This window comes from Lactuca serriola, chromosome 2 (assembly GCF_051521515.1).
Source record: "Lactuca serriola cultivar US96UC23 chromosome 2, Lser_US96UC23_V15, whole genome shotgun sequence".
NCBI lineage: Eukaryota > Viridiplantae > Streptophyta > Magnoliopsida > Asterales > Asteraceae > Lactuca > Lactuca serriola.
In genome coordinates, this window is record NC_136409.1 from 114,187,942 (window position 1) to 114,254,081 (window position 66,140).

The 66,140-nt window shown below is 36.4% G+C and overlaps 1 protein-coding gene across 1 annotated transcript; it reads left to right on the plus strand.

Annotated features, from left to right (window-relative positions):
- The first annotated feature begins 33,749 nt into the window (after nt 1-33,749).
- LOC145086646 (putative receptor-like protein kinase At5g59700) lies at nt 33,750-36,510 on the plus strand. Its single transcript, XM_079024466.1, has 4 exons — nt 33,750-34,800; nt 35,270-35,440; nt 35,598-35,716; nt 35,860-36,510. The coding sequence occupies exons 1-4, from the start codon at nt 33,859-33,861 to the stop codon at nt 36,455-36,457; spliced, it is 1,830 nt and encodes a 609-aa protein (XP_078880592.1). The 5' UTR covers nt 33,750-33,858; the 3' UTR covers nt 36,458-36,510.
- The last annotated feature ends 29,630 nt before the right edge of the window (nt 36,511-66,140 follow it).

Sequence of the window (66,140 nt, forward strand, 5' to 3'; positions counted from 1 at the left end):
AACAATATTGGTCAGTATGTTGGGAAGAAACAAAGTAAGTTTGCTAACGAGTGTGGTGTTATTACGAGGTCGATGATTTCTGTTGAATATATGAGTTGGAAGATTAGGTCCAAATGACTTAAGGGTGTTTAAATAGGTCACACGTCCGAAGATTAGGGTTTTGGCCATCTGCCATGTATGGCCCACGTACCCTATCGTACGCCCCGCATACACGGTGCACCTTCGCGATCATTCTATCTCAGTACGCTAAGTGTACTCTTAAGTACGCCTATCGTACAAAAGAGTCCATTTTTGCAAAATAAATTAATTTAAAGGGAAAAAAGTGATTACCTGGTTTGAAGTGTAACAATTTGTAATATAAGTTTAGACAATAAAAAATTAACATAATAATTATAAGTTTTGTCAAAAAGATGTAAACAAATGAATTAGCAGTTAGATGATTTTAAAAAATTCAATATAACAAGTAAACAGTAAATGTAATGTTTAATTTAATTAACAAATGCTTGGAAGTTCTTATTTTCAATTTGTGCAATCCATAAAGTATATGGAGTAGAATGTGGGTATTAGTATTTTTCTAAAATTTCGCTTATTAAAAATTTCATTTTTTTTATCACTAGTATTAATATATTAGTTAATTGTAAATTATATGACTAATATGAAAAAACTGAAAATATCATAAAGTTACTTTCTTGTCAATCTTTATTTCTTTTTTTGTCAATCATATTTCAAGATCTCAAGAACAATAAAACAACCTGAACATTTAAGAAGATGAGAGGTCAAATTAGTAGAGATGCAAAGATAGGAGATACGGTCGCTCGAGATGAGCTGAAAACTGGAAATGAGTATAGGTGAAAATGGTAGAGCAACGGTGGTAGTATTCATTTTAGGGTTTTCACCCTTCTTGAATTTCTTTTGATATTTTTTACTTCATTTTTCTAAATTCAACATTTGTTTTGATAAATTATACCTGCATAATTTATTTATAAAAAAAATTGTTTATCTTAAGTAACCAACATCTATATAAGTTTTGATTATATTTTTTTGATAAATAATGAATCGAATCTATAAAGGTTATTGATTTATTTTATTTTTTATTTATTATTATTATTATTATTAATTTTTTTTTTTTTGTGTAAAACTCGTAATGCATTCAATCTCATAGTCGAATGACATTTAATCTCCCAAAATAATGTTTGAGGCATATGCTTATAAATTGCTTGGGTGGGATAAGATACGCAATTAAAATAAACAAATTAAATTTACGATATAACTGATCATTATGTTTTTTTTAGCCGATTTCCATAAAAATTAATTTGCAACATATATTACCAAATAAAACAATACCGCTATCAATATTTGTTATCCCGCCATAAATTTTCATTATCCCGCCCCTTCACGCGATTCCCAAGCTACTATCTGCTTCTACAACTTTGAAAACCACCGATCGCAAACACTGACTCTCTAAATCAACATGAAATCGAAGTTTTCTGGCTGCTATATTCAATGAAGAAACGCTACGTATTGCTGTAAGATTTCGACTAAAACTCATTTTTTGTATCAAGTTTTGGAATCCGTTTACGTGACTTGAATTTCCGATCCACTGTATGTTTATTTCAAGTAATAACTTTCGCACTCAATTTTAGTTGATCACAATTGACTCACTGTTTGTTCATTCAGCTAGACTATTTGCTTGATTCAAACTTAACCCACTTCTATTCTCAATCTTAACCTCGTATTGTTGTTTCATTTTTTCATAATCAATCTCATTTGCAATTGTTGATAAGTTTCAAGTCATGTGGGCAGTTCTTATTGCTGGAAAATGGTGAGTGTTAAGGGTTATTTCATTATGCCTTCCAAGTGTTTGATGTTATGCCTAAAGGACTAGATCGAAACAAATTGGGTCTCTTTGATAACAACTAACAATATTCGAGTGTTTTCTGGCTTACAACCCACAGAAACCAAAAACCAAAGGCTAAACCCAATCCAACCTATCCAAATCCAAATACTTAGCCATTTTCTACTACTACCAACATACCAAAATCTAACCCACAAAAAACAAACCATAAAACAAAAAACCTCCAAAACCAAAAAGTACCAACTCCAAGTCCTCAACAGCCTAGGAGAACAGCAATAATCCTAAGCCATAATCCACCTGGAGCCCAACAAACCTCTCCAACCCTGCGCAGCAACCCAAACCCAAGTCAACTGGATACTAAACATCACGCAACATCAAATTTTTTTGAACTGCTCTCACCACAACCCTGGTTCAAACAATCCTTACCCTCACCCCCCACAAACTTATTAGAAGCAACATCAACCAGGTTCTTCATATTGTAATCTTCCTTGGAATTAATAACATAATTAATCCCAATAGGAGTGGCATTAATATGACCCTGATCAGGCTGAGAAATAGAGTCCAACCAACGTGAACCGGACTTAGAAGAAATAACCCGATGACTCTTCATACTCTTCTCTAAATTATCAACAAAATCATTAGTAATATCATTTAAAACAGCAAAACGATTCACATTCACAAAATTACCACTCATGTTATCCTTATGATTGTCCTTATTACCCTTGCCCTTCTCTGTTTTCTTTAAACTACCAGAATTCACACTTCCTTTCCCATTATGCCCCTGCATATCCAGACTGTTAGAAATATTACTAGCAGCAACATACTGCTGATTCTTTTGCTGATTCCAATGGCTAACACTCCCCCGGTTCCACTTCCTATTTTGATCTCTAGCAGTCCAACCTTTATTGCTACTATTCCAGCTCAAGTTTTGGGTTCCAAAAGAGAAATTCTGATCCCCTTTGCTATTCATGAAGACATTCTCAAGACCCATGTTCTTCCACATTTTCCTTACTTCTGACCTAATCACAGGAAACCCAATCTTCTTATCAAGCAAATAACCATACAAGGTATTCAAGAAAGGAATACTTGCCTTCTTCAAATTATCAATTGGCAGAACCACAGGCCCTTCATCAGAACCATCAGTTGAAGGGATATACTTAACTCGCAACTTTCCTTTATGAGTTCTACCATTAAGAACTCCAGCATATGACAATTTATTACTAACAATATCTTTATCTATAGGATCAATAGAAATTTTTTCACCTTCATAATTAGAAGCATCCATAACTTGTCTTCCCTTATTAGCATCACCTAGAAGAGAAGGTTCCAGATTAATGATGTTGATAACAGTGGCAGCCTTCTGCAATATCAAATATTCATCAGAAATTTTTCCCAGTGGGGCACAATCCTTGACCTCCCCTTCTTCCTTACTCAATTCGACATCAGAATCGGCATCTGATTCCACCACCACATTACCACTATCATCCCATTTAGAAGATTTGGACAGATAGTCAAAATCACCATCATTCACCATAGTATTCTTCTCATTCCAGTCAATCACACCTGAAACCCCCTATCCATCGTTCCATCTCTAAGACAATTAACCTCAACACCAGGTATAACAACCTTATCGGGAACATTCAACCCTTTATCTTCCTCATTCAAAATCTTATCATTTCCAACATTAACATCAACAACAATTTGATCACCATTCATAGCCAACTCAGCAGAAGAATCCATATGATTAGCAATAGAAGGGCTAACAGTCGTCAACGGACTCTTCACAAGCTTTAAATCAGAATTAGGTCTGGACATCACAACCTCATCCATAGAAATTTCCCGGTTCTTAGAAAGATTAGCAGTATTACCTGATGGAATAGAGATTCCGTGAATGATCGAAGGCAACATCTTATTAAGTTCAAGTCACTTGAAATTGAAAATGAAACCTAGTATGGGTCTTTATATCTCTTAGGTATTAATAGAATTTTATATGTTTTTTTAATGAATCCATAGTTTGGGTGAATTGTATTTTTGATGCTAAGAAATAAAAATCGAAATATGTTATATGTATGAATTGAAATACAAGTAAAATGCATACATCTTGTGTTTATGAATTTGTATCGGGGTGACAAGTGATTTTATACATGTTATTTCAGCTTATATAGACAAACACTTTGTTTTTACTCTAAACTTTATATGATTTATTTGCTAACTGATTCAAAGACTGCATTTTGGAGCACCATTTGAACAGTTGAAATTTTGACACTTGTCTAAAAAGCAACTACTGTAACAACACATGAAGTGTAACATTTATGATGTCTCATATTATTCTGTATATATTTCCCCCAGAATAAATATGACGAATGATCAGCCACAACAAGAAGTAGAACCACAACCACAACAAGAACCAGAACCACAGCCACAGCCACAACCGAGGAAAAAAAGAACAACCACAAGACTTATCGACCATCAAGAGCCACAAGATGTTGATTTCAACAATATTGGTCAGTATGTTGGGAAGAAACAAAGTAAGTTTGCTAACGAGTGTGGTGTTATTACGAGGTCGATGATTTCTGTTGAATATACGAGTTGGAAGAAAGTGCCAATTGCGCAAAAAGATATGCTATGATCGACAATTAAGGGTCTTATGTAGATAACAAACCTTAATTGTCGATCATAGCATATCTTTTTGCGCAATTGGCACTTTCTTCCAACTCGTATATTCAACAGAAATCATCGACCTCGTAATAACACCACACTCGTTAGCAAACTTACTTTGTTTCTTCCCAACATACTGACCAATATTGTTGAAATCAACATCTTGTGGCTCTTGATGGTCGATAAGTCTTGTGGTTGTTCTTTTTTTCCTCGGTTGTGGCTGTGGCTGTGGTTCTGGTTCTTGTTGTGGTTGTGGTTCTACTTCTTGTTGTGGCTGATCATTCGTCATATTTATTCTGGGGGAAATATATACAGAATAATATGAGACATCATAAATGTTACACTTCATGTGTTGTTACAGTAGTTGCTTTTTAGACAAGTGTCAAAATTTCAACTGTTCAAATGGTGCTCCAAAATGCAGTCTTTGAATCAGTTAGCAAATAAATCATATAAAGTTTAGAGTAAAAACAAAGTGTTTGTCTATATAAGCTGAAATAACATGTATAAAATCACTTGTCACCCCGATACAAATTCATAAACACAAGATGTATGCATTTTACTTGTATTTCAATTCATACATATAACATATTTCGATTTTTATTTCTTAGCATCAAAAATACAATTCACCCAAACTATGGATTCATTAAAAAAACATATAAAATTCTATTAATACCTAAGAGATATAAAGACCCATACTAGGTTTCATTTTCAATTTCAAGTGACTTGAACTTAATAAGATGTTGCCTTCGATCATTCACGGAATCTCTATTCCATCAGGTAATACTGCTAATCTTTCTAAGAACCGGGAAATTTCTATGGATGAGGTTGTGATGTCCAGACCTAATTCTGATTTAAAGCTTGTGAAGAGTCCGTTGACGACTGTTAGCCCTTCTATTGCTAATCATATGGATTCTTCTGCTGAGTTGGCTATGAATGGTGATCAAATTGTTGTTGATGTTAATGTTGGAAATGATAAGATTTTGAATGAGGAAGATAAAGGGTTGAATGTTCCCGATAAGGTTGTTATACCTGGTGTTGAGGTTAATTGTCTTAGAGATGGAACGATGGATAGGGGGTTTCAGGTGTGATTGACTGGAATGAGAAGAATACTATGGTGAATGATGGTGATTTTGACTATCTGTCCAAATCTTCTAAATGGGATGATAGTGGTAATGTGGTGGTGGAATCAGATGCCGATTCTGATGTCGAATTGAGTAAGGAAGAAGGGGAGGTCAAGGATTGTGCCCCACTGGGAAAAATTTCTGATGAATATTTGATATTGCAGAAGGCTGCCACTGTTATCAACATCATTAATCTGGAACCTTCTCTTCTAGGTGATGCTAATAAGGGAAGACAAGTTATGGATGCTTCTAATTATGAAGGTGAAAAAATTTCTATTGATCCTATAGATAAAGATATTGTTAGTAATAAATTGTCATATGCTGGAGTTCTTAATGGTAGAACTCATAAAGGAAAGTTGCGAGTTAAGTATATCCCTTCAACTGATGGTTCTGATGAAGGGCCTGTGGTTCTGCCAATTGAAAATTTGAAGAAGGCAAGTATTCCTTTCTTGAATACCTTGTATGGTTATTTGCTTGATAAGAAGATTGGGTTTCCTGTGATTAGGTCAGAAGTAAGGAAAATGTGGAAGAACATGGGTCTTGAGAATGTCTTCATGAATAGCAAAGGGGATCAGAATTTCTCTTTTGGAACCCAAAACTTGAGCTGGAATAGTAGCAATAAAGGTTGGACTGCTAGAGATCAAAATAGGAAGTGGAACCGGGGGAGTGTTAGCCATTGGAATCAGCAAAAGAATCAGCAGTATGTTGCTGCTAGTAATATTTCTAACAGTCTGGATATGCAGGGGCATAATGGGAAAGGAAGTGTGAATTCTGGTAGTTTAAAGAAAACAGAGAAGGGCAAGGGTAATAAGGACAATCATAAGGATAACATGAGTGGTAATTTTGTGAATGTGAATCGTTTTGCTGTTTTAAATGATATTACTAATGATTTTGTTGATAATTTAGAGAAGAGTATGAAGAGTCATCGGGTTATTTCTTCTAAGTCCGGTTCACGTTGGTTGGACTCTATTTCTCAGCCTGATCAGGGTCATATTAATGCCACTCCTATTGGGATTAATTATGTTATTAATTCCAAGGAAGATTACAATATGAAGAACCTGGTTGATGTTGCTTCTAATAAGTTTGTGGGGGGTGAGGGTAAGGATTGTTTGAACCAGGGTTGTGGTGAGAGCAGTTCAAAAAAATTTGATGTTGCGTGATGTTTAGTATCCAGTTGACTTGGGTTTGGGTTGCTGCGCAGGGTTGGAGAGGTTTGTTGGGCTCCAGGTGGATTATGGCTTAGGATTATTGCTGTTCTCCTAGGCTGTTGAGGACTTGGAGTTGGTACTTTTTGGTTTTGGAGGTTTTTTGTTTTATGGTTTGTTTTTTGTGGGTTAGATTTTGGTATGTTGGTAGTAGTAGAAAATGGCTAAGTATTTGGATTTGGATAGGTTGGATTGGGTTTAGCCTTTGGTTTTTGGTTTCTGTGGGTTGTAAGCCAGAAAACACTCGAATATTGTTAGTTGTTATCAAAGAGACCCAATTTGTTTCGATCTAGTCCTTTAGGCATAACATCAAACACTTGGAAGGCATAATGAAATAACCCTTAACACTCACCATTTTCCAGCAATAAGAACTGCCCACATGACTTGAAACTTATCAACAATTACAAATGAGATTGATTATGAAAAAATGAAACAACAATACGAGGTTAAGATTGAGAATAGAAGTGGGTTAAGTTTGAATCAAGCAAATAGTCTAGCTGAATGAACAAACAGTGAGTCAATTGTGATCAACTAAAATTGAGTGCGAAAGTTATTACTTGAAATAAACATACAGTGGATCGGAAATTCAAGTCACGTAAACGGATTCCAAAACTTGATACAAAAAATGAGTTTTAGTCGAAATCTTACAGCAATACGTAGCGTTTCTTCATTGAATATAGCAGCCAGAAAACTTCGATTTCATGTTGATTTAGAGAGTCAGTGTTTGCGATCGGTGGTTTTCAAAGTTGTAGAAGCAGATAGTAGCTTGGGAATCGCGTGAAGGGGCGGGATAATGAAAATTTATAGCGGGATAACAAATATTGATAGCGGTATTGTTTTATTTGGTAATATATGTTGCAAATTAATTTTTATGGAAATCGGCTAAAAAAAACATAATGATCAGTTATATCGTAAATTTAATTTGTTTATTTTAATTGCGTATCTTATCCCACCCAAGCAATTTATAAGCATATGCCTCAAACATTATTTTGGGAGATTAAATGTCATTCGACTATGAGATTGAATGCATTACGAGTTTTACACAAAAAAAAAAAATTAATAATAATAATAATAATAAATAAAAAATAAAATAAATCAATAACCTTTATAGATTCGATTCATTATTTATCAAAAAAATATAATCAAAACTTATATAGATGTTGGTTACTTAAGATAAACAATTTTTTTTATAAATAAATTATGCAGGTATAATTTATCAAAACAAATGTTGAATTTAGAAAAATGAAGTAAAAAATATCAAAAGAAATTCAAGAAGGGTGAAAACCCTAAAATGAATACTACCACCGTTGCTCTATCATTTTCACCTATACTCATTTCCAGTTTTCAGCTCATCTCGAGCGACCGTATCTCCTATCTTTGCATCTCTACTAATTTGACCTCTCATCTTCTTAAATGTTCAGGTTGTTTTATTGTTCTTGAGATCTTGAAATATGATTGACAAAAAAAGAAATAAAAATTGACAAGAAAGTAACTTTATGATATTTTCAGTTTTTTCATATTAGTCATATAATTTACAATTAACTAATATATTAATACTAGTGATAAAAAAAATGAAATTTTTAATAAGCGAAATTTTAGAAAAATACTAATACCCACATTCTACTCCATATACTTTATGGATTGCACAAATTGAAAATAAGAACTTCCAAGCATTTGTTAATTAAATTAAACATTACATTTACTGTGAAAATAAGAACTTCCAAGCATTTGTTAATTAAATTAAACATTACATTTACTGTTTACTTGTTATATTGAATTTTTTAAAATCATCTAACTGCTAATTCATTTGTTTACATCTTTTTGACAAAACTTATAATTATTATGTTAATTTTTTATTGTCTAAACTTATATTACAAATTGTTACACTTCAAACCAGGTAATCACTTTTTTCCCTTTAAATTAATTTATTTTGCAAAAATGGACTCTTTTGTACGATAGGCGTACTTAAGAGTACACTTAGCGTACTGAGATAGAATGATCGCGAAGGTGCACCGTGTATGCGGGGCGTACGATAGGGTACGTGGGCCATACATGGCAGATGGCCAAAACCCTAATCTTCGGACGTGTGACCTATTTAAACACCCTTAAGTCATTTGGACCTTACCCTAGTAAGCCTCCATCACTCTCAAGTGTCCCTAAAACCCTAAAATCCTTTGTGTGTGTTTCTTGAGTTTGTGAGAGCCTCAAATACCTCATTCTTGGTGTATTAGCAAAATGGAAGAAGTGGAAGCAAGCTTAAACGAGGGAAAGGTTGGATCTTGCATATAGAGCAGCTTAGGAAGCTTGGGTTGTGAAAACCTGAAGCCTTACGATACTTGATCTTCGGGTCACGACCCCGAATTATGAAATGACCCGAAAAAAGGTGTTACAATTTTACTTAATCATGAAGCTATTTTATTTAAAAAATAATAATATAAATATGAGAGTACATATGGCAAAAAACAATACTACATCCTATTATACTAAAACTATTGATAAAGCAAGGTACCGCATTCAAAGTCAAACTGAAACTGAAATATTGAAATACATTAAATAAAATCTAAACAAACTTAGTTTGGAAATTTTGTTACATATATTTGGTATTTGATATTGTAATGTATTCTATTGTGATTTTGTCCTGTAAATAAAAGAAAATATGTTAATACAATGGTTGTACTAGATTACTACAAATTTATAATCATATTTGTTTGTTTTGTATCAAATAATTCGTTTATTACCTTTCAAAGTACATGGTTTTATGACACCCATAATCCTTCATTGTGATCTAACCTTAAGTAAGTAGTGTCGTCAACCTCATCATTTGAAGATGGAATGCCGATAGAAAATGGGGGTAGCTAGTCAAACTAACCGCACTCTTTCTCGTCCACAACATCATCAACACCAAGTATATGCCGTTTTCCATGCATGACGATGTGCTTTTTCGAGTCTTTTGGGTCCTCAACATAGAATATTTGGCTAGCTTGTTTAGCTAGAATGAATGATTATGATACATAACCGTTTGTGGAAATGTCAACAGTTGTAAACCCATCATTGTCAACTTTAACACCTCGTTGGTTGTCAACCCATTTGCACTTGAGCATAGGTATAATGATGGTATCATATTTTAATTCCCATATTTCTTGAATGATACCATAATATGACTCTTTAGCTATCCTTTACCTTGCATTGTAACATCCCAAATATACAGGCCAAAAATTTCATTTAAATTAAGTGGTTTGTAAAACATTTGTAGTAAAACGTCATCCGTTCATATCATTTCATAAAACATATCTCGTGTCTGAAAACCCAAAACATGAAAATAATAATAATGTCAGAGTACAATCCCAGAACATCTCATAAATGCGGAAAACCAATGTGTGTGTATGATGTGCTGCTACCGCGCCAACTCCTTCCCCTTCGCTGAATAGGTACCTGAAACCAAAACTGAAAACTGTAAGCACGAAGCTTAGTGAGTTCCCCCATCATACCACATACTATACAATCATATCACATACATACTGCCATACATTTCTGGGGTGCCCGACCTACCAGGTACGGCCATTCTAGGGTGTCGACCTACTCGTACGGCCATTCTGGGGTGCCGGCCTACCCATGCGGCCATTCTGGGGTGCCGTCCTTCCTGTGTCAAGCTATTCTGGGGCGCTGACCTACCCATGTCGAGCCATTATTGGGTGCTGACTACCCTTCGGTCCTAACAACCGAACCTCGGGGACTATTTCACCCCCTACTACTACTATCACATATAACATAACATAAACATATTGCCAGACATATCTGGGGTGCCTGAACTACCCTTCGGTCCTAACAACCGAACTCGGGGACTGGTCCCCTCCTACTACCTTTATCGCATATAACATAACAAGCCAGCATGCAAACATATCATCACATACTGTCAGACGTATCTGGGGTGTCTGACTACCCTTCGGTCCTAACAACCGAACTCTACTACTATCACATACAACATATCATGCTAGCATATAACATATCAGGTAATAGCAATCCGAGATGATATCGCAAAGACAATCATTTGACATACGAACCCTACTGGTGGGCCGGCATTGTGGTCGTAGACCCACCGCTACTGGAAGGTAACTCTGATGGGATTTTGTACAAACAATCCTATGTGTGCATGCAACCCCATAATTGGATCTATGTTTTCACTATTAGATACACAACATTATGAACACATAAAGAAACCCTGATACTAGCATATAAGTAATCATATTAACATAAGAATAGGTTTATAATATTACCTTGATTGTTATGTAGCAATAACAATCCCAAATCTCCTTGTATTGACTTTGGAAGGCTTAGAGTCACAAGTGTCACTCCTCTAATGGCTTACAAACACCAAGAGCAAATGGAGAAGGTATAAAGAGAGAGGAGAGAGGTTAGAATTCGTCCTTAGATGCTCTAGGGATCAAGTGCACGAATTCTAAGGCCTTAGGGGTCTTTATATAGGGTTAGGATTAGGGTTTTAGTCCTTATCCTTATCTAGTTGCTTGTCCACCAAGCAACCATAAGATAAGTCTTAGAAACCCTTATCCTAATCGAATTCTAAGGCATTATCACCTTAAATTCATTCACCATATATTTAAGATAATCCTTACCTTATTTTGTAACTATCACATAATTACAATTCAGCCCCTCTAGTTTAATTAATTACACTTGATCACAAAATTAATTCTTAATTAATTATTGACCAATAATAATTAAACAAATATGATTTCTCCTTTAATATATTATTCTTATAACATATTAATAAATCATATTATCCTCTCTCTCTCTATATTTCTCCAATCAAGTTGCTTCGGTGAAGGCAACCCAAAAGGACCATGCACCATCGGGTCAAGTACATACCAAAATAGTTATGGACTTAGACACTAATCCAACAGTCTCCCACTAGGATAAGTCTAATAACTATTCTGCGTATGACTTCAGATCCTGATCTGCAATCGTAGCTTTCCAAAGCCGCTGTCAACTCTGATCATATCACATACGTGTGTCCTTAGATAAGGGATCATATACTCCTCCATTCTAGATATCATATGAGATATGATTTCTAATCATTCTCTTTGTACTACTTCTCGATTTCTGATTTATGACGACAAACTAATTGAACAAATCAAATTAGCCCTAGCCCGGTCGAGAATTTACGTATGTCATCACTAAACCATCGAGGGGCCCAAAGATATCGCTTTTATCCTACTTTGGATAAAAGGAACGGATAAACTTTGATACAATGCTCTCTTGCACTCACTCACCGAATTACACACAACAATATGTTTTATAACACCAAGTTACTAGTGCGTTTACATATTATCAATGTGCAACCGATTCGCAAGATACAACTCACACATCTCGGTTTCAAGAATATAAGATGTTATCGTCTCACAAATCACTCGTGATACAATTCATGGAGCGATCCAAGTGAGCGTGGGTTTAATCCAATGCTCAAATCATATTCGTAAGCACTCATGAACGTTGCAGCAAACATTTGCTTATGTCTAATACTTTTCTAGACAATCCACACACCAATTCATGACAGTCTTCATTCATATCTACTTCCAACATATGAATGACTGTGGCTCGTTCGAATAATTCGATTATTCTTAATAAACTCAATTATTCTGGAAGTCAAAACATGCAAAGTGAAACACAAGAATAATACTAATCCCATATGGCCTCAAACTTTTGAGTATAAATGAAACTCCTTTTATTTATCACCATACCGATTACTCATTATTGTCGTTTTGAGTAATCAACTTCTTACTTGAATTATTACACTTGTCCCATGCTCCTAGCATGCACACAATGTTTACCTATGGTTCTTGCTTTTGTGAAATAGACAAATTGAGCACATTTCCAATCATTCTCATTTCACAACTCCAAATCCTTTTTCATAAGTGTAAGAATATCAAATTCTTGCTACTTAGAGAATATGCTAGATTCTAACATTCTATGCAACGATCCTTTCGTAATGTCATTGCACCAAAGTCACTAAGACTATTGCCAATGATATTACAAAGTTCTCTAACGGAGATTGTTACAAGACAATTCCTTAGATATGATGTCTTTCACTCAAAGTACATTCCTTTGAACATCCTTTTGCATAAAAGTTTCTAATCTAGTCATAGATTTTCAATATTTACTTCCCAATATGGACACGCTTCCATATGTTCCATATGACAACTTATTCTTAATAGAATCTTTTCTATTCATAATAAGGTCGATATGGTCCATCCAATATGGAAACATTTCCACATTTTCCATATGATAACTCATTCTTAATAGAATCTTTTCTATTCATCATAATGTCAATATGGTCCATTAATACCATTCTTCCAACTACTCACAAGCAACCAATCCTCGTCGAACTTTGGATTGTCCTTTGTTAGTTGTTTAATTATTTTAGTCAGAACCAATTCTAGTCCCTTTTTCCTCTAAATGCGCTAGACATTTGGAAAATTTTAGAATGGTCAAATATTAAAGCATTTGCAATCGATCCTATACCCGAAGTGTATGGGACACGACGCATAATGTTTTATTTGCTATGTTCTCAAAATTCGAATTATGAAAAGGAATGCCGTAATCATAATCGAAATTTTAAGAACACACTATGTACCTTTGACTAAATTTATTAACATTTCTCAACCTAATCCTTTAGATTTGAAATGAAGCATAATATTCTCTCCCTTAATTATAGCAAAACAACTTTACAACCCTTACGACTTTGCAAGGTATAACTCTTGTTTTCTATAATTAATATTGCCAACTTGCAATACTTTCCATAATAATCATACAATCATAACTTTTATGCTCCCACTATCATGATGATTACTATAAAACATAACACTTATGCTCCCACTAGCTTCGACATGTATTCATAAACATCTTAACTTCCAGAAAAACAATACCTATTGAATTTCTTAAGTTCATGTTTCTAATACTTAATGCTTTGATAATCTTTTATCAAGGCTTCTTGAACTTATACACCTTTGCCTTAGATAGTTGATATGTGTGTCTAAACATTTAAGACTAATTGCCAAACCTCACAATTCAAATTATGGAAAGGGATACTGTAACCATAATTGAATTTGAGAATGAAATTTTACAATCACTATCTTCTTAAAATCTTTCTTAGTGAAAGCATTTCCTCACAATCATTTTCATGAAGTAGGAAATCTTATGACACTTAGATTTAAAGCGGTGTATTTGTTCCTATCCATGTGAATTTGTTAAAACCAAAGTTTACGACAAATTCAAACTCATATGGACCGAACTTTCTTAATCTTGATTTCTTGCCTTATGGTAGCACAGCTGCCCACCATGTCTTCCAAGTAGTTAAGCAGCTCACCCTTTCCTATCAATGTACCTTTCATTGATTAAGGTGCTTTGCCTTTTATGCGTTCTAAATGAGAACTCATAGGACTCACATGCATAATTAACTCAATTGGAACAGCACAAAAACAAATTAATGTCAACACGATAGGTTGTAAACCTCAATTCGTGTGCTAGTGATGATTGTTAAGGTTTATTTGATTTGTTCTTGAAACTTTTCAAGTCCATTAAAACTCCCACTGACTCCTTGACATATAGGATTCTTTTGTCAATAACCATTTCTTGACAAACAAATATCCAAGAGTTAGTGTAGTTTTTATCAAAACACTTCATAAATTTGCTCTAGTTGGTCTTTGTCTTATTCAAGACATCACAACTTTCCACATTTGATGAATGTTATAAACCTTTAATACTTTTCACTCATTGTCACAATCTTAACTTTAAGACTTGTTATTGGGACGAAGTATGATTGACTTCTTGATTTAACCATTTCTTCAATCATTGATTCCTCTTCTCAAACATACAATTATGCTAAGACTCACTTAGAGGATCAATTGAGATATGGTTCTTAATCATTAAGACCTATCATAAAGCATAAAAGCTACTCTCCCTTCTTCTTAGAATGGAGAAACTCTTATCTTTCTGCATACTTGATTCTTCTTATTCGTTTTGCTATTGATTTAAACCTTTTTAATGAATTCTGAATTACACTTAATCTCATAAGTATAATCACATTTACTAAATTTTTAGTAAATCATGACGAATATCTTTGTTACTCTTATGGTGAACTTGATCAATACATAACTTTGTGTACTCGATCTCCTGGTCCTTCACTTAACACTTTGTCAACAAATTAGTCTAATTTCCAAATATGAAATTTCTCATTCATCATGCAATCAAGTTGTGTGATTCCAAATTTCTGTCCATTTGAAACTTTGGGCGATGAGAAACTCTCCCTATTTGGTAAATTCTTGACATTTCCATAAATAACATAACTAAGAATCATATCCATTCGTTGTAGAAATATGCTAACATCAATTTTCATAATGATTTCATTGCAAGGAAATAAACAAATAAATAAATAAATAAGTCAAACAAAATTTTATTTATAAAAGCAGTGGAAAAACATTTGTCCTTACAATGCAAAATCCATTGAAGACTATGTAAAAAATGAAATTTCTAACAACTCTATCATAACTATCTAAGCTTAAAATCTAATCTTCAAGTCCATGCGATCGAGATCCATCTCTTGGTGATTAGATTCATCTTGCTTTCTCAACAAGCTTCCTTTCTTTTCACTGATCCTGCAAAACACTCAAATGCAATCTTATTACATCATGTATTAAGAATCAATGAATAGGAACTTAACGGAGTTATATAGTGGATTTTACCTAAAGTGGAGCCATACTTTCTGACTCCCCCATCTCTTAGATCTCTTAGGTAGTTAGGGCAACTTCGTCTCCAATGCCCCTTCTCTTGGCAATAAAAGCAAATTGACTCTTTTGGAACAACACATGGAACTACTTCAGACATCGCCTTTCTCTTATGATCAAACTTTTCGATCATTGCATGTCTTTCATTGCCATTGTCTATATCCATAGAGGTCTTGAAGGCAGATTCACCAATCAACTTTGCTTTTCTATTGCGCCAAACCATTTCTGATTCAGCAGCAATAAGCATGTAGGTGAGATCTATAAGGGTCACATCGTGGTTCATCATATAGTACTCTCTTACGAACTCACTATATGAGTTGGGAAGTGACTGAAGAAACCAATCAACAACCATCTCCTCACCGCCAACGGATCCCATCATTCTTAGTCTATCAATGTGCGACTTCATCCCTAGGACGTGTGCACACACCGACTTTCCTTCTTTATGTTTACTTGCTAAAAGGGCTTGAGTGATATTGAACCTTTTAATTTTTTGATCTTGTGGGTTAGGGGGAACAATTGGAGGAGGAGGAGGAAGTGAAGCATGGTTTCTTGTTCCTCGATCGAATCGTGGAATATCATCTTCATGTGGAATGCTTGTTCCACGGGATTTGGGAAGACCGTAGTTGTCGAACTTTGACATCTACAAAAATGGGAGAAAACGAAATTCAAGTTAGTTGATTGATTGAGTCCTTGGTAAATCACCCAAATGAAATTCCAAGGCCAGGACCCAACACAATATGCTACAACATAGAAAAGGGATGCCGTAATCTAGTTGCAGAATATTTGAAGGTAAGTGAATGACGATTCACTAATTTCCACCATGAAAAACGAAAAATTAATTGAAGTTTTAAATCTATGAAAACTCCTAGATCCTTTGAGATTCATTGAACATTTCAACGACATGTTTAAATCTCGATATGCCCCTCTAGTTTGTGACTGGGATGCCGAGGATCACAAAGCGGGTGTGAATAACCATGCAAACTTACATGGTGCCCTCACATGTTACAGTCACCTATTCGGTGTGCCGGTAAACCACACACGCTCCACCGAACTATGAAAAACATTGAGTCACCCTTTGCTACCTTTGCTTAGAACCATTTAGTGTGCCGGTAAACCACACACGCTCCACTAACGTCTTCGTAAGGGCACAAAGTGTAATTTCATGGAATTGCATCAATTCACTTTTGCCTAAGTAACTAAGATTGGGAATTTGAAAAACATTTAGTTACTTTTGTACTTCATTATACTTATAAAGGAAGGTTTCGTCCTATCCTACCCGTTCGGCTAACGACCCTCCACTAGTCAAGAGTGCGGTGGGTAAGAGTGGATACCCATTCAATCGCCATTTTATAGGCAATTTTCTTAAACACCCCTTATAGACCAGTTTCGTAAATGAGGCCTACTAACGGTAAGACTGACTTTTAGTTATACATATATAATGTTAGACTTTTAATGTTATATATAGTATAGGGTGTATTTTATACTTTTAAAATACTAGGTGGTTTAATTTTACAAATTACACTTTTAATTTAATTAAATGTAAACCATAACATTATGGATTTATTAACTCTCTCTTAATTATACATTTAATCAATTTTAATAAAACCATAAGGGTGAAATTTGAACTTTTCAAAACTAGGGTTTTAGAATTTAACATTTTAAAATTAAACTTTTAATCTAAATTTAAATTCCAAAACTTGAGGGCAAGTTTTTGAAACTTTTCAAAACATTTAGGTTTCAATCTCACTTTAAAATTTTCGAAATTTAATACCATTTAAATTAAAATTTCAAATATTAAAACTCTTGATTTAATAATTATCTTGAATTAAACTATTAATTTAAATTATTAAATCATAAGGGATTATCTAAATCATAAAGGATAATTACCAATTAAACAATTAAGATATCCTAATCCCTTAAATATCTCTATAGATTTCGAAAATCATGGGATAGGATAATTCATAATCTTTAATTACCATATATAACCATTAAAGGATAATTACAAGATATGGGATAATCCAAATCCCTAAAAATTAGGATCTTATCTTGGGGAGGAGGCTAATCTCGAAAATCAAGGGTTGGATAACCCTAGAATTCGAAAAATTTGGTGGCTAAGGAAAGGGTTTAGGAAACCCTAACCAATTTCGAACATCAGGGTTCAAGAACCCTAGTTTCGAAAATTCAAAGCTTCCTAGGGTTTATTGGCCATAAACCCTAATTTTTTTAAGTTCATACATTTGTATCATGCTAATTGAAAACAAAACCAATGGCTCTGAAACCACTAATGGGATTTTGTATAAACAATCCTATGTGTGCATGCAACCCTAGAATTGGATCTATGTTTTCAATATTAGATACACAACATTATGAACACATAAAGAAACCCTAATACTAGCATATAAGTAATCATATTAACATAAGAATAGGTTTATAATATTACCTTGATTGTTATGTAGCAATAACAATCCCAAATCTCCTTGTATTGACTTTGGAAGGCTTAGAGTCACAAGTGTCACTCCTCTAATGGCTTACAAACACCAAGAGCAAATGGAGAAGGTATAAAGAGAGAGGAGAGAGGTTAGAATTCGTCCTTAGATGCTCTAGGGATCAAGTGCACGAATTCTAAGGCCTTAGGGGTCTTTATATAGGGTTAGGATTAGGGTTTTAGTCCTTATCCTTATCTAGTTGCTTGTCCACCAAGCAACCATAAGATAAGTCTTAGAAACCCTTATCCTAGTCGAATTCTAAGGCATTATCACCTTAAATTCATTCACCATATATTTAAGATAATCCTTACCTTATTTTGTAACTATCACATAATTACAATTCAGCCCCTCTAGTTTAATTAATTACACTTGATCACAAAATTAATTCTTAATTAATTATTGACCAATAATAATTAAACAAATATGATTTCTACTTTAATATATTATTCTTATAACATATTAATAAATCATATTATCCTCTCTCTATATATATTTCTCCAATAAAGTTGCTTCGGTGAAGGCAACCCAAAAGGACCATGCACCATCGAGTCAAGTACATACCAAAATAGTTATGGACTTAGACACTAATCCAACAAACTCACCTCATAGTAGTTGTTGTACTGTGCGGGAATCCTTCGACTGTTGCTGCTGCTGCTCCGGAAATCCTCCGGCTATAATTCCCACAAAACACTTAGTCAGAAACTGACATCTACTCTTAGGGTAAAATGAGCATTTTACCCCCCCTGACGAAGTCAAAGTCAAATCAACTTCTACTTGACCTGACTCGCCGAGTCCTTATCCTTCCATTAGACCTCATACCCGTCTCTACTCATCGAGTTAGGCGATGACTCGACGAGTTTTCCTTCTAAATGAACACCGACTGAATCCTCATCCGACTCGCCGAGTTGTATGAACAACTCGTCGAGTTCATCATCAACTGATACTCATGTCCTGCCCTTAACTCGCCGAGTTATATGAACAACTCGTCGAGTTACTCTACGTCCGATGAACACGATCTGTCCTCGACTCGCCGAGTTGATGAACAACTCGTCGAGTTCTATGAAGATTGCCTTGGACTCGCCGAGTCCGTTCATGCACTCGCCGAGTACCATGAATTTCCAGAACAATTTGCTTAGTTCAGAACGTTGGGTCACTCCCTGGGACTCCTTAAAACCTCTCGCCACTCATCTGGTCCTTTTGACCCTCACTGATATGGGATAGAACCCTTGGACTCGCCGAGTCCAGGAATGGACTCGCCGAGTCGGTCACATCCCCTCTTTAAAACTTCGATTTTTGATGTAAAACACTTGACCAAAAGATAGATCCAGACCCCTAAAATCGATCTAGCACGTAAAGTTACAAACTTTACGTGCATTCATGGGACTTTTGAGCTTAAAAGGCTCTAAAATGGTTCTATTGTTGCATGGAGCCTTCCTTGAGTGCAAAAGCAACCCAAATCTGGCTTGTGACTCCAATAATGACATGATGCAGAAGCTCAAATCCCCAGCCATGTTTGCAAACATGGGTTGCCACCAAAAATGGCTTATAAAAGCCCTAAATCCCCCAAAGAGGGATCTAACAAATGAATAACCAAGGTTCAGACTTTATACTTTCTGTAGACTGCAAACGGTGAACCAAACTCGAATCCTTCAGTATCCTCTTGGTCCTTCTATGCCCTTCCTTCTTCCTTGAGGTCAAAACTCACAAGAATCACTCAAAAGCCTTGGATTTCCTAAAAAATGGCTAGGGTTTGCTATGAGAAGTGTTTGGGAGCATAAAGGGGGAGTGGAGGCTACATAAGGTCGTTTAAATAGGGTGCAAGCCGCTGGATTAAGGTTTTTGTCCAGACAGCGGCTACTCGCCGAGTCTGGGACCTAACTCGCCGAGTCCGCAACTTAGACTCCGCGTCTCATCCCGCTTCTACTCGGCGAGTCAGTCCTTCGACTCGCCGAGCCCAAGGCTAAAAATGCAAAAATAAAATAAGATTTAATAACATAATACGTACCAAGAACCAGGTGCTACATGCATCATGATTATCTCCATATAATTCTGTTGAGGCTATTAACGTTACTCCACTATTTTGAAGTGTACTTTTTTTTTTATCTTGTTGATTAGTGTAGAATGTATAACCATTAATGACGTACCCTTGGTACGTTGCCACAACATGTTCGGGACCATTTGCTAGATGTACCAAAACTTGATCAACATTGTTCACGCTATAACTTGCTTTCGCTTTGTCTTTTAACCATTGTGAGAATGTTTTGTTATGTTCTGTACTCAACCATATTTTCCTCTTACCACTATTCAACATTTATATATATCTTTTGTGCTCGTTTATGTATGTAGCAATGATCGTCATATGTTGTAGGACTGTAAAATGTGCCAGATGCAAGTCTTATTTATTTGGAGTTACCCGTTTCAATCCAATTGTCCCATATCCTACAAGTCTACCCTCATGTCGAGATTTCGGTATGCCAATACTTGAACACCTTGTAAATAGTCAGTACAATATTCAATTACCTCATCTATAGCGTATCCTTCAACAATACTACCCTCTGGTCGAAATCTATTCCTTACATACCTTTTTAAGACACACACATATCTCTCAAATGGATACATGTATCGTAGGTATACCGGCCCACAATACTTTATCTCTCTAACAATATGAGATATTACATGAACCGTGATTTCAAAAAATGAAGGTGGGAAATACATCTTAAGTTGGCATAACGTCAAGATGATATCACTTTGCCATAAATCTAACACTTCGGGATCAATAACTTTTGAATGAATCATGTTGAAAAACAAACATAAAATTGTGATTGTGTGTCGAAGGCGATTTGGTAATATTCCACGAATTGCAATAGGAATCATGTGGGCCATCAAAACAAGACAATCATGAGACTTCATACCAAGAAGTTTTAGTTCACTCATTGACACTAACTTCTTAATGTTAGCAGAATAGCCGGATGGAACCTTCACACCATGCAAGCACTTGCAGAAATTTGTTTTCACAGCCTTTGACATGGTATAACAAGCTACTGGAAGATACGTGCGCTTTCCAGTATTCTTAATAGGAGCAAGCTCAGGTCGATTCCCCATTTCAACCATGTCATCTCGAACATTAACCCCATCTTTTGTTTTTCCCTTGATGTTTAACAATAAGGCTATCAAGCTTTCACAAACATTTTTTTTGATATGAATAATGTCAAGACAATGTTGAACCTGAAAGTGCTTCCAATATGGTAAATCCCAAAATATAGATCTTTTCTTCTAAATATTATTTTCTAGAGCATTTGTACCTTTACCTTTACCATTACGTTTATGTTTTCGTTTCCCTTTACCTTTGGTTTTTCCGAATGTAATGTTTATATTTTCAACATGGGAAAATACAATTTCTCCTTGTAACGGTGGCCTTGCTATCGTGCTCTCGGTTTTACCATTAAACATTTTTTTTCTTACGATACGGATGATTATTTGGAAGATATCTTCGATGATCCATGTATACATTTTTCTTGCAATTTTTCAACCATACTGATTGTTGTGTCGTCTTCACATACTGGACATGCCTTTGACCCCTTTGTATTGTATCCAGATAAATTCCCAGATGCTGGGAAATCACTTATGGTGCAATAAATCATGGCCCGAAGTTGGAAATTTTCCCTACTATATGCATCATACACTTCGACACCTGGACTCCACAACTTTTTCATGTCCTCGATTAATGGAGATAAATAAACATCAATGTCATTTCCCGATTGCTTTGGACCTTGAATTAGTAGTGACATCATGATGTATCTTCTTCTCAAACATAACCAAGGCGGAAGATTGTAGATGCAAAGAAGAACTGGCCATGTACTATGGTGGCTGCTCAAGCTTCCAAATGGATTAATGTCATCATAACTAAGTCCAAACCTAATATTTCTCATATCCTGACCAAATTCTTCAAACTTAGAATTGATATTTCTCCACTGAGGAGAATCTGCAACATGCCTTATTTTGTCTTCTATTGTACTGTAACATCCCCATTTTCACGGCCATAAAAGACCGATTTTGTTTATGCTTTATAAAAATATCAGAGTATCTCTTTTAATAAAAACGTTGCGGAATTTCTTCCCAGAAAAACATGATAATTTCATTATCAAAGCATTTCCAAAGAAAAGTATTTTTATTCATTTCAAAACATTTGGGATGTCATCGTCAATACAGAAACATAAGCATAAACAGAACTTACATTCATTTACACTAGTGATCTATATCTCCTTAATCTCTTAGTGTAATGTAACTTCACATCGTCACATGTGATACAAGTAAACTGAGTGGGTCGGGTTGGGAAACCTAGTGAGTACATAGGGTTTTCAACCCACAATAATATAATTATTATGTTTAATCATCAAACAATTAACTCAATTACCCATCCCCATTATCTTCTTTATTCCTAAGTACCTTCCCTAAGGATTTATCCTAAGGGTCGTCTCCTACATCATATTTTCCTCTCATCTCCTTACATCGCATTTCCTTATATGTTTGCTCCTAAGGACTCTCCCTAAGGATCATCACCTACATCACATAGACAATATTGATTCAGGGATTACTCCCTCAATACGTGCCCAACAAGGGTTAGGGTATCATCGCATGAATACGTAGTTACAACATCGCCTGAACTCGTAATTCATCACCTACAAGTTATGAGCCTGCTAGTTTTTCCACGGGGTTGTCTAGAATAGTCCGTGGTCGCCATCTATACTCTGGTAGATGACTACATCTCCAAATTGTCAGACAAGGTTATAGTATCTTTCATCCTACATCACCAATTCATCATCACCTATCTATCCTCACCTAATTATCATCACCTTCCTATCATCACCTGTCTCTCATCATTTCATTTCATCACACACCAACTATTTCGTCTACCCATGTTTTATCCCAACATATTTGTAGATATAAAATAAATATACAGTTTAAATCATTTAAAACATGTATAAAATCATTCCTATATCATAGACAACAAGTATTCAGATAATATGCACACATAGCACGTAATTTATATAAAATACTTCATATTTATGTGTAAGATGAAAAGGACCATGCACTCACCTGGGAACGTGGTGACTCGGCACTCGGACAGCACTTCGTTACTCTTAAAACAACTTCCTCGACAAAACCTAGTATCAATATCACTAGGGTTTAGTCTAACGTTTAACGAGACTAATAAATAGTCTAACTATTATTACTATTATATAAGCGTTAAACAATACTTATATAACCCATAATAATAGCCCAAATACTCCTTATAAGGTCCCAATAACATTACTATATTGAAACATAAGTTATACTAAAGATAGGGTAGGCATAGCTCACTTACAACGTGTTTTTCGCAAAACCGGGCTTCGCTGGAGTAGCGTTCCCGACACGAAAGGCTCTTCTTCTCAGAGCCGTCGGGCACTCCGGGGCTTCCGCCTCATGCTAGGGAGGATCCCTAGGCTTTTTGGGGGGTTTCGGGGCTAGAGAGAAGTTCTAGAGAGAGAGGGAAGTGAAGGGAGGTGTAAGAATGAATGGAGGGGGCATCTCTATTTATAGGAGGCTGGAGGGTCACTCACATCGTGAGTTTCTTGATGCTCACGTCGTGAGCCTACTTGGGCACCAAGGCAAAGCCTGGTGCTGACACGTGGCATCGCACACAGAGTGGAAATCAGCCGATTTTCAAAAATTCATAACTTTCGCATACAACCTCCGTTTTCGATGTTCTTTATATCCACGCGTAGGTAAAAATAATATCTACAACTTTGATTTAGACTCCGTCAACTAATTCTCGACCGATATCAAATTTAACAGTAGGAGGTGATTAGACTGTTAAATGACCGCGAAGAATTCATAACTCCTTCATACAGACTCCGTTTTCTTCTGTCTTTTTACCGTTGAGTTCCTATTAATGAGATCTTCAGCTCTCATTTAGGTCGCGTAAGCCAAAAACCACTCGAACTAAAATTCGAGTTTCAGGCTGTACACTGCTAAGCCGAAACTTCGAAAAATCATAACTTCCTCATACGAAGTCAGATTTGGGCGTTCTTTTAATGGATTTTCTCGGTTTAACATACTCTATAACTTTGGTTTAGATTACTAAGGCTACAAAGTCTTCTATCGTAAATTCACTTTTTACGCTTCCCGGTGTCGTGTCGGTTCTGTCGTAAAACTTCGATGGGCCATAACTTCTTCGTTATAACTCGGATTTCGGCGTTCTTTATATGTATGAAATCCTTGATTAATATTCTACAACTTGGTTAAGACTATTTGTTATAAATAATATTTTGCCTAAAAGTCATTTTCGACCCTATTCTCTCTAAATTGACTAGCCCGGATCTACGGGCATTACATGTACGCTCCTCAGCATGCCATCACATCAACTTTGCATCTTTAGCATTTGCAAATAACCATTTTAATCTTGGAATGATAGGCCAATACCATAAGACTTTAGCAAGCGGTCCACTCATTCTCATATTATTGTTTTCTTCTGTAGGATTTTTCCTTTTGTATCGTGATGTACCACATGTAATACAACTATGTAGATTGGCATATTCGTTTCGATACAACATACAATCATTTGGGCAAGCATGTATTCTTTTAATTTCCATTCCCATCAGACACATCAATTTTTTCGCTTGGTATGTGGACAGAGGTAGCTCGTTATCATCCGGAAGCATCTCATGAAAAATCTTTAGAAGACTTGTGAAGCTTGTATCACTCCAACCATTGTTTTCTTTTAAGTTAATCAATTTCAACACAACGGATAGTTTGGTAAATTTTGTACACCCAGTGTACAAAGGTTTTTCTGATTCATCAAATAATTGTTGAAATTTTTCATAATCATCTTCAGCAACATTGTCTTCACAATCATGTAACATTGTAGATAAGTTATCACAATTGTTATCATTTTATCATCAATATCATCATTATACTCTAAAGCAATTGCATTATGATCAACCAATATCTCACCATCTCGTGACCTACACGTATAATCTCTCATAAACCCATGAATTATCAAATGCTCTTCTATTTTGTCAGAATCAGTGTACATACAACAATTCTAACAATCTACACAAAGACACCATATGTAGCTTTCTCCTTTATTCACCCGATTCTCCTCTGCAACTTTAAGAAAACCACTCAAACATGCCAAATATTCATCACATGAACGTTTAATTCCATACATCCAATAACTACGATCCATCTGTCGTTACGCAAACTATATATTAGTAACATGCATGTAAGACAACTAATACATCCAAAGACATATGTAACATAGCTAATACAATATTCCTATTAAAAAAATAGGATCGAGTGTCTGTCAGTAATAAAAATATATTATTTCCACATTCAATAAGTTAGATTAATATTCTTGTAATGTTCAAACGGACAATAAGTCAAGTAGTATAACAAATTAGGTAATAAAATAAATTATTATTATCATTATCATTGGAGTTAATATGATGTTAAAAAAACATGATTAATCAATTAAAATGAATAAGATAATTAACCAACTTGTTTCTATTTATTATTTTGATTTAGTTTTAATAATAAAACATATTATTTACTCATATTTTTGGCATGTTAGACCTAATCATAATTCATAAAAGTTGATAGAGAGATAAAAATACCTTTAGAAAATAAAATGCATATAAATAAAAAAATACCCTTCAAAAATAGAATGCATATAAATAAAAAATAAAAAATTTAGCCGGAATGCTTTCTTTGTTTTCCCACCTAAAGTCTTCTCATCTACTAAATATCATTTATAATATTAGGCATATGAAACAAACACATATTTCTTCTTCATCTCTCCTCCCCAACTTCAAAACCTCCTATAGTAATCATCTCATGTGGGATTTTTCGCCAAACAGCGATTCCCTGTTACTCTATATAATTTGAACTGAACCTATTCATATTCACTACTTTTCCTCCTCAAACAAAACCAAAAGTGTGGGAAAGTTAGAGTGTGAGAGGGGATGCCGCCATTGCTGAAGAGCTCTTGACCTTGGGGCGAGAAATAGCAACTAAACCTCTCATAATCTCTCTTTATTTTTTGTTTCCTATCAGCTAATTTATGTTTTGTTGTATGTACATAGATGAAGCTTGCTTAGGGCAAAGGGGGCTGTGCCCCCCTCCCCCCCCCCCCCCCCCCTGAATTTTTTGTTAGAAATAGCCCTTCCATTTTAGCCTAAAAATATAAAATTTATGATGTGGCCCCCTGCTTTCCGATTTTTATGTATATTATACTTTCGCCCCCCCAAAATAAATGTCCAAGCTCCGTTACTGTGTATGTATGTGTGTAAAATCAGTATCCCAGTCGACCCGGACGAGTCAAAGATGATGCAAATTCAATGACTGAAGATGCACATGCAACTCTCTCCCCCTATTTTTTATTTTATAATTATTTGGCAGTGATATACAAGTAGTAATATAAGTATGTTGTTTTTGTGTTGCAGAAAATGGTAAAGCTAATAAAAGCAAACATTTGGATTACGAATAAGGTTGGGAATTATTTGGTCCAAAACCAAAAAACCTGAAAACCAAATCAAACCGAAATCGATTTCAGACCGAACCATATTCAAATACGGTTTTTGGTTTGGTTTGAGACCAAACCGAATTGTAAATTTGGTTTTTGGTTCGAGTTTTGGTCTCATGAAGTTTAAACCAAACCGAACCGAAAAACCGAATTTCATAAGTCAATTAATTAAAAAAATATATTTTATATTTTATATTAAATAAAAGTATTAACTATAAAGTAAAAATCATTTTAACCTATTTACTCTTTGGATCATTTTGTATGAAACTTTAGATCTTTCTGTTTTCAACTTTAGTTTTCTATGTTAAAAACATTTTAGTTTATGTTTGAAATTTTTTTAAGTTAATATTTGGTTTCCTCGGCTTTCAAACCGAACCAAACCGAATTAGAATTCGGTTTTCGGTTTGGTCTAGAGAATTTGAATTCGATTTGGTTCGATTTTCGAATTGGACTACAAAAAATTTCAAACAGAAGAAACCGATTCGAGGAAACCGAAAAACCAAAAAACCGAATCGATTCCCACCCCTAATTACGAATACATACCTAGACTTAAAAAAAATAGTAATTGTATCGTAGTTTACACTTTCCCACCAGTCATGATGTGAGGTCTCAGTTTTTTTGCATACATAAACAAATTTTTATTTTTGTGTCCAAATATAAGTAAACACTAAACTTATGTTATCATATAATTGAATGGAGTTGCAAAGAACTGGAATCAACTATAAGTATGCATTTAACTAGGATTAGAGATACTTACAAATCAACTTCTATCTTTTTTTCACTTGATTTTCTGCATATGCTAATTAATGAACGAATACAACTCTGTTCATGTGGCGTCTCTGCTTTTTACGTGTGTGTGTGTGTGTGTGTAAATGGAAGAATAAATAGCAACTGATTAGATAATCATATGAATCAGTAATAGTTATCTTTCAAATTTGTTTTTTTTATCAATATCTATAACTTTAAAATTTAAAGTTTATTCATGAATCATGATCGGTTAATCTTTTGAGTGTATCTTATCTATTTTTTTTGTAGAGTGCATAAATTTAAAAAGTGATAAGGACATGATTAAATAAAGAGCAAACATAGGTCTCATATGTCCAAAAAAACCATTTTTTTTGTTTAGTACCCGACATAGAGAGCACATAAAGATGTTAATGAAAAAACTTGATTTTGACACATCGATGGTAATTTTCTTACACTATTGAATGTAACACCTACAAGTAAAACAATAACTACTTGATTTCTTTGTTTTCTTTATACTAAAGCAATCTTAAGTTGTTAATTTGTTCTACCTAAAATGGGTCTGATGTGGATGTTGATGTTGTAAGCTAGTTAGAACATCCAGAAGCCATCAGGTTATTCTATTCTCTTTTGTGTAATTTGTCATTCACTTTATTAAAGTTAATTTTTTACTATAAATTTCTGAAATCTGACCTATTTTTTATTTCTGTGCTTCCGTAAATCCGTATATGTGAATTTTGGTATTATTTGAATTTTTATCATGAAATTGAAAGATATGCAAATAATTTTGTTAGCATCATAGCTTTTTATTTGAGTAAATTACACGAATGGTCCCTATGGTTTGGGATAATTTACGCGCTTGGTCCCTAACTTATTTTTTTAACTCGGAAGGTCCCTACTATTTGTTTTTGTTACGCGCTTGGTCCCTACTGTTTGTTTTTGTTATGCACTTGGTCCCTGTATTATCTAAAAATACCATTATTTAAATAGGCAAAAATGGTAGGGTAGGTAAGGTAAGATGAGAGGGATGGGGTTGAGGGTGTGTTTGTTTAAATAAATTAAAAAATCAATGGAAAAATAGTCTTTTTAGGTAAGACAGGGACCAAGTGCGTAACAAAAACAAACAGTAGGGACCTTCCGAATTAAAAAAATAAGTTGGGGACCAAACGCGTAAATTACCCTAAACCATAAGGACCATTCGTGTAATTTACTCTTTTTTATTTTGATTAAATGTTGCTAAATGTGTATATTTTACAGGGTATTGTTGCATATTACTTGCTATTGGACTATAGATTTCGTAACAATTATCTTTGAGCCGAGTTTCAAAATCCTATTGAGGGGTACAAACATGTAAATTCAAATGAGACTTTTGTTTCAATTTAGCACATCATATACATTATCATGAAGGAACAAATATGAGAAGCCAAGCTGAAGGAAATGGGCTTTTGGGCTTCACGTTATTTTTTCCATTTTCTTAATTGTTTTTTTAATGTATATTTATTTCCTTTTTCTTTTGTAGTAATGGGTCAAATTTCAATTTTGACAAACCACATCGATGTTTTTCCTAAAACCAAGCCGAAACTTTGCAATGGTCTAAGTCGTTCACAACTTCTGACTTTGTTCATCTTTTATGTAAGTTTTCAAAAATTAAACATTAACCAACTTGAATGTGAGAATCTGGGGCTGAACACAGACCTCAACGATTAAAAAAAAAAGAAATTTGAATTAAACATATGATTAAATTAACAACATACACTAGAAGTCTACAATAAGAGTAGAGATACATACTCAGACTTAATGAAGAAGAATACGTCTGATGTATCATACGATTTTCATCTCTTCATGCAAGATTTATTGATTCTCTGCACATAATTTCACTTGGTTTTCTGTGCATGCTAATTGATGAATAAATACAACTTTTTTCATATGGTCTCTGTTTTTTTGTGTGCTTGAACGGAAGAAAAAACACCAATTAAATAGATAATCATTGGAATTAGTGGTAATTATCTTTCAATCCATGTTTTTATCAATATCTTTTTAGCTTTAAAATTTAAAGTTTTATTCATGATCAGTCAAGTATTTGAGTAATGGATATCTTATTTTTTTATTTTTTTTATTTTTTTCACAGTGAATGATTTTCAACGTGATAAGGAAGAAAATATAGTTGTATTTATTTATTTATTTACTCAAATGTGCATACATCATCTATCTGGTGTTCTTTGGAGCTACTGGCATACTTTCTTGATCTTCTATGGTTCTATTTGTGCTCCTTGTTAATTTCTTTCTAAATGTTGGTGGGTTTTTTTTTGGTTTACTGACCATTTTGCCCCTGCTTGACTTTTTTCAGTGTGGTGCTTGTTGACTAAAGTTTTCAGCCTCTATTCATCCATTTGCTTATGTTCTCGTCTGTTATGCTCTCTAGGTTGCTGGCGGGATACATCTTTGCTATTTGGACCTTTTTACCCTTATGGGGTGTTTTCTAATTGCTTTTAATTCTCTGTTTGTTTAGCTTAGCTTTTGTTTCTGTGGCTCTTCTTGTTGCTTAATATTGTACTTTGTTCCAACTTCCTTCTTGTGTGTTGCTTAATAAAGTCATAGTTGTTTAAAACAAAAACAAGTCATTAAGCCACATTTGCATTTTCTAAATGAAGTACAAACATCAGGTTGTTGAAAACGGGTCATATGGCTTTCTAGTATGACTTGTTTTGAAAGTTTGTATAAGACACATGGTGTGTACAAGTCTAATATATATGAAAAAGGAGTACTAAATGTGCAAAAACTTGACGAAAAAAAGTTTGAATATAAAGTTGTTCTCCAGGGAAAGAGAATAAGGCTCGGTTTTATTTTAAGAAACAGGTCATATAATTATAAGGTTATAAGACACGGTTCAATGAATAAAAAAACCGGCTTATTTAATTTTAGTATATGTCCCGGTTCTTAATTTAAATCGGGTCATATTACAATCTCTCTTATAGAACCTGTTTTTTTCATAATATATCCCGGTTTTTACAAAAACCGGGTCCTAATTGAGGACTCTTATTACGCTTTTTGTAGTAGTGGTAGTGTTTGATTTTAAATAGGTCTTACTTAAAAAAAAAAACCCAATAGTTTTGTCGTCAAAAAGTAAACAGCCAACAACAACCTGATAACATTTCTCTCACTTCTCGCTAAGTCCATAACGACCCATAGTTAGCGACTCAACTAGCGAGTATTAAAGGAATGGTTTAATATTACTTGGTGACTTTTTGTCGAGAGGGGTGGCGAGGCTACTTCCTCTAGCCTTATAGAAAACCCCTGGAGAGATTACATGCACCTTGAGTAAAAAGTTGTCATAATAGATGTTTCTACTTTCATTTGACTGTTTCATAGTTGACCCACACTTTTTTTTGCGTTCATTTTTGTTTATTAATATTAATTTTTTTAAATATACTAATACCTTATGTGATTATGTAAAAAAATTGACAGAAAAAATGTTAAAAATAATGAACTTAGGATCCGCAAAGCACCCTCTGCGGACCCATTAAAGGCTCTGCGGATCCTCTACAGCTATACGGAATCTTTGCTTTTTAATTTTTTTATTTTTTGTTTTTTTTTTTGTTTTTTTTGCGTTCATTTTCGTTTGTTAATATTAATTTTCTTTAAATACACTAATACCTTATGTGATTATGTAAAAAAAATTGACAAAAAAGGTTAACAATAATGAACTTAGGATCTGCAAAGCACCCTCTACGGATCCATTAAAGGCTTTGCGGATTCTCTACAACTTTACGAAATCTTTGTTTTTTAATTTTATTAATTTTTTTTCGTTTTTCGTTTTTTTTGTGTTCATTTTCGTTTATTAATATTAATTTTTTTAAATACACTAATACCTTATGTGATTATGTAAAAAAAATTGACAAAAAAAGGTTAAAAATAATGAACTTAGAATCCGCAGAGCACCCTCTGCGGATCCATTAAAGGCTCTGCAGATCCTCTACAACTCTACAGAATCTTTGTTTTTTGATTTTTTTTTTGCATTCATTTTCTTTTATTAGTATTAATTTTTTAAAAACACTAATACCTTGTGTAATTATGTAAAAAAAATTGACAAAAAAAGTTAAAAAATAATGAACTTAGGATCCGCAAAGTACCCTCTGCGGATCCATTAAAGGCTCTGCGGATCCTCTACAGCCCTGCGGATCCGCAGAAAGACCCACATAACCAATGGCAGGGTTGCACCGATTACCAATGACAGCAAGAAAATGACAACAAGAGTCAGATAACCAATGGTTGCAAGCGACAGTAAATCTAGGGACACAAGCAATAGATAACTCATGGACAGAATACGAAAACAGATCAAAGTTTTCGTGGTTTGATTTGAATGAATGAAGTTTATTTCAAAGTAGTTTATTATGAAAGTTGTATGTTTATGTTTTCTAAAGTATGTTTTGTAACCTATAAAAAAACATGCAATATTTGTATAATTTTAATTAGGTTATTTATATGCACCGGTTATAAACGTATTATATAAAACATTTCATTATTTTTAACCTTTTTTTGTCAAAATTTTTACTTAATAATCACATATGGTATTAGTTTATTTTAAAAAAAATAATATTAATAAACAAAAAAAAAACAAAAACAAAACAAAAAACGAAAAAAAAAAATTAAAAAACCCACATTCTGTAGAGCTGTAGAGAGATCCGCAGAGGGTGCTCTTCGGATCCTTTGGTCATTTTCCGAAATCCGTTTTCTCTTGTTTATTTTCTTCAAACCAACCCTCTTTTTTGATCATTTCTCGAATTTACTCTTTTGGTGTTTACATATTACAACATGTGCATGGATATGAATAAAATAATCAATCAAAAATAGGACAGAAATATTACAACCAGATAAACAGACGATTTAATGTTTGATGTAATATTTAATTAAATTAGTAAAAAGTAGTATTTATAAGTAAAAATATAAAATTGAAAAAGAAAAATCTTTTACTTGATAAATAGACGATTCAATTTTTGATTATAACATAGTGTAACAAAGTAATTGAATCCAACCAAATCGTGAAATACACGGAACCGATTCCAAAAGTACTCGAATTCAAATTTGTTTGAGTTGCACCGAACTTGAGCTCGAGCAACTTAACTATATTATCGAGTTGAGCTTGGGTAGTGGATTACTCGGTTTCGTGAAGCTCGCGAGCTAATTCAAGCTTAGACATATTTACAATGTTACCCATTATTTTATTCAATTTACATTATCCGAGCCGAGTCGAATCTAGCTCACAAGCTTAATCCTATTACTATTACAATGTTTATCTAATTTTATTTTTATAACTAATCGAATCAAGTCAATCCAAGCTCAAAAGTGTCGTTTACTTTATCGAGCTCGAACCTGAGTTTGAAAGTAAGGCTTGAGTCGAGTTTCGAGCTTAAGTTTTTGGGAAAATGACTTACGAGCTCAACGAAATTTCCAAACCGTTCAAAAAACCTCAATTATGTTTTGTTTGTTTAAAAAAAAAACTCAACGAACTTAACTTTTTGTCTAAAAGAACCCAATTAAGCTACATTTTTGTTCAATTCTATGGAAGTCAAAGAAGAGAATTATACAACATGGCTTATTACGATATCGGGAAAATGACTTCTTAGACGAACGAGGTTTCCAAACTGTTCAAAAAACCCCAATCATATTTTGTCTGTTCAAAAAAACCTAATGAACTTAATCTTTTGAACAGACAAAATAAGATTATGGCTTTTTAAACGGTTTGAAAAGTCCGTTGGACTTTTTTAGACAAAATGTTAAGTTCGTTGAGTTTTATTGAAAAAACAAAACATGATTGATGTTTTTTGAACGGTTTGAAAACTTCGTTGGACCTGTATGTCATTTTCCTCAGGTTTTTTGGTCGATTACAATTTTGAGTTTGGCAATAGTCAAATCGACTCGGTTCGATTACACACTTAGATACAACTATTAATTTTTTTTTTTTAAATTACCCTTTTATAATTAATATCAATACCAATATTACACAATATTGGTCTCATTTTGAACGACCAACATGGTTAAAGTTATTTTATATTTTGTTACATAATTTTATTTATTTAATCAAATATAATAAAAATACCTAAGGTAAAAAATAATAATAATAATTTAAAAAAAAAAAAAAAAGGAAAAGTAAAAGTAAAGAAAGGAGAAACGTGTAAGAATTGATATTAAATGAGGAGACATTAATGTAAATAATAATTGAACTGCTGTGCAGTGATAGCCTGATGGGTGGTCACCATTCCATATCAGAGCATCCTAAGAGGGTCTCCTGTTCACTTGATGACTGGTCGCTACTAAGCACTTCTAGTAAACTGTTCTAACTTATAATGAGCTACTAAGCGAACTCGGTTCTCTATATGTTCACAGAAAGACTACTACACTATAACCATACTTAATCACCAATATAAAAAACAATGTCTTCTTCAGAGGTAGACCTAGAAAAATGTCGAATTCCACTAGCGGAGATCACTCGGGCCACAAAAAATTTCAGTTTAGACACTCTGGTCGGAGATGGTGGATTTGGTATGGTCTACAGAGGCCAACTCTCTAACCACTGGAAAAAACAGCTAGTAGCCATCAAACGCCTTGATCCTAATGGTTATCAAGGAACCAAGGAGTTCCATAATGAAGTCAAGTTGGTTTCAGGATTCAACCATCCAAACATCATCCCTTTCGTTGGCTACTGTGATGATGAAGATGAGAAAATTATAGTTTACAAGTATGCTACTAATAGATGTCTTGATTATCACCTCCGAGACCCAGATAAGAGGCGTTGCCTAACATGGGAACAACGCCTGAAAATATGCTTAGGGGCAGCATACGGACTAAAGTACCTTCACTCGGATGTTGGGGACGACAGCAGAGTAATTCATAGAGATTTGAAGAGCGCAAATATTTTGTTAGATGATAATCTGGAAGCCAAAATATGTGATTTTGGTTTGTCAAGACGAAGTCCAAGAAATCAGCAAGATACCCGTGTCTGTACAAAGCCTTCTGGTACAAGGTTTTACATGGATCCGGTTTACAACGAAAGAGGTAGGCTCTCTAAAGAGTCCGATATATACTCATTTGGAGTGGTAATGTTCGAGATATCGAGTGGGATGATGGCTTATAATGCAAGGCACTTTGAAGATAAGGAACTATATCTGATCGACCTCGTCCGAAGCTACTATGACGACCATAAACTCGTTGATGGACTTGACAAGTTAATAGATCCCACTATCAAAGATCTGATTCATATGAGATCTTTTGATAAATTTAATGAAATTGCACATGAGTGCATTAACTTTGATTTTAGAAAACGGCCGACGGTTGATAGGATCATCAAGACTATTGACGAAACATTGAATATTCAAGTAAGTCTTTTGGTTCCATATTTTTAAGGAAACATATTTTCATAGCAAGAATGAAAACTTTAATGCTTATAATATACGACAAATTATTCCATTTTTGTATTTATAATCTTTTTTTTTTTTATGACAATACATTCTCGAAACCAAAACCTCTTATCTTTCCTCCATAAACAACATTATATTCAGGTAAATTCAATTTCCATTTTTTTATAAACATCTGAGAGAGGCTCCAGCCTGGATCCATGAATAAGTACGAACAGTGAACCCAAAAAGTTGATACCTACCCAAAGATTACTAAATAAAGCAAAAGACTATAAACTTAGGAAAAACCTTAACAAAAACTACTATAATTATCATTTTTTTCAAGAAAATAAATGTCAATCGTGAGGTAGTTGAGAAGGATGTCTATGCGATTTTCTCAATTTTAAACATTCATGGGAACCAATATTCTTTTTATTGTTTTCCACTGCAGCTTAATGGATTCGACTCCGCGGCATATTCTGAGGCCTTTTGGAAAGGGCTCCTGCCACCGGATTACCAAGAAATTATTGAAAGGGCGGTTTCTCCGCTGGGTTTTGCCTCTAAAAAGGAACTCTACTTCTGCCTATCGGACTCACATATCCTCCTTGATCGAGGCTACCTGGTAAATCTATCATCCTTGTGATACCATGTTTCCTACATCCTTGTTAAATACGTCTATATAACCATTGGAAAATTCTAAATCGAATGTTTTCTTGGATATAATTGTTAAATAATGGTTCTACTAACTAAGATTTGGTCTCACATAATCCCATAAACAGAGCTTCCAGCTAGATATGGAGAGCGGGAAAAAGTCCTATATGTTAGGCGCAAAGGAGCTCTTAATTGATTGGCAAGATGAACCTCGGTATTGGGAATGGGGACATACACTTAAATCAAGGTCTCTTTTGTCCCTTTTAAGATCATTTCTATACAATAACAAACACATATTAACCTTAACAAGCTAAACTATATATATATATATATATATATATATATATATATATATATATATATATATATATATATATATATATTGTGTAGGTTTTCGGAGGTTTGTATACTTAAAAGTGTATGCTGGCTTAGCATTCGTGGCAAAATAGCATCTCTAATGTTGTCACCATACACTACATATGTAGCATATCTTGTCTTTCGAACTACTAGCAATTCTGAAGGACTTTCTGTGCCGGCTAAAACAATGGTGAGGTTTGGTGGGATAAAAATGGAGACCGAAAATGTGTATCTCCAAAAACCAGAGGCTAGTGAAAAATGGCAAGAAAATGATGTGTTTCCTCATAGGAGAAAGGATGGGTGGATGGAGATCAAGTTGGGAGAATTTGAGTACAATGAAGGAGATATTGGTGAAATTGAGATGGCGTTTGAGGAGGTTAAGCGTTTAAACTGGAAGCATGGTCTTATCGTGGAGGGCATTGAGCTTCGGCCTAAAACTACAGATCAATATTCACCATCTGTAAAACATACATATACACACAAGCAAAGGGAGAGAAAGATGATCAACAAATCAACCAGTCTCCCAAGTCTCCCAGTGTTGCCAAAAGGTTATCTGTCGAGCGTACTATCACTAACTTCTGCACGGAAAGTATTACGGAAATGTACAACAACAATAAAAATAAGAAATTGATGCGACATGTGTTTAATACACTGTTCTTAAATCAAATTTGACTGCAATTAGAAGTTTGTTTTTCAGGATACAACAACTAAAAGCAGTACTTCTTGACCGCCCGAACTTAGCAAACCCGGAATTATACCTTATATGCCCTTTTTAAACATCAAAATATCATATTTACCCAACTTACTTTCTAAATATCATATTTACCCTTCATAAAATTTCTAAATATTATATTTACTCTTCATAAATTTTCAAAATATCATATATGTCCTTTTTAAACATCAAAATATCATATATGTCCTTCTTAAATATTAAAATATCATATATACCATTTTTAAACATCAAAATATCAATGGTAATATTTAAAACACCCCCCATCTACAACATAATAATAATCAACAACAACAAAAACTAAACAATCAAAATATACATTCCATAGAAAGGGTTGAAGATGAATCTTTTTGTCTGTCAAGAAACCGACATTCCAACAATTTATAAGTTCACATTCCATTATCATAGACGTAAAGATAATATGGTTAAATTTTTAATTATTATAATAATTCCAAGGTATAAAAGATGATTGTAAAATATTATAAAAAAGAATTTGGACAAATATGATATTTTGAAGATTTATAAAAGTTAAATATGATATTGAGTAATTAAGCTGGATAAATATGATATTTTGAAGTTTAAGAGGGGTTATATATGAAATTCTCCCAAAAATAAAAATAAATAAATAAAAGATGAGATGTTTCTTTTGTATTGTGTCTATCTCAATCTATAGACAACAATATGTATACGAAGACACAACTATAACCGACATTTTGTAATAAATTTAGTGACGGACAAAATTGATGGATTTCATTAGGGAAATGATTGGTACACGACAACTTTTTACCATACACAACAATTTATGAATTACAGAGTTGTATAGTACAACATTTTAAAACATCAGTTGTTGTATATGAAAAAAAAATTATTGTTTACAAATCATCTCCCATTTCATTAACCATGAAATCAACAATATGTGATTAATATTGTGTTTAATGCAAATTTTGTAACCGATAATTTTTCAGTTATAAAAAAATATATATATTTGCTAAAAAGCCCATATACTTTTCTAGTCGACCAGTAGCGGTTATATGTGGTGGTAGTTATAGTTATACCTACAGGAGGCATGTTCGTGTTCGTACATAAATTTAGTGAACTCAGTCAATTTTTCATTGCACTAATTTCCACTTCAATGATATATATATATATATATATATATATATATATATATATATATATATATATATATATATATATATATATATATATATATATATATATGATTCCATAAGTCTAACAAGGCTTAAAAGTCTTTCTACTTATAAATATACTTCCTTTTCCTTCTCCTAACAACCCACTTAACCACTTTCCGTTATTCATCCAACTACCTAGTTCTAATAATTATTTCATCATTCTTTCTAAGTCCTTTTTGGATGTGTGATATACTATTGTATCATGGAGGAGAACAAAATATATAACTATTTAACCATTTAAATAATGTTTAGGGTTTGAAATTTTATTGTGTGGTTTTATATACTAAATATTTATATAAGTTTTAAATATATAAAACTGGTTTATTCTCAACCGGACTAAAACACACAGTAAGCAGTGTACCTAATCGTATAACAGTATATATGTGATAAAACCAGGTATCGAACACTAGGGGAACAAGTATGATTTTATTTAGACAGCAAAGCAATTAATTAAACTAGAAACAGGAAAGTAAAAAGGGGGTTTTGTATAAAATAAATTAAACTTGAATTATCAACTAAACAAAAGCAAGCAAAAGCAATGAACGTGATTTAAACTGTAGATTTAAAGTACTTCCATTTAGATTATGAATCCCCTTATTTACCTATGGACACAATAAGAAGTACCTAATTGTGTAACAGTATATATATGTGGTAAAACCATGTATCGAACATTAGGAGAACAAGTATGATTTTATTTAGATAACAAAGCAATTAATTAAACTAGCAACATGAAAGTAAAAAAGGAGGTTTTTTTTAAATAAATAAAACTTGAATTATCAACTAAACAAAAGCAATCAAAAGCAAATAACGTGATTTATGATTTAAATAGTAGTTTTAAAGTATTTCCATTTAGATTCTGAATCCCCTTAATTACCTATAGTTGATTTTTTTTTTTATAAGTACAATGGATTTGACAAGTTAATTACGAATGCTTTTAATGATTGGTTATAGAGAAAATGACAAATTCCATTTAGATTATGAATCCCCTTATTTACCTATGGACACAATAAGAAGTACCTAATTGTGTAGCAGTATATATATGTGGTAAAACCATGTATCGAACATTAGGAGAACAAGTATGATTTTATTTAGATAACAAAACAATTAATTAAACTAGAAACATGAAAGTAAAAAAGGAGGTTTTTTTTAAATAAATAAAACTTGAATTATCAACTAAACAAAAGCAATCAAAAGCAAATAACGTGATTTATGATTTAAATAGTAGTTTTAAAGTACTTCCATTTAGATTCTGAATCCCCTTAATTACCTATAGTTGATTTTTTTTTATAAGTGCAATGGATTTGACAAGTTAATTACGAATGCTTTTAATGATTGGTTATAGAAAAAATGACAAAAATAGTCATTTATACTAATTACATTACAAAAATAGCCAAAAAAAATCGAAATTGCAAAAATAGCCCTCAATTTCGCAGATGGTATAGCCCAAATTGCAGATGGACTTTTCCATCTGCAAATGTACAAGCAGCTAAAGCACAACTGTGCTTAGCTGCTTGTACATCCGCATATGGAAAAGTCCATTTGCGATTTGGCTTTTCCATCTATGATTTTATCCCGAAAATCCTATATAAGCCTTTTTTTTCTTCATTTTTCACTCTTTATCACAGAAAAACTCTCTCTCGGGGCGATTTTGGCGGTTTTTTGAAGAACGTGGAGGATTATTTCAACAATCTCGCAAATATGGTTAGATTTTAACTCTTTAAATGTTTTAACTATTTTTTATTTTATTATTTATTGTATTAGTTAGTGTAAAAAATAGAAATTATAATGTTTGTGAAAGGGTAATTTAGTTGTATTTGATAGTTTTAATATTTGTTATTAGTATATTTGAAGTTTAAATGTTATTTTGTTAGTGGTTGTTTGAATGTACAAGTAGAGACTGCATAGAGTGTGCATCGGGTGGTTGTACATTTAGTAAAATGGTTAGAATATGCTAATTTTTTAAGTTATTAGTTAAATAAATTGTTAGAATAATATTTACAATTTGTTATTTTTCGTTCGCTTAGTTGTTGTATAAGTTGAAAATTTGTATATTTTTATCGTGTAATTGTTTCTATTAATTGAAAAATAGTTAAATTACAGTATGTGCACAATAGTCGTTTGTATATATATTTGTCGTATAAGTAGAAAATTTGTATATATTTGTTTTAGAAGTATAAAAAAAATTTATACTATTGTTAGAAATTGTTTGTATTTGTCGTATAAATTGAAAATTTGTATATATTTGTCGTATAACTTGCAAAATTGTTAATTTGGTTGTCGTTTTATTTGAAAAAATGTATATATTTGTCGTATAACTTGCAAAAATTGTTTGCAAAATTGTTAGAAAATTATTTTATATAATTAGAAAGTTTTAAATTGTTTATATATTTGTCGTTTAAGTTGAAAAATCGTTTAACAAAATGTTATTTGCTTATTTGTGTATGTTATTGTTTTTTATCGTAAATATATTTGTCGTATAACTTGGAAAATTGTTTATGTATTTGTGGTTTAAGTTGAAAAATTGTTATACTATGTATATATTATTGTTTTTTATTGCACTTAATAATCATATATTTTAAAAACAAAATATTTGTTTAGTTCTCTAATATGTTTTTGTGTTTTTTGCAGCATGATTTTAGTTATTTCAATGTGAAAGCAATTGTAAACTTAAAAGGCTCGGGCTGTAATATATGAGAACTATTTGAAGTTTTAGATGGTGTCAGGCGTGACATTTTTAGAGATACCGTATTTGGTTATTTGTTGGATGTCCCTCGTTTACAAGGGGACGGATTGTTGTTCCATAAAGTGTTCCTTCATCAGATCCGGGCGGACCCTGTTTTATCTCAAGATGGAATAAAACGCTTATATTTTAGAGTAGACAATACGAAAATGGTATATGGGCCGGAAGAGTTTTGTTTGATAACTGGCTTCAATTTTGGGGAGTATCCAAAAAACATTGGGAAAAAAGTGTCGGAAAAATTAGTAACTAGTAAAAAAAGATGTTTATTGCGTGAGCGGCTATTTCCGAACCATACAAATAGTTCGGTGAAAATCGGCGATCTGAAAAGTTTAATTTTAAATCAAACATTCTTAGAAGTTGACGACGCCGCTGCAGTTAGAGTATGTTTGATATATATTTTGTGTGAAGGTTTTTTGGGAAAAGAAATAAATGATCGGGTGCCATAAGATTGGTTTTTTTTTCTGAAAATTCGGATGTCTGGAACAGGTATATTTTGTTTACGTTAAAAGTTTTATTTTATTAAAGTTATAATTTATATTATAACTAATTTTGTTTTTTTGTTTTATTAGTTTCGCTTGGGGTAGCTATCTTTGGTATTTTACTTATGATGACCTTGAGGATACATGGAACAAGATAAATAAATATTTATCACTTGTTGAGCGTCGTCAAACTTTAAAATACTCCGTCTCAGGATTTACGGCTCCAATAAGGGTATAAAAATTTTCTTATATTTAAATTGTTTTATTGTTATGTTTTTTATTTTAATTTTAACTTTTATTGCTGTAATTGTAAAAAATTGTAGATATGGATATATGAGATGCTTCCGGCTGTCCGTGCATGTGGATTTGTATTTAAAAAAAATAGAGACATGTCTCGGATGAAACGATGGAGTGGGACAAAAAAATTGAAATGGGTTGACGTGAACAAGATTTTTTCAAAGATACAGGTTTATGAATATTTTTTTTTATTATTAATAAACTTCATTATTATACTTTTATATGCATTTTTAATATGTTTAATTTTTTAGGAGGGACAACCACCAAGACAAAACATGTTACCGAGTGATGGTGAGATGACATCTTGTTATTATATGTCATTTCAAGAGTATATATATGGTGAACGGAAATCAGTTCCATCCCCAGTACGGGACCATTTTAGGAGACAAGACGAATCTTCGTCTAGTATGTCGTCCATTGGTCGCTCTCATGGTAGAGGTAGGGGCAGTGGGAAACACAACCTAGACGAGGTGTTGAAACGGCTACATGCATTGGAGCAGCATGTGTTTATGAACCGACAACCTACAAAGGGTTTTGTTGAAGAAGTGAATAATGAAGAAATTTGGAATAACATAAATTTTGAGGAGTCTGTAGTATTCCAAAGAAAATTTGATGAACGGGTTAGTTACACGCTACATTATTTTTTAAATTTTATTAACATATATGAATATTTGTGTTCATATTTTATATTTGAAAATCTAGGTTGTACAAGATGAAGTGATGAATAAAAATAATACAACTGGAAATATTTTTCGTGATACTGAAGACGAGAAGGTTGTTATGGATATTACCTTTACGATTTTAATAATTAATTTTTAATGTGTCTTTCGTTAATAAGTATAATGTTTTATTTTTAATGTAGGAGTCGGAGGAGAGGAATGACAATGCAGGGAACAAATTTGATGATGATGTGTTTGATGTAAATGATTATAATGAAGCTAAAGAGGTTCTTATACTTACATTTATTTTTATTTTGTTTTTAGTAGATTGAAACATTTTTTAATTAGAGATTATTGCTTATTAAATTAGGTGTCGGACGAAGATGAAGTAATAATTACAGGAAATGTTGATTATTATGATGATTATGGTGTTGATGGAAAAGAAGTTACACCCGATAAACCGAGGACTCGAAAACCATCACAGTATTTGTGCCCTCCTTACACCGAGGTATTCGTTTAATTTATAAACTTATAACTTTATGTTTATGTGAATTATCTGAAAGATAGATATTTAAACATTTGAATATTGTTTTTAGTTGCACACGACACCGAAGCAAAAAAGAAGAGCAAAAAAGAAGGTTGATATCAAATCAACAAGCCCCGTTCCTCCTCCAGCTTTTGTTGTTGCTCACGACTTCTCCGTGTTGCGCCTGCAACCTTACGTAGCAGACGATGAGGTTGTCATCCAAAATTATTTAGATAGAGATTTTTGGAGCGCCTTGTTTGGGCATACACATGACGGATGGTTGGAGTCAACGGTAAAATAATTGTTAATCTATTATTTTAAAAGTAATTTGTTTTTTAGTCAATAACAAAACTATCATAATTTTGTGCAGCATATAACCATTTGGTATAGACTATTGATGGAGAGACGGTTTGAGGGCGACCGACATACAATAATGCCTCCAATTTTTTTTGTTTGTCATGCTTTGGAAGAAGGCCAGGATTGGAGGGCGTTTATGGCTGGTATTGCTACATACCCCAACTTCATGGTTGCTTGGTGGGATGTCGATACGGTAAACTTAATTTATTATATTCAAAATATTATCGATATTGTCGTTATGTTTTTGTATTGTGATATAAAAAACATAATTTCTTTTTCTTATCCTTATACAGGTCCTATTGCCGATTTATTCATCCCCTAATCACTGGCTATTTGGGGAACTACGATTGACGTCAATGGAAGTCCATATTTATGATAGTCTTGATAGAGTGGCTTATCAAAAATTCAAATCTGATGGAACCTTTACCAAATTTGAATCTCGGGTGGCAAATTATTTGGACAATATTAACTATTGGGCCCGAAGGAACATCCTAAGGAATCCTTTGAATATGCAAATCATTTATGAAGAAAATGTTCCCCAACAAAGTAGTCATTTGGGAGATTGCGGTGTTTTTGTTTGTATGATTATGGAGCAATTAGTCTCAGGTCAACCAATCCGTGAACTTATTGACCCAAAGAACGTAGCTTTAGAGTTTCGCCAACGGATGGCAAAAATTTTTTGGGGGTCGAGTCTTGGTCCTATGTAGTTGGATTATATTTTTTTATATGTAAATTAATGTTGGATTTGATTATTACTTAATTATTAGTCTAACTTAACGTTACAACATAAGAACGAAAACAACATTCTTTTGAACGTTACAAGTACACGGTTTTAAACATAAGTACAAATACAACAATTTATTGACCTGACAACTTCAAAACTATCAAAATAATATTAAAAATCTTACAACTTGTAAACAACAACTGCCAAGAACAACACCCAACTACAAACCAACGCTATCTTCAACTTCTTATTTTCTGATTGTAAGAACTTATTAGAGTTAGCTACTTTAGCTATTACCATAGATGATTGGTCCTTCTCTTCATCAACCCAACTGATAAACCCACATTTTGGTCCCTGTAAATTTAAACATAGACAGTAAGAATTGTTGCCATGTAAACACGAGGGTTTAAATAAGAATGACGTTAAGAACATCATACCAAATATGGGCAAGCATAAAACAATCTTCCTGGGTTTTTAATTAGCTGTACCCGAAATCCTAATGATACGTTCACCTCCGCAATTGCAGTATGTCATTAGCCTTATTTTTCTATTAAATACGAGTTCTTTTCTCAGATAAATTTCTCATAATGACTTACACCCATTTATAGAAGAAATTATATTACAAACAATTATGTTTGACTATGAAATGAATTGGTTTGACTACGAATTGGAAAAGTTGAACTATGAACTGCAGACAAGTACATTGTCTTGTCTTGTCTTGTCTTGTCGGTCAGTTAATGGTGTTTGACTATGAAATGAATTGGTTTGACTAAGAATTGGAAAAGTTGAACTATGAACTGCAGATAAGTACATTGTCTTGTCTTGTCGGTGAGTTAATGATGTTTGACTATGAAATGAATTGGTTTGACTACGAATTGGAAAAGTTGAACTATGAACTGCAGACAAGTACATTGTCTTGTCTTGTCTTGTCGGTCAGTTAATGATGTTTGACTATGAAATGAATTGGTTTGACTACGAATTGGAAAAGTTGAACTATGAACTACAGACAAGTACATTGTCTTGTCTTGTCTTGTCGGTCAGTGATTTTTTACTATGAAATGAACTGGTTTGACTATGAATTTAAAAAGTTGAACTATGAAGTATGAGTTGTAGAGAGACACTAATTTCAATATAACTATAATTGCATTTGTGTCATGATTGTAAAACACTTTAATTGCTTGTGAAAATGAGTACTTACACCGAAAGAAGCTTTTCTCAGCTACCAATATTCTTGCATAATCTTCAAAGAACAAATTCTAATATCTTCACAGCCATTAAGAAAACGGATACCAACCGCTTTCAATTCTACTTTGTGGCTTTAGGTTGCGTGGTATAATATATTTCTTTTATTGAGTTATATAATATTTCATGGTAATGTATGTCGATTACTTTTTACTTATCACTAATATATGTTTGTTTATCATGTAGATTCGTACCTTCCTTAGGTGCATGATACCGTTGATATATGTGGGTTACTTACCCCTTCTTGGGAGCTATCTGACAACAATGTACTTCGCAGTGGCTTTAGATGGAAATCATGAACCCCTACTCTTAGCAATTGGTTTGGGAACGTTAGAGTGTGAAGAATCATGGAGATGGTTCATGATGAGGTTAAAAGATTGTTTAGGTGAGGATACAGAGGTTGGTTTCATAAGTAACCTATGTGATAAAATAGACTTTGGTGTTCAGAGTGCCTACCCAGATTCGTATCATGGATATTGTCCTAAAGATATAGCTCGAAAAATACGTGATTCAGTCGGACATAACAATACGGAAGTCGAATCGTTGTTTTGGAAGTCATGAAATGCATATAGCATTGATGATTTTTACTTATGTCTGGAAAGGTTGCAAAGTGCATGTATGAAACAAGCTTTCTGCACCTTGCTTAGGAGTCCAATTTACTGGCTTGACGATATAGTAATTTCAAAATGGACACGAGCATTTTTCCCAAAAGTACGTTAGAATGTTAAATCGATTGACGTCCTTGAAATTTTGCAAATTATATGAAACGACCCAAAATTTAAGACTGAAAATTTCTTTTAATAAAATATTACTTAAAGTAAAACCATTGATTCAAAGCATAATTAACATAATAGTTTTCAAAACACATGTTCGTTATCAGAGCAAAACATTCCCAGGTTGACAATCCTATGGTGTGTGCCATGCGATCACCCCGAGCTCCATCATCAGCTACCAGAAGTACCTGAAAACAAACTGAAAACCGTAAGCACGAAGCTCAGTGAGTTCCCCACCCTACCACATACCATGCACATAACTATACACTACACATACTGGGCCACGCCCTCTATCTAGCTGCAACTAACACAAACTTCAAATACTAGGCCACACCCGCTATTCTGGGCCTCGCCCCTTACCATGGGCCTCGCCCGCTACAACGGCCTCGCCGCTCCAGGCCCCGCCTGGCTTCGAGCCCCTCTCGGATACAGATCTGTTTTACTTAGGCCCCGCCTGTCTCAGGGCCCCGCCCACTAACATAATAAAGGACATACACATATCACATAACAACACATAAGCTAAACATATACTAACAGTTCTTGCTCCAAGGCCTCGCCTATCTCTGGGCCCCGCCCGTGTCCTGCTACTGATGAGTCATGGAACCCCGTCCATACTCCTACTGATAGTGAGTTACGGGCCTAGCCCACACTCCCCCTTTCCTAACTTGGGCCTCGCCCCTGATCAACTGCTACTGAGATGTGGAACACCATCCACACTCTGCTATTGGTGAGATACGGGACCTCACCCACACTCACCTCCCTACCAGGCACATACAAGTATCACACAGACAACAAGTATAAACTATCACATAAACCATACCTTGGGCTCCCGCCCTCTATCATTGGACCTCGTCCAAATATCATACTAGCATACTGTGCCTAGGGCTAACCCCCGGGTCTTCTACTCATAACTACATGGGCCAGCATTGTGGCCGTAGACCCATTCACACAAAGGGAAACTCACCTGCACTGGCTGGTCTTCCTGATGATCCCGTTGGCCGCTGCCCGACAACTCACTGAACTCCTGCTCTACTTGCTTCCCGAGCTATCAACATCAATGAAATACTTAGTCTAACTGACCCCCGGCAGTCAACCAACTCACCTTTAGTCCAAGTCAAAGTCCTGGTCAAAGTCAACCTTCCAGGTCGACCCTACTCGCTGAGTCCACATGCTGACTCGCCGAGTTCTTAGGCTCAGAGTCCTTCTAGTCGCGACTTGACTCGCCGAGTCATCCCCTGACTCGCCGAGTCTGCTGATTCCCGATTCCTGTCTTGTCCAACTCACTGAGTCCTAGCTCGACTCGCTGACTCGGGTCTTAACTCGAAGGGTTTGGGACCACGCGACCTGACTCGTCGAGTCTAAGAACAGACTCGCCGAGTACCAGGCAATCTTCAACCAACTCGCCGAGTTGTTCATCCAACTCGCCGATTTCATGCCCATCTTCATCCGACTCGACGGGCTGTTCATCCCACTCGTCGAGTTCCTCCTCATCTTCAAGCTACTCGCCGAGTCCACTCGAAGGACCCACCGAGTTCATTCAGATCTCCAAACATGCAGAGGGCCTTTGAGTCATGCAGGGACTCCAAACCATAGATCCATACATCCGAAGCTCAATCCCTACGTAAAGTTGCAAACTTTACATATAACTAAAGAGATCTAGGCTCAAAACATACTAGGGTTTGGTTTGGGGACAAAAGGGCTTCACCAACTACTCATCTCCTGATACTTTATGACATACTGGACCATCCCAACAACAGATCTGAAGTGACAACCACACATCCAAGCTCCTAACCCGATTTGGGTCTCAACAACCATAAAACCCCCAAATCTCATGACGACATAGATCTAGACACAAAGAAGGGAGAATGGCAGTTCATTACCTCCAAGATGAACACAACTGAAGAAGATCTCGAGCACACACATCTCCTTTGAAGCAGCCTTCTTGATCTTCAAGCTCCTTCCCAAGGTTCCTTCCTCTCAAGGATATTCCTCTCAAAGATGGAAGCTCTCAAGAAAATATGGGGTTTACAGGTCCTTTGGGTTGATATGGGGGATGAAGGAGGGACATAACATCCTTTAAATAGGATACAACTCACGGAATTAGGGCTTTCCTCACACAGACCAGACTCGCCGAGTCACCTTGGCCGACTCGCCGAGTCGGTCACTTACTCATCGACCCGGATCCCGCTCGGACTCGTCGAGTTCCTCCTTGGACTCGCCGAGTCCCCCTTAAATTTAGGGTCTCCTTTACTTTCTCGGCTTTCAAAACTTTGGGTGTTACAACTGTTGGAATAGTGTCTAAGGCTGCAACTATATTAGGCAAGTACTTGACCCGATTGTGCATGGTCCTTTTGGGTTGCCTTCACCATAGCAACTTGATAGGATGATTTATTAAGAGAGAATAGATATTATTAATATATTATGGAGATAATATAAAGATTAATAATATAGTTATTTGATTAATATAAGTCATAGATTAATTAGTATTAATTTGGTGACTTAAAGACATTAATTAAATAAAGGGGTATAAACTGCCAATTGTTTGATAGTTGAAGTTTGAACTGTAAATCTATAAAAGATATGGTATGGACGGATTCCTAGAGGATTAGGATATCTAGAATCGTCCATATGGTTATCTTAGGAGTAGATTTGGATAGCCTTAAGAGAAGATTATCTGATAGGGACTTATCTGTAATCATTAAGGAATCCTCAACTATAAATACATCCCTAGAACATGGGAAATCGGCACTTCCTCTAAGATAGAGAAACCCTGGCCGATTTCCTCCCTATCATCCTCTCTCCTAAATCATCTTCTTGCTAAAGGTGTTTGTAAGCCATTTGAGGAGTGACAATTGTGACTCCAGAAGCTCCAAGACCAAGAGATCAACAAGTGATTCAAAGGTATGATTCTACATCTGATTTAAAGTTGTTATATATTCTAATATAGCTATTAGAAGTCTTGGTTCAAAGCATGTCTAATTAGAAAGCCATAGATCCAAGCATTAGGGTTTTGCATGCGCACATAGGAAAGTTCTTATGGCTAAAACCCATCAGTGGTATCAGAGCCTAGATTGGTTTTCCATTAAATTGTTGCTTGTTTGTATGAATCATAACTGAAAATTCGATTTTTGTGTTTTTGAGTCACTGACTCGGTGAGTCCCATTGTGGACTCGGCGAGTAGGCACGACTCGGCGAGTCCAGATTGGGTACTCGGCGAGTCCGAGCGTCAGGAAGAGCCAATTTCGGGATTTCTTAGTATTTATCTTATGGAAAGTTACCATTATCATTCTAGATCACCCCAAATCCGATTTTGTGATAAATATAAGTATATTTCTGATCTAGTTAATGATATCTATCAATTAAATAAATATTTAATTAACTTATATGATAATTATTGATTATTTTATTTTAATTGGTAAATATTATTTTAAGAAATCTCAAATAAATCAAATATGGATAATTATGTGTTTAATTGTTAAAAGGGAATTATTTGTTATTTGATCCTCTATGTTTTGAATAGTTTAAAACTTGCCCTCAAGTTTTGAAATTTGTATTTTATGATTAAAAGTTTAATTTAGATAAAATTAAATTTCAAACCCTAGAGTTTTAAAAGTTTAAAATTCAACCCTATACTAATATAATATTATAAGAATAATATCTATATATATGTATAACGAAATGCTAGTCTTACCGCTAGTAGGCCTCATTCACGAAGCCGATCTATAAGGTGGGTATAAGGTTGCGACCTATAAAATGGCGCTTAATGGGTGTACACTCACACCCACCGCTTGCTTGATCGGTGGAGGGTCGTTAGCCGAACGGGTAGGATAGAGCAACCTCATCCTCTCATTAAAAGTATAATAAGAAATACGAAGTAACTAAATGCTTTCTAAAATTTCCCAATCTTAGTTACTTTAGGAAAAGTGAAATGATGCAATCCCATGAAATTACACTTTGCACCTTGCTAAGAAGTTAGTGGAGCGTGTGTGGTTTACCGGCACACTAATTGTTTCTAAGCGAAGGTGGCAAAGGGTGATTCGTTGTTTATCATAGTTCGATGGAGTGTGTGTGGTTTACTGGCACATTGAATAGATGATTGTTACAACGAAGGCACCGTGTGAATTTGCATGGTTATTCACACCCACTTTGTGATCCTCGGTATCCCAGTCACAAACGAGAGGGGCATATCGAGATTTAAACATGCCATTGAAAAGTTTCAATGAATCTCAACCAAACCTAGAAATTCTCAATTCATTTGGAACTTAGAGTTAGGTTATTCATGATGGAGAATTAGTGAATCGTCATTCACTTACCTTCAAAATATTTGCATTTGGATTACGGCATCCCTTTTCTAAGATGTAAATATTGTTGTTGGATCCTAGCCCTAATTTTTCTTATTGGGTGATAATTAGGGATTCATATTCTAATCTATCTTTGTCCTTTTCTAATTATAGACGTCGAAGAACAACAACGTTGCCGATAGCTCGTTCACCTTGATGAGCCTTTGCCAAAAGGTTACATTCGATGGAACGAACTTTAGCGAATGGATAAGATACATTCGCACGATCGCTCGCTACGAGGACAAAGAATATGTCCTCGATGAAAAGCTTGAGAAGATCAATCCTGAAATCGCTACTCCAGCCGAGATGAATGCTTTCGAGGTTCATGAACGCGATGCAACGAAGGTACATTGCATCATGCTTGCTACTATGAACCCTGAATTCCAAAAGTCCTATGAGGACATGTATCCATATGAGATGTATCAAGACTTATTGGAGCGATACCATCAAAACGCGAGACAAGAGTGTTATGAGATCTTCACTAGCATGATTTCCACTAAGATGGGTCATGGATATTCTCTTACCGTGCACTTGCAAAAGATGCAAAGGTACGTCGATCGCCTTCGCAAGCTCAATGTTGACTTTGGCGAAGAATTGGCGATCGACTTGGTGCTTCACTCTTTGCCTCCGACGTACAATCAATTTAGAATGACCTACCACATGAACAAAGAGGAGGTCACGCTAAGTAAACTCCAAGGTCTCTTGAGGGTTGCTGAGAGCAACTTCAAGGACAAGTCTGCTACACCAACTCCCAATCCACCCGCTGCTCCTGTCTTGGCTATTGGTCAAGGGAAGGGAAAGAAGAGGAAGGCGTCGTCCAAGAACCAACGAAGGGTGAAAGCCCGAGATGGTGCCTCTTCTAGTGGGACCAAAGTTGATCCCTCTAAGCCCTGCTCTAACCCAAAGGAGGCTGAATGCCACCACTGCCACAAGATAGGGCATTGGAAGAGAAGCTGCCCAGAGTACCTGCAAGCAATCAAAGAAGGAAAGATCAAGCCATCTTTCGCAGGTATATATACAATTAAATCTAACAATTCTAACCATGCTATTTCTTGGGTCCTTGATACCGGTTGTGGTTACCACATTTGTTCTAATGTGCAGGGACTAAGAAGAAGTAGGGATGTGGAGCAAGGAAGGATAAATCTAATCATGGGGAACAGAAGATCGTCGCCTGTGACCAAGATTGGATCGTATTCTTTAGTGCTTAGGAATAGTTTAGTTTTAACTTTAGACAATTGTTGCTATTCGCCAGAAATGGCAAGAAACATCATTTCATTTCATGGTTTGTTTAGACAAGGTTTTAGATTTTGTTTTAATAATGAGAATGGTTCTATTTTAGCTTATCTAAATGGTGTCTTTTACTTTGAAGCTATACCATGCAATGGAATATATGAAACTATTATGATTGTTGATAATATAGGAAATGATGTTTTAAATATAGATTCTTCCAATAGTTTGGATAAAGCATCCTTGTGGCATAGCCGTCTTGGACATGTCAACAAGAAGCGCATAGCCCAACTCCAAAAGGATGGAGTGTTGGAGTCATTCGACCTTAGGGAAGATGACACGTGCGAATCTTGTTTGCTTGGAAAGATGACTAAGTCACCCTTCGCTGGAACATGCGAAAGGGGTGAAGGTCTATTGGACCTAATACATACCGATGTATGTGGACCGTTTAGATCGACCACGAAGGATGGGAACCGCTTCTACGTGACTTTCACCGATGACTATAGTAGATATGGGTATATCTACTTAATCAAGCAAAAGTCAGAAGCTTTTGAAAAGTTCAAAGAGTTTAAGAATGAAGTGGATAATCAATTGGGCAGGAAAATCAAGATGCTTCAATCCGATCGAGGAGGAGAGTACCTAAGTCTTGAATTACACGAATATCTCAAGGAGTGTGGAATAGTTTCGCAATTGACGCCACCTAGGACACCACAATTGAATGGTGTGGCAGAAAGGCGTAATCGAACCCTATTGGATATGGTTCGCTCTATGATGAGTCGTGCTTCGCTATCAATCTCTTTTTAGGGGTATGCCTTAGAGACTGTCGCCCATATCCTTAACCGAGTCCCTACTAAGAAGGTTTCCAAAACACCTCACGAGATGTGGACGGGGAAAGCTCCTTCGTTGGCACATATCAAGGTTTGGGGTTGCGAGGCTTTCGTAAGACGAGATGCTCACGACAAACTCGAACCTCGAAGTGAGAGATGTATTTTCATCGGCTACCCGCATAAATACTTTGGATATCTCTTCTATAGACCGAAGGACAATGTAGTCTTCGTTGCGAGGAGAGGAGTTTTCCGTGAGCGAGAACTCATAGGCCAAGAGGACAGTGGGAGGCGAATCGAACTTGAAGAGATTCAAGAATCGATAGATGAAGGAACCTCTACCGCTGGCACTCAACCCGAGGAGGAAACTCCGGTTGAACCAATTGACGAGTCCTTACCTCTTAGACGTTCCGATAGAGTTAGAGTTCAGCCCCAGTTTTATGGTTTTCATATTACTACCGAAGGGGACACGTATATTAGTGATGGTACACTAATAAATCTTGACGAACCTAATAGCTATAAGGAAGCCATGGCAGGCCCGGAGTCTGCAAAATGGAAAGAGGCGATGGATAGCGAGATCCAATCCATGTATGATAACCAAGTTTGGAATTTGGTTGATCATGTGCCCGGACGTAAGACCGTTGGGTGCAAATGGATCTTCAAGAAGAAGACCGACATGGATGGAAAGGTACACACATACAAGGCGCGATTGGTTGCGAAGGGCTTTACTCAAACTCCCGGAGTTGACTATGAAGAGACCTTCTCACCAGTTGCGAAGATTAAATCTATTAGAGTGATGCTAGCTATTGCCGCATTTCATGATTATGAGATTTGGCAAATGGATGTCAAGACCGCCTTCCTTAACGGGAAGTTGGCTGAGGATGTTTACATGGCTCAGCCCGAGGGGTTTGTGGATCCGAAGCATCCAAATAGAGTGTGTAAGCTTGAAAAGTCTATTTATGGACTTAAGCAAGCATCTCGCAGATGGAATCTCTGCTTCGATGAGAAAGTCAAAGAGTTTGGATTTGTACGAAGCGAAGATGAGTCCTGTGTGTATGTCAAGGCCAGTGGGAGTATAGTAAGCTTTCTCGTTTTATATGTCGATGACATATTGCTCATAGGAAACGACATCCCGACTCTGCAGGAAATGAAGTCCTGGCTCGGGAAGTGCTTCGCTATGAAGGACCTCGGAGAAGCTTCTTACATATTGGGAATAAGGATTGTAAGAGAAAGGAGTAAGAAACTAATTGGACTTAGTCAGAATACTTACTTAGAGAAAGTACTAAAACATTTTAGTATGGAAAACTCGAAAAAGGGAGAATTACCGATACAAAGCAATGCCAAATTGAGTAAGACTCAAAGTCCGAGTACCGAAGCCGAGATAGTTGATATGAGTCGAGTACCATACGCTTCCGCAGTTGGCTCAATCATGTACGCTATGACTTGTACTCGCCCTGATGTAGCCTTTGCTTTGAGCATGGTTAGTAGATATCAAGGGAATCCTGGCAGAGCACATTGGGTTGCTGTAAAGAATATCCTTAAGTACCTTCGGAGGACGAAGGAATGGTTTTTAGTCCTCGGAGGAAGTGATGACTTAAAGGTGCGAGGGTATAGTGACGCCAGCTTTCAAACCGATAGGGACAACTACCGTTCGCAGTCGGGCTGGGTCTTTACCCTAAATGGAGGAGCAATAACTTGGAAGAGTTCCAAACAGGAAACCGTAGCTGATTCAACGTGCGAATCAGAGTATATTGCGGCGAGCGAAGCGTCGAAAGAGGCAATATGGCTGAAGAACTTCATCGGAGATCTTGGAGTTGTACCCGCCATAAAGGAGCCCATGGAGATTTTCTGTGATAATGAAGGAGCGGTTGCCTTGACCAAGGAACCGAGGGATCATGGTAGATCTCGACATATCGACAGAAAATACCATTTCATTAGACATCGAGTAGAAGAGGGACAGCTCATAGTGAAGAGGATATCATCAGAAGATAACCCAGCAGATCCGCTTATGAAGGGACTTAGTAGGGTTAAGCACTTGCAGCATGCTAGGAGCATAGGGCTAAGGGATGATATTAGCATAGATTAGATAGGATTAGAAACGTATAATAGATAAATGTAATTGACATTTGATGATTAAATAAAGGAGTTTTATTTATGAGTAAAGTTACTGTCTTATGTTAATTGTTTATACTATTGTTTCATTTTGCATGTTTTGACTTCCAGAATAATTGAGTTTATTAGGAATAATCGAATTATTCAAATTGTCCACAATCGTTCATATGTTGGAAGTAGATATGAATGAAGATTGTCGTGAATTGGTGCGTAGATTGTCTAAATGGTATTAGACATAGCAAAGGATTGCTACGACGTTCATGAGTGCTTATGAACTGGTTTTGAGCATTGGAATAAACCCGCGCTTGCTGGAATCACCGTATAGAATATGATTAAGAGGTGATCGCAAGACGATAATATCATATAGTCTTAAAACCTAGATATATGGTTTATTATTTACTAATTGATTGTACATTGATAGTGCGAAAACGCATTGGTAACTCAATGTTATAAAACGCATTATTGTGTATAGTTGGTTATTGAATCAGTAAATGCATATAAGTCGAAGTTTATCTGTAAATTTTATCCTAAGAGGGTAGAAGAGATATCTCGGCCGCTTGATGATTTGATTTGACTTATGTGCCGGGCCCGGTCAGAACTAAATTGATGTGTTCGATTAAGTTCTATGTCAAATAAATCGGAAGATCGAGAAACCTAAATGCATGACGAATCATTCCATAGGATTGTCAGCATGATATCTAACAGAGGACTGTACGATCCCTTATCTAAAGGACAAGATTGATTAGATCAGAGTTTGACAGCATCTTTGAGAGCTACGATTGCAAATCGAGTTGTACTAGCGCATATAGTTACTAGACTTATCCAAGTGGGAGACTGTTGGAATAGTGTCTAAGGCTGCAACTATATTAGGCAAGTACTTGACCCGATTGTGCATGGTCCTTTTGGGTTACCTTCACCATAGCAACTTGATAGGATGATTTATTAAGAGAGAATAGATATTATTAATATATTATGGAGATAATATAAAGATTAATAATATAGTTATTTGATTAATATAAGTCATAGATTAATTAGTATTAGTTTGGTGACTTAAAGACATTAATTAAATAAAGGGGTATAAACTATCAATTGTTTGATAGTTGAGGTTTGAACTGTAAATCTATAAAAGATATGGTATGGACGGATTCCTAGAGGATTAGGATATCTAGAATCATCCATATGGTTATCTTAGGAATAAATTTGGATAGCCTTAAGAGAAGATTATCTGATAGGGACTTATCTGTAATCATTAAGGAATCCTCAACTATAAATACATCCCTAGAACATGGGAAATCGGCACTTCCTCTAAGATAGAGAAACCCTGGCCGATTTTCTCCCTATCATCCTCTCTCCTAAATCATCTTCTTGCTAAAGGTGTTTGTAAGCCATTTGAGGAGTGAAAATTGTGACTCTAGAAGCTCCAAGACCAAGAGATCAACAAGTGATTCAAAGGTATGATTCTACATCTGATTTAAAGTTGTTATATATTCTAATATAGCTATTAGAAGTCTTGGTTCAAAGCATGTTTAATTAGAAAGCCATAGATCAAAGCATTAGGGTTTTGCATGCGCACATAGGAAAGTTCTTATGGCTAAAACCCATCAACAACTCTCCCCCACTTAAACTAAACTTCGTCCTCAAAGTTTGCCATGGCCCACCGCCTGATCTGTCTCCAATACCCCACCAATTAATCCAATATCAGCTGCCTACCTTCGCTGGTCTTCCTCCTGATCATTCTGACTAGCATCGGTCCTTATGGATAATCATCTCGGGTCAACTCCAACCTTGAATATCCTGGAACCACAACTTACCCAACTGACAATCCTTCTGGTACCTTCCGAGTACCGCAACGGAACCTATAGGGGTTCACCCCTTCCTTCCTTACGCAATTCCCTTGCCTTCCCAAGGCGACGCTCCAATCTAACTGTCTCCTCAGCCGCTGTGAAGATCCCATCTTCACCAATCCCTTATTCCCGCTAAATCCAGTACAGGTCATCACCGCCAGTAATCACTGACGCTCCTCCCTGCCAAAACTTGGTGCCTAGCACCTCTCGATCAACCAATTGAATTCAACCAATGTTGCACACTCGCACTGCCACTACTTGGCGGTACTGCTGTTTTTCTTCCTACTTCCGGATGAACTGAGAACACCCTGGTCACTTCCAAGCCTATCAATATTTGGTTTACCGGCTCCCACCGATTGCTGATCCAACACATCCCTTAGTCGCTCTCAACGACTTCCGGAAGAACTCCAACCCCTTAGCACTGCTCAATCTACCGCCATTCCGGCGCCACAATCCTGGGATCCTCGATCCCCTATCTCGACCCTAAGGTCCTTACCAGGTCCCACCTGTGCTGCTAAACTCTCGGGCCTCGCCCACGGGTCCCACCCGCCTCTACCCTCCTAGTCCCACTAGTTTAACCACTCTCACTCGAGCCTCGCCCACGGGTCCCACCCGACCATACTACTGAGCAACCCTGCTCTCAGACCTCACCTAATCGGCTAGTCTCATATGGGCCTCGCCCACGGGTCTCACCCACTATATCCTGGAGCGGCCTCTCCCAAGGTCTCACCTTTCTAGGGCTAAACAGGCAACTCCCTATCATTCGCATCCACTACCCACTCTCGATCCCTAACTGATCACTAGGAGATAAGGTCCTCGCCCCAACTCCGATAACAAATCTGCTAAGGAATGCTACGGCTTACCCGTAGTCTTACCTCACCACCCAATGCCGACTGCTAGTGAATGCTACAGCTGCCCTGTAGTCTTACAACACTTCCACTACTGACTGCTAAAACGAAGGCACCAACGTGCCACTAGCTCCCAAAATTCTCATTCCGACTCCCGCGAGTCATAAGGGCGATCCACAACCTGAATTCCCAACCACAAACTTAACCATTACCGACCCACGCTCTAGCTGATGGGGAGTTTCTCGAACTCCCAACCCTGAAATCCTCAATCCCTCGAACGCTGAACTGTCACACCCCCGAACCAGACGGCGGAAACGTCCGGGGGCTGTCGTGACTCAATTGAATACCATAACATTGAATATATATGAAACATAACAACATTCGTCACCATGCATTAGTATTGTACAACCAGTAGAGTTTATATGAAATACATTGTTTAAACATTACATTCCACAATAATTTGTTCGATTCATACATAAATAAACTGCAAGCCATCACTGAAATACGATTTCCTTTGATTCACTGGTTCCCTGAGAATACAAGTATTTTGAAAAACGTCAACATATGAAATGTTGGTGAGTTCATAAGTTGTATTAAAAAAAAAACAATGTTTCGCGTCGTTTGAAAACCGCCAGAAAATCCGATATTTTCTGAAAATAGTATAGTCAAAAAGGTGTGAAGATCCATAAGTATGCTTGTTTGTTTTCTATACTTGTAAAATATTGTTCGTTGAAATCGTATGTATTCTGAAATTGTATGTATTGAAAACCCTAGGAAAACCCGATGTTTTCCTAATTCTTTGAATTCCATGAAATTTCTTGAAACCATTGCAACGCATGAAGTTATCATTCCAGACGACATTGGATTATTTTTTAGCATGATTATCCGCTACAAACACGCGTTACACAAACGACTAGTCTATAGCAATACTAACGACCCCGAAGGCGTCGTCCGTACTAATCACGTTATCCAACCGTCCTGTAGTCCCACATCCGAAGAGAAGGAGGGCACGAAGGCCTCGACGACTCCATTAGCCGGTTGGGGATAAAAAGGTACGAGGGGTCCCAGACCCGCCTCACAAAAAGGCAGAATCTACTAGCGACACTAAAGGACCCTTGGGGACCAGTAGTCTACAGCCATTGAAAGTCCGGTTACGTCGTGTCGGATTGGTAAAACCCAACACTTCGTAAGATGAAGTCTTTGGGCCTTAAGATCAGGTCGTCGGGCTAGCTAGGCTCAACGAACAAGATTTTACACTTGTGGGGCCCAAAGATAGTGCGTAGACGTCTGTGCACATGTATAATGAATTCCGAATCGTCATTTGTATGAATCATAGCATTGTAGTATCATAGTATCGTTGTGTTAGTGGTTTCGGATTTTTATTGGTTCGAGACCGAACCAATTCGTTTAACAACGACTTTTGGTGTTGGAGTGTATTGTATTTTGTCGATAATTGTATTACCATTACTTGGTCAAATTGTATGTATTGAATTAGTCATGAAAATTTTCTGTTTTCAGCCCCTCCTCATTTGTAAAATTTACTTTTTCAACCCTTTATTTAGAATATTTTCCGGTTTGGTCCTTAAATCAATTTTCTTGACATTTTAACACCAAAAATTATTGAAATAAACATTTTCCAGCATATTTTTCATAGAAAACAGCTTAAGTCCCTGAAATTCCAGTTTTCTCGGTTATTACCCTTCTTTTCGCAATTTTGACAATTTTGGCCCAAATTGTAAAATTTTTGCAACTTTGGTCCTTTTTAAATTTAAAAATCATTTTAAACCTTTGAAAAGGACTTGGATCACTTATGGTCCACTGTTTTACAGAAAATCACAGTTTTGGCCCTCCAAAACAGGAAAATTCGCATAATGGGCCTCATTGGGCCGAAATTTTCATTTTTAGCCCATTAAGCTTGAAATTCATGTTTTTAATCCTCTAATTGAGTATAATTCCAGAAATAGTTTTATGGAAACTGTTTTGGCACACTTCATCCATCAGAATCTGGGAAATGTCAATTTGGGCCCTTAATTTTGTATTTTTCACATTTTTGGCCCAAAATTTGTGTTTTTAGCTTAAAGAAAATTGTTACTAAACCATTTAGCTATCTTTCTTGAAACACTTTGTATGTAGAAATACATTTCATGCTAAAATCATATAACATAAGTTATATCTCGGTTTTGAGGAGTTTTATGGCTAGATCCAACATTAAAACACATAAAAGCATACATATAAGCATGGAAATCATACAAGGCATATAAACACATATAGATCTACACTTTCACTTGTATTCCCCCCCCCCCCCCCCCCCCCCACAAAACTCATAAAAACAGAAAATAGGGGGTATGAAGCTCACCTTGGGTGTGGTTTTGGTTTTTGGAAGAAAAGATGGAAGAAAACTTGGTGATTTTTGGCCTTAGCACCTTTCCTTGGTAGATCTCGAGTTTGAGATGGTTCTAGGGTGCAAGATCACGATTTTTGCATAGTTTAGGAAAGGATTTTGATAACAAAAAGAATTTAAAGCATAGATCTATGCATAATCTTACCTTGGATGAAGAATTTTGTGGAGATTTCCTCTTGAATGCTTCCTAGAACTCGAGATTTTTAAGTGGAGAGGGAGGGATGTTCTTGAGTATTCTTGAGAGAGAGTTGAGAGATTTTTGTGGTGTGTGTGTGTGTATGGCCGAGAGTGGGAGAGAGGAAGAAGTGAGGTGATCTTTGAAGTGATACTTGCATGGAAAAATGAGATACAATGCATGGATATCCTTTGGGTAAAAGTGAGGTGGCATCCAAAGTCAACACTTCCATTTTTCTTTGGGTTTGGGCCTTGGGCCGAGAATGGGAAGAGAAAAAAAAAAGATTTTTGGGCTTTTTGCCCTTAAGCCCAATATTTGAGGTAGTTTGGGTGCTTATTGGCCTTATAAAATAAAATTGTGATTTTTATGCTTTATTAAGCTAGGCTAGGTTAAATTATGGATCCAAGCTTGTGATTTATTTCATTCTAGACCCAATATGGCCCAAAATATTGAGATAAATAAGTGTGGGTCCAATTAGAGCCCAATTAGGGTTCTAAGCCCATGATAGTCTATTTGGAAGCTCATTGGTCCCTTTGGATCCAATAAGGGAGTTCTAGCCCAAAATGGACTTAAACAAGAACTTCTAAAGTTTCCAATTGTTTGATGACTATTTGTAGCACTAGTATAATGTATTTGATTGAAGTTTTTGATTCACATTAGCTTGAATGTATAGATCACATGACACAAAATTTCCAGTTGTGACATGAACTACTTCCTTTCCTCATCGGAAGTTGCGCACTCCTTCTGGGTCTGCGTGCTCCCATCCTGGCTTACTCGGAGGGTGCTCCCCCACTTTGATCCTGCTTACCCCTTGTCGCTCAATGCTCAAATAGAAAACCCAATCCTTGCTACCATTCCATAATCAATCTGCTAAGGAACCCAAGCTTACCATAGCTAGGGGTCTAACCAATCCATCTCTGACACTACACGACCCTGATCTAGCGAGACACACCAAGTTCCACCCCCGCATGCTACAGCTACTGCATCCTACGCAACCTTCTTCGATAGGGCACATCCCCTATCTATCATACAAATATCCAAGGTATGCAGATGACATATAACTCGATCACAATCAACCAATCAAAATAAAATACTTTTACCGCTACTGATGCAGAACCATAACAATGAAATCATGCACAAATAAAAGAACTAAAATGGGAAATTGCATACCTGCAACGTCCGGCGATGCTCGCGCCTCCAAGGTCGTTATCTGAAAAGCCCTGCTCCTTGCTGCAAGTGCCTCTACCCGGCCCTGACGGCCATCCGTGATCCTCAAAGTTGCAGGGGCGGGTGCCATCACCCATCCTGCCGAAGACAAAATGGGGCACTGGCCTTCTTGTGGCCCCGCTGGTTGCAATGAAAACATATCAAGTCTGATCCATGCGCGGCGGTAACAGTACAATCTCTGCTAAAATGACCAGTCCGACCGCACTTGAAGCAGCCAGACTCACCACCGCTACCACTCCTGCACGCGCCCCCGTGCGTCCTACCACACTTTCCGCACCGACTGCGGTCTTGATAACCCCTCGATCTCGAATCCGATCCCTTGGGCCTTTTGCCCGAACCCGTAGCCATCTGAACCTCATCCGGCTTCCTTTTCCGAATCTGCTCCAAATCAATTTCCCTTTCCCTGGCCCGAGAAATCATATCCTCCAAGGTTTTGCAGCCGGACCTGCTCACAAACTCCCTGATGTCAGCCCTCAACATTTCAAGGTATCGGGCCTTCTTCATTTCCTCATCCGCGACATACTGCGGTACGAGAAGATCCCTCTCCCTGAACTTGGCGGTGATCTCCGCCACAGTCTCAGTAGTCTGCCTCAAATCCTGAAACTCTCGTGCCAGCTGTTGCACCTCAATAGTCGGTGAGAACTCCGCTCTAAACCTGGCCGAGAAATCACTCCATGTCATCGCGTCCAACGTGGCATCATCTCCCAGGGCATGACCAATCTCTTCCCACCAATCCCTCGCTCTGTCCTTCAGAAGACAGGAGACGAGTCTAACCTTGTCCCCCTCGGGACACTTGCTCGTACGGAAGGCGTTGGCAACATCGGCCAACCATCTGCTGCTAGCAATGGGATCCCTAGCCCCATGATAATCTGGTGCCCCGCAGGCCCTGAACTCTCGGAATGTCAGAGTACGCGCTCCCAACAAAGCCATCATCTCGGTACGGAAGGCTCCCAGCCTCTCGTCTAAAATCTCCAGTATGCCCTCCTTGACCGTGCCAAAGATCACAGGAGTCTGATCTAGAATACTGCGCGTAACCTCAGCTGATATCAACTCCCTCATCCGCTCCTCGAGCTGCTCGGCTCCAGAACCTGAGCCTGATCCCTCTCCAGCGCCTGATCCGCCCGCTGGTCTCTCTCACAACGTCACCATACTGCACATACAACACAGTTACTATCAAAACACTTATCACTGATGCGAGATCAAACATACCCTACCAGGTTTCCGGTCTTGTCTCGGCCCTTCCCGAATCGAGTACGGATCCTCTGCTTTCAGTAGTACGGGCCCATACTACCTTTTACATCTATCCGTACTTTCCTCAGGAATTGCCTCGACTCCACCAGATCCCTTAGCCACTACTACTGCTCCCAGCATTACCTCATCCTAGGCTTACCCTAGGGAAACCTCTGACTCAACTCAAACCAGTCCTCAGCTGCTGGAGGCTTCCTCGCGATGCCAATTAGCCATTACCTGGATACTATCACATGTGACGAGGCTCGTATAATCCTTCGAGTAAAAGACTCGTCCCTACACGGTTGGACTCAAACAAGAGCTGCGAAATAGGGCCAAATCCAGCACTCTTGAGATTATACAACCCTGATTACATGTGACGTGACATATCCACCTAATAGCTAACTCCCATCACTCAAAATCCCACAATGCACAAAGCAAGCAGCATTCGGACAAGGGAAAAGCTAACCATAACATACACAAGCAATCATATTCACATAGCAGGAATCTGAACTAGCATGCAGCACAACTCATAACATCAGGCATAACCTAAACAGGCTATCCTACTACTGTCTAATCAGCATTAACATGCAGCGCAAAACACATAATCAGGCATATAAGGCATCCTTCCTAGATCCTTAGCCCTATTCTAGCATGCAGTTCTACTAACTGATAATAAAATCATCAACTTGTATGGGTATTTTGGGGTACATACTTGAGCTCGGCTGATTGCATGCACCACACCCATTTTCCCTTTTCAAGTTCTTTTCTTTCTTAATTCTTTGTGTTTTTCTAAAACCATTTTTTTTCTCAAAACCCTCTTTTTACAAAACTGTCTTTCCGTTTTGAAAACTTTCATACCAATTCCCCAGTTTGAGTTCAGACACACCCGAGAGCATGTCCGAATCCCTCAAACCAAGGCTCTGATACCAACTTGAAACGACCCAAAATTTAAGACTGAAAATTTCTTTTAATAAAATATTACTTAAAGTAAAACCATTGATTCAAAGCATAATTAACATAATAGTTTTCAAAACACATGTTCGTTATTAGAGCAAAACATTCCCAGGTTGACAATCCTATGGTGTGTGCCATGCGATCACCCCAAGCTCCATCATCAGCTACCAGAAGTACCTGGAAACAAATTGAAAACCGTAAGCACGAAGCTCAGTGAGTTCCCCACCCTACCACATACCATGCACATAACTATAAACTGCACATACTGGGCCACGCCCTCTATCTAGCTGCAACTAACACAAACTGCAAATACTGGGCCACGCCCGCTATTCTGGGCCTCGTCCCTTACCACGGGCCTCGCCCGCTACAACGAACCCGCCGCTCCAGGCCCCGCCTGGCTTCGAGCCCCGCTCGGATACAGATCTGTTTTACTTAGGCCCCGCCTGTCTCAGGGCCCCGCCCACTAACATAATAAAGGACATACACATATCACATAACAACACATAAGCTAAACATATACTAACAGTTCTTGCTCCAAGGCCTCGCCTATCTCTGGGCCCCGCCCGTGTCCTGCTACTGATGAGTCATGGAACCCCGTCCATACTCCTACTGATAGTGAGTTACGGGCCTAGCCCACACTCCCCCTTTCCTAACTTGGGCCTCGCCCCTGATCAGCTGCTACTGAGATGTGGAACACCATCCACACTCTGCTATTGGTGAGATACGGGACCTCGCCCACACTCACCTCCCTACCAGGCACATACAAGTATCACACAGACAACAAGTATAAACTATCACATAAACCATTCCTTGGGCTCCCGCCCTCTATCAGTGGACCTCGTCCAAATATCATACTAGCATACTATGCCTAGGGCTAACCCCCGGGTCTTCTACTCATAACTACATGGGTCGGCATTGTGGCCGTAGACCCATTCACACAAAGGGAAACTCACCTGCACTGGTTGGTCTTGCTGATGATCCCGCTGGCCGCTGCCCGACAACTCACTGAACTCCTGCTCTACTTGCTTCCCGAGCTATCAACATCAATGAAACACTTAGTCTAACTGACCCCCGGCAGTCAACCAAGTCACCTTTAGTCCAAGTCAAAGTCCTGGTAAAAGTCAACCTCCCAGGTCGACCCAACTCGCCGAGTCCACATGCTGACTCGCCGAGTTCTTAGGCTCAGAGTCCTTCTAGTCGCGACTTGACTCGCCGAGTCAGCCCCTGACTCGCCGAGTCTGCTGATTCCCGATTCCTGTCCTGTCCAACTCACTGAGTCCTGGCTCGACTCGCTGACTCGGGTCTTAACTCGAAGGGTTTGGGACCACGCGACCTGACTCGTCGAGTCTAAGAACAAACTCGCCGAGTACCAGGCAATCTTCAACCAACTCGCCGAGTTGTTCATCCAACTCGCCGAGTTCATGCCCATCTACATCCGACTCGACGGGATGTTCATCCCACTCGTCGAGTTCCTCCTCATCTTCAAGCTACTCGCCGAGTCCACTCGAAGGACTCGCCGAGTTCATTCAGATCTCCAAACATGCAGAGGGCCTTTGAGTCATGCAGGGACTCCAAACCATAGATCCATACATCCGAAGCTCAATCCCTACGTAAAGTTGCAAACTTTACGTATAACTAAAGAGATCTAGGCTCAAAACATACTAGGGTTTGGTTTGAGGACAAAAGGGCTTCACCAACTACTCATCTCCTGATACTTTATGACATATTGGACCATCCCAACAACAAATCTGAAGTGACAACCACACATCCAAGCTCCTAACCCGATTTGGGTCTCAACAACCATAAAACCCCCAAATCTCATGACGACATAGATCTAGACACAAAGAAGGGAGAATGGCAGTTCATTACCTCCAAGATGAACACAACTGAAGAAGATCTCGAGCACACACCTCTCCTTTGAAGCAGCCTTCTTGATCTTCAAGCTCCTTCCCAAGGTTCCTTCCTCTCAAGGCTATTCCTCTCAAAGATGGAAGCTCTCACGAAAATATGGGGTTTACAGGTCCTCTGGTTTGATATGGGGGCTGAAGAAGGGACATAACATCCTTTAAATAGGATACAACTCCCGGAATTAGGGCTTTCCTCACATAGACTAGACTCGCCGAGTCACCTTGGCCGACTCGCCGAGTCGGTCACTTACTCATCGACCCGGATCCCGCTCGGACTCGTCGAGTTCCTCCTTGGACTCGCCGAGTCCCCCTTAAATTTAGGGTCTCCTTTACTTTCTCGGCTTTCAAAACTTTGGGTGTTACATTATATCCACCCGTGAGTTTCCTATAACAACGATAATTGAGTTAATCAATACGTCGATACAAACAAAGTATGTTGAACGAGGTGAAGTGGCGGGTAATGGAGTTTATTATATTTAGTTTTTTTTCTTGTGTTAATATTTTTCTAAAATTATCGGATTTTCCAGGGAGGTTGTCTGGTGGGTTGACCTCTTATGTTGAGAGTGAGGTTCAAAAACGTGTCAACAAGTCTTATAATTGGATGGCAAGACGTTTGTATGGGGATACATTTGAAGTTGATGACAATTTTGCCACCACGAACGTACAACTTGAACAAAGGGTATGTAGTTGTGGGAAATGGCAAAAAAGTGGTATAATACATTTGAAGTCGATGACAATTTTGCCACCACGAACGTACAACTTGAACAAAGGGTATGTAGTTGTGGGAAATGGCAAAAAAGCGGTATACCATGTGGCCATGCTATAGCATGTCTAAAAACCTGTACGTCTGAAGCCATTCACAAAATGGTTGATTACAAGTTCACTAATTTCGTGTATCGACTTGCATATGGATCTGAGTTGGTGAATACTATACTATCACATGTGCTTTGGGAAATACCAAATGAGACGATGGTCATGTTACCTCCCTCAATGCAGTAGTTATTCATGTAGCCCCTTTATATTTTATGTGGTATTATGTATTAGTTATTTATGTACCCCGTTCTTTTTTTTTATGTCGTGTTAGTTATTTATGTCCCCCGTTTTTATTTTATGTCGTGTTATGTACTATTTATTCATGTACCCCGTTTATATTTTATGTCGTATTATGTATTAGTTATTTAATTTATGTCGTATTATTAGCGATTGAGGAAACAACATACATTAAAAGTAAGGGACATTTATTAAATAGTAACAAAACACACATACAACAACAATCAACTTAACTAACGAAAAACAATTAACTTAACCAACATGCATATTAAAAATGAGGGACATTCTTTAAAAGATTTCATGCATCTAAGTGGGTAAACTCGCTACCATCATATTCAAAACGGTATAGTTCCAAAGCCACCTATCGCAGAATGTCTTCATCCATATTTTCATGTTCATTATCCAACTTGTTATAAATACATTGAAATTGTTTCACCTTTATTTTCAAATCCAGA

Coding starts and splice junctions, on each gene's coding strand:
- LOC145086646 (XM_079024466.1), top strand. CDS start 33,859: ATGTCTTCTTCAGAGGTAGACCTAGAAAAATGTCGAATTCCACTAGCG. Junction 34,801..35,269: donor ACGAAACATTGAATATTCAA/GTAAGTCTTTTG, acceptor TTTCCACTGCAG/CTTAATGGATTCGACTCCGC. Junction 35,441..35,597: donor TCCTTGATCGAGGCTACCTG/GTAAATCTATCA, acceptor TCCCATAAACAG/AGCTTCCAGCTAGATATGGA.